The 72,089-nt window shown below is 33.1% G+C and overlaps 5 protein-coding genes and 1 long non-coding RNA gene across 14 annotated transcripts; 3 read left to right on the plus strand and 3 right to left on the minus strand.

Annotated features, from left to right (window-relative positions):
* Positions 1-11,063: 11,063 nt before the first annotated feature.
* Positions 11,064-12,218, minus strand: LOC130467564 (protein FAR1-RELATED SEQUENCE 5-like). The gene is made up of 3 exons (XM_056836107.1): positions 11,803-12,218; positions 11,233-11,492; positions 11,064-11,077 (listed from the first exon to the last, which is right to left on the minus strand). Exons 1-3 carry the CDS (start codon positions 12,216-12,218, stop codon positions 11,064-11,066), a joined length of 690 nt encoding a protein of 229 aa, XP_056692085.1.
* A 9,657-nt stretch (positions 12,219-21,875) lies between these two features.
* On the plus strand, positions 21,876-25,971 carry LOC110795008 (protein NRT1/ PTR FAMILY 6.2). The gene is made up of 6 exons (XM_021999980.2): positions 21,876-22,033; positions 22,187-22,289; positions 22,527-22,744; positions 22,872-23,419; positions 24,017-24,360; positions 25,265-25,971. The coding sequence occupies exons 1-6, from the start codon at positions 22,031-22,033 to the stop codon at positions 25,801-25,803; spliced, it is 1,755 nt and encodes a 584-aa protein (XP_021855672.1). The 5' UTR covers positions 21,876-22,030; the 3' UTR covers positions 25,804-25,971.
* A 7,390-nt stretch (positions 25,972-33,361) lies between these two features.
* LOC110795022 (14-3-3-like protein) lies at positions 33,362-33,646 on the plus strand. Its single transcript, XM_021999990.2, has one exon. It carries the CDS (start codon positions 33,362-33,364, stop codon positions 33,644-33,646), a length of 285 nt encoding a protein of 94 aa, XP_021855682.2.
* Positions 33,647-34,758: 1,112 nt separating this feature from the next.
* On the minus strand, positions 34,759-42,240 carry LOC110795023 (uncharacterized). 9 transcript variants are annotated; one of them, XR_008928075.1, is made up of 5 exons: positions 42,014-42,240; positions 41,260-41,494; positions 35,566-35,639; positions 35,416-35,465; positions 34,759-35,171 (listed from the first exon to the last, which is right to left on the minus strand). XR_008928075.1 is itself a non-coding variant. In XM_056837109.1 (5 exons), the coding sequence occupies exons 2-5, from the start codon at positions 41,455-41,457 to the stop codon at positions 35,075-35,077; spliced, it is 411 nt and encodes a 136-aa protein (XP_056693087.1). In that variant the 5' UTR covers positions 42,014-42,240; the 3' UTR covers positions 34,759-35,074. The 9 variants fall into 9 exon arrangements, 3 of the variants coding, with proteins under 3 accessions (XP_056693087.1, XP_056693086.1, XP_056693088.1); XR_008928074.1 differs by having other exon boundaries at positions 35,566-35,669; XR_008928073.1 differs by having other exon boundaries at positions 35,424-35,465; positions 35,566-35,669; positions 37,657-41,494.
* Positions 42,241-59,722: 17,482 nt separating this feature from the next.
* Positions 59,723-61,563, minus strand: LOC110795009 (probable sugar phosphate/phosphate translocator At2g25520). Its single transcript, XM_021999981.2, has one exon. It carries the CDS (start codon positions 61,327-61,329, stop codon positions 60,277-60,279), a length of 1,053 nt encoding a protein of 350 aa, XP_021855673.1. The 5' UTR covers positions 61,330-61,563; the 3' UTR covers positions 59,723-60,276.
* A 2,449-nt stretch (positions 61,564-64,012) lies between these two features.
* On the plus strand, positions 64,013-70,344 carry LOC110795017 (uncharacterized). The gene is made up of 4 exons (XR_002535186.2): positions 64,013-64,333; positions 66,809-66,866; positions 66,962-67,060; positions 70,119-70,344. It is a non-coding gene; the product is annotated as an uncharacterized lncRNA (long non-coding RNA).
* Positions 70,345-72,089: the final 1,745 nt, after the last annotated feature.

A 72,089-nucleotide genomic window follows, 5' to 3' on the forward strand; every position in this document is an offset into this window, starting at 1 on the left:
ATTATATGATTGAGTTCTACAAATTGATAATATATAGAAGCTTATTAATTATATTTGACACACGAATTAAGTACATGATCAAGTTCTACAAATTGAATTCTTAGTTTTGACACACAAATAAAGTACATGATCAAGTTCGACCTACAAATTAATCATAGAAGCATATTGTATCGCATTCTTAATTTTTGGACATATTAATGAAGTGTATGATCGAGTTCTACAAAATAATTGTAAAAGCCTATTATATTGAATTCTTAATTCTTGACCTACGAAAGAAGAAAACCAGGAAACCTATTTTCTAGAGGTTGACATCTTATCGATTATTTCTATTTTAATCGGACTTTTAGGACATTAAAATTCAAATTGTCATTGTAATTAGGCCAACATCTCCCTAAAAACTAATAATTGTCTCTTCACGAGGGGAATTCCTAATACAAGTGCTAGTTGACATGCTCGTTCACCATATAACCAGATCGCGGTATACGTATCAATGTATGTAGTGTAATAATAATAAGATTTTTATATTTGGAATATATGACTTTTACACTATTCATACATTAGTTTTGAACATAATTTCTTACTACTACATACGTAACCACATTACTCGACCGTTATTCTTATCTTCGCACAAAATTTTAGGTGATATAAGCTAGTGGTTGTTTTTTTTTTTTTGGTTAAAAACGAGTCACTTCATTTAAATATAAATATCAAAAGGTTGTAATGTTTTGTTCATACCGCCCCACTCCTTATGGAGGCAAAAGTACAACCACTTATGGCATAATTACGAAGCAAGCATGCTCCCAAAAAATAAGTTTCATTGTCACTAGAAATATCATTAGCTAAACTGGGGGGAAGGAGAAAGATCAACGCCTTGATCCAACAGACTCAACCGAGCCTAGTGGTTGTTGGTTACCAATTATTATTTTAATGAAAAAATAGATATATTAGGCGTTAGTGGCTGACCGGGATATTTTTTTAATTGAATGATAGAGCGCGTGGGGACCATACTTTTGTTAGTGGGATGCATGGGAGAGATAATTTAGTAAATTGTGGGACCATTCCTAATTAAGAAGTGTAACAAGTAATGTGAGACGGGTGAAAAAGGAAAGTTTAACGAGTAATGTGGTACAAAAGAGTAAATAAATACGAAGTACAAGTTAAATGTGAGAGTAGGTCTCCCATATATGAGACCGCCACACGCATAAGATCACTAATGTCAACATTAAAAAAACATAACAATATGATGATAAAATATAACTATTTGAATATAAAGAAACTACTATGTTAACTATTTAATTAGAAACTAAATAACTATTTGATTGAAAATATAATTGACAAACATAACTATTTGATCACGATGTACTTATTTGATTAAAAATTAAGAGTGCACGTGTATTTGGTAATAAATTGGTCTTATACATCAGAAGGTCTTAAATACGTTTTTGTGTAATATATTGTGTGATTTTTCTACATGTATTTTTCAATTATCAACTTTGTAATTTTAACATTGCATATATTTACTTAGAGTTGCAAAGATACGTTCGCTAACAACTCGCGAACAAACTCGGCCAAAGCTCGTTTATTAATTAATGAACGGGTTTGACCAAAAATTCTAGGCCCGATAAGTAAACGAGCCAAGCTCGAACAAGATCACATTCGACTCGTTAATTTTCACGAGCACTCATTTATAGCTCATTAATTACTCGTTTATAAGAAAAAATAATTTAATGGAATAAAATATAAGTTTTGTTATATAAAAAAATGACTCTTAAATGTCAAGAAATAATATATAAAACAGAAGCGAATCTATCATGTAGTATAATATCCCATAGAATATTTTAGTCATACATATATTTTGTGAAATTTCTCTTTGATTATATGATTTAAATCAATTTGACGATTTCTCAATCCTCGTTTATTAAGCTCGAATAAAGCTCGTTTAGCTCGAGCCGAGGTCAAGACTTCCTAATGTTTAACGAACAACGCTTGAACAAAAAATTGCAAAGCTCGCTGAAGTTCGAGACAAGCTTGAACAATGAAAATCCTTATCAAGCTTAGCTCGAACAAGGTAAAACTCGGATCGCCTCGACTCGTTTGCAACCATATATTTACTTAAAACTAAAGCTTTGACAAATATGCTAGTCATACGGTTCCAAGTATTCAGTACCGATGGAAGGTATCTGTATTATTAAAGCGGAGTAGTGGTACATGCGAGGGCTCCAAAACTTCAATCCCCATCTTTCATACATTGTTTTCTGCTCCTCTTCTCTCTCCTATTTATCCCTTCTCTCTCATCTTCTAAGGTTTTAGTTTTCTTGCCCGTTTTGGCTACCCTTCTTGTTTTTCATTGTTTTCTCTTCATGTTTTGTCTTTCTTTGGTTTCTTTCCGTTGATTTGTTCACAATTTATTTGTGTTGTTCCCAATTTATTCTTGTATTTTCCCTAGATTTTCCAAGGTTATTGATTCTCATCCAGGGTTGATAATTTTTAGTTTTAGGGTTTCAGGTTTCAATAATTGGGAAGGTGATTTGTATTCGATCATACAGGTTTAGAGTTTATCATCAACTCGTCGATTGAAACAATTCGTACGCAGATTGCAAAGGGCTCTACTTGGAAAGATGCGAAAATGTCAAAAATCACTGTAGGCGTTAAGCTAGAAGCAGTGGAGTACGAGTTGTGCTTTATGATGCATAATAGTAATTGTTTTGATTGTAGTAGTTATGTATTTTCTTTGAATCTGTGGTATGCATATCTATTTTATAATTGTAGATTTCGTATGACTAATTATTAATGATATTTTTTTCTCATAAAAAAATACATTGTTATTTAAGGAAATTTTGGCGATTAAAAAAGCAAAAAAAAAAAAAAAAAAAAATCAACAACAACATTTTCACGTACAATTAATTGGGAGACTTATTTGAAAGGAAGAATAATATATCAAGAATACGCAACAAGAAAGAATAAGAAAACATTACTCCTTCTGTTCTCGAATATTAATCCTATTTGGAATCTTGACACTATTCACAATTGAAGAGAATTTTCTAATTTATTTCCAATACGTATTTTATTTACACTATACTAAACCGGGTCCATGCTATGGACCAGGGTATTATTGTCTTTGTGGTTTCGTGTGTGAGAAGTTGCGCGTTGCTGAAATGTAACTGCCACGTGATTTCTTAATTATATATATGTTTTTTTTTTAATTTCCTTTTTCCGGCTTTTGAACTTCTCACTCAACTTCTCTCTCTAAACTGCTTTCGAACTTCTCTCTGAATTTCTCTCTCCATTTCAAATTTAATTTCAGTGATTATTTTCATCCATTTGCATCAAATTACTCTTCCGATCTTCTTTTTTCTAAAAAATGGTGAAGAAAGCGGCACCGAAGAATCCAGCAGCGAAGAAACCGGAAGCGAAGAAACCTGAAATCGACAATTCCGTCGCTGAAATGGCTGTTGAAGCTCCTCGAAGGCGAGGAAGAAGGCCAAATGCTGTTTCTGAAGAAATTCCTGGTAATTCGAACTTATTTTTTGTTTGATTTTGAATTATTGAAATGTTTGTGGGTTTTGCTGAAATTAGGTTTAGTGTTTCATGCAGTTACTGTTTCAAAGATATAGTTACCTTTTATTTGCTGTTTCTGAAGAAATTTCTAGTAATTCGAACTTATTTTTTGTTTGATTTTGAATTATTGAAATGTTTGTGGTTTTTGCTGAAATTAGGGTTAGTGTTTCATGAAGTTACTGTTTCAAAGATATAGTTACCTTTTATTTTATGTTACGGAGTTTTTAAGTGTTTTTATTAGTGACTGGTTTGTTCCTAGTGCTAGTAGTTTTTCAGAGTAATTATATTTTTAAAAGGTTACTATATTTCTAAAACAGTAACTATGTTTTTAAAATAGTTACTGTCTTTTTAGAAAGTAAATTAACTTTAAAATAGTAACTATGTGTTATAATTAGTTACTATCTTTTTTAGAAAGTAAATATAACTTTAAAACAGTAAATATGTGTTATAAATAGTTACTGTCTTTTTAGAAAGTAAATAAACTTTAAAATAGGAACTATGTGTTATAAATAGTTACTATCATTTTTAGAAAGTAAATATAACTTTAAAACAGTAACTATGTGTTATAAATAGTTACTATCTTTCTTAAATGTTATTATAAAATTAAACAGTTACTATGTCTAATAAATAGTTACTATCTGATTTAAATGGATACTCTATGTTTATGTATTTATTATATTATTTGAAAGGTTACTATATGATTTTATTGGTTACTATGTGATTGTAATGGTTACTATATAGTAATATTTTGTTTTATAATTGTTTTGTTTCAGTTGCTAAGGAATCTGTGTCTATAAAGAAGAACAAAAAGGCTGGCAATCCGAAAACAAAAGCAATTGAGCTTGTACTTGAAAAAGAACCAATTGAAGAAGAAGAACCTAATCAACTAGTTTTACAAAATTCTTCTCTGGTTGACGTTCCACAGCTTGAATCTCATCAACTTCATTCACAAGTTTTGAAAGAAGTTGGCGCTGATGGCCTGCCTATCGTGTAAGTGTTAGTTTAATTTAGTTAATTGTTCTAAATAGTTACTATATGTTCAAAATAGTTACTATGTTCTAAATATTTACTATATTTTTTAAAATAGTTACTATATGTTGTAAACAGTTACTATATGATTCCAAAGGTTACTACATGTTTTAAATAGTTACTATATGATTCCAAAGGTTACTGTATGTTTTAAATAGTTACTATATGTTTTTAAATATGTTCTAAATAGGTTCTATGTGTACTATGTTTACAATAGTTACTATATGATTCCAATGGTTACTATATGTTCTAAACAGTTACTATATGTTTTAAATAGTTACTATATGTTTTAAACAGTTACTATATGTTTAAATAGTTTCTATGTGTACTATAGTTACTATATTATTTGAAACGTTACTATATATTGGTAACAGTTACTATATCTTCTACATAGTTACTATGTTTTTTTAATAGTTACTGTATGTTTTAAACAGTTACTATGTGTTCTAAATAGTTACTATATGTTTGAAATACCTGACTTACTTTCATTATTTTCAGGTTTAATTTTGATACACAATGTTCAGGAGGATCATTGTGTAAATTAATTAAAGACTTCTCTCCTGAACAAAAGGCAGCTGTTCAAGAGATAGGCTTTGGAGGATTGTTATGCCTTCAATTAAGTCGAAAGAACACTCAAATGATGTACTGGTGCATCAAATGCTTTGATGGAGTGAGTTCTTTGTTCACTATCAGTGATTCCAAGCAGTTTGAAATCACTGATTATGATGTGTACGATTTGTTTATGCTCCCCCTTTCTGAGCTGGAGGTTGAAGGGGTTAAACGCGGGCGCAATTCTACTAATCCTGATTTGGATTTGAAGGTCAAGTGGAGAAAAGAGTTTGGATTTGAAGAAGTGAATGCTCAAATTCCTGTGAGGTTGCTTGAGGAAAAGATCAAATTGTTGACAGACGGTGGTGATCTGTTTAAACAATTGTTTGTTTTTGTTGCTTTTTCTACATTTTTGACTCCTACAGCCAATAGGACTGTAGATTTACGATTGGATAAGGCTTTGGAAGATCCTAAAATGATTCTCCAATACAATTGGTGTAAATACGTTCTTGGCGTATTATGTGAGGAAACTGTGAAATTTAAAAATTGTTTATTGAAAGGCAAAGATCAAAAGACATTTGGAGGCTGTGTTGTGTTTTTGCAACTTGTTTATTTTCAGAGGATTACGTTTAGGAATTTCAGTAGTATTCCTGATCAATTACCTCTTATTCAGCATTGGACATCGAAGATGGTAACTGATCGGATTCATGCTGAAAATGCAAATATGAGTGCATTATATGGTTCTGGAATTTTGGAGAAGGAGAAGTATCCAATTTCCAAAAAATTTGTTTTTGTTGATGTTCAAATAGATTTGAGACAAATAGAATCTATTTCCAAAGAAGGTGAACCTGACAGCAGTGGGAGAAGTGCTGAACAGCCCTCTGTTGGCCGTCGACGTCCAAGTCGGCGTCCTAGGATTCTTCAGTTTGAGCTCCCTGATTCTCATCCTAGTGATGAAGAAATTCTCTCCAAAGCCACTGATGTAAGTTTACTTTATGGTTGATATATTTGTCATTATAAACTATAGTTATTTTTTATATCCTATACTTATCTTTTATACAGTATAGTTATCATTATCTTTGTTTTAGTAATTGTAGATATATTATAGTTATCTTTTATATACTATAGTTATCATTTATGTTCTATAGTTATCTTTGATACACTAAGTTATCATTACTTTGTTTTAGTAATTGTATTATATACAATAAATACTATAGTTATCTTTTATATACTATAGTTACTTATTATTTACTATAGTCACCTTTTATATACTATAGTTACCTTTTATTTACTATAGTTATCTTTTATTCACTGTAGTTATCTTTTATATACTATAGTTACCTTTCATATACTATACTAACCTTTTATATAGTTATATTTATATACTATAGATACCTTTTCTTATAATATTTGTTGTACTTTTAATTAAAGGATTTTTTGGTATTTACTACCTTAAAAATACACCACTTTTGTATTTACTACCTTATGAAATTTTTATTATAAATTACTACCTTAAAGTATGATTTTTTTTGCAATCACCACCACTTTACGGTTTTCTCATTTTAAAATTGAGATATCTCATTCGTTTCTTAATCATTTTAAGTGATTCAAAACCCATTCTTCTCGTTTATGTGTAACGATTCCATAGGGATCTTGCTTTTAACATTTTGTAAAAGGTTAAACATATTAAATATTATCTTTATAACATTAAAATATTTATGAATCACCAAACGAATTATTTTGAAATGTCGTTCTCAATTAAATCCTTATAGAAAAAGGAAAATAATGAACTTTGAATCACTTTAAACGGTTAGGAAACGAAAGAAATATCCCAGTTTTAAAATGAGAAAACTGTAAAGTGGTAGTAAATGAAAAAAAATTGGAACTTTAAGGTAGTAATTTAAAATAAAAATTTCATAAGGTAGTAAATACAAAAGTGGTGTATTTTTAAGGTAGTAAATACCAAAATTTCCTTAATTAAATTTTCCTAATATGTTCCATATTTAAATTTATGTATTTTGTTTTACAGAAGTTTCATGGTCAGTGGTTGTTGATGAGGAGAGATTTGGATGTCGTTTCGGCCATCCATGCTGACGAGCTGTTCAAAATACAGGTTTCGATGGCAGCACAGAGCCATGGTGATGATATTTTGGAGAATTCCACTTATCAAAAGATGGTTGATGAGTTGGTGAATTTTCATCAAATGGTGAAGAATATACCAAATGGTTGGGATGCTCTTTTTGATGATAGTAACAATCCTGTTGTTACCGTTGCCCCTCAACCTTCTGCTGTTGTTCCAACTGAGCCTGCAGTTTTGTCTACTGCTGCCGTTGTTGATCCAACAACATCTACTGAAGTAGTTGGTAATCCAGCTCAAGCTACCTCTCAAATATATGAAGTTCTTGATGATTTGAATGCCAAAATTAAAAGAACTACAGAGGATGATGATGATGAAATGGATGAATGTGAGCGCGTGTGGGCTGCATTCCAAAAATGCATCATTAACAACAATGCTGTATCCAATGTGGATGTGAGTGTCTATGGCATAGAGGAGAACGTGTTGTTCATGTCTCCGTTTATGATTGCATTTGAAGATTTAATGAGACATCTTCCAGCATTTGTTCAAGAAGTTGTGGATTTTGCTGCTTTGTCTGATGGAGAGGGTATTTTGACTGAGTAAGTTGAAGTTTTTTCATTTCATAATTTATTGTTTTTCTGTATATGTGTTATAGTAACTTTATATTTGATATAGTATCTCTATATTTGTTATAGTAACTTTATAATTTGATATAGTATCTTTATATCTGATATAGTTACCTATTATATACTATAGTTTCTTTCTATACTTTATAGTTTCCTTTTTATATTTTGTAGTTACCTTTTATACTTTATAGTTATCTTTTATATATATTGGTTACCTTTTATACTGTATAGTTACCATTTGAATACTATAGTTACCTCTGTATTTTATAGTAACTTCATATACTATAGTTATGTTTTGTATACTATAGTTTCTCTATACTTTATAGTTACCTTCTATATACTGTAGTACCCTTTTATTTACTATAGTATCCTTTTATATTCTATTGTTAATTTTTATTTATTATAGTAATCTTTATAATATTTCTGACCTAGTTATTGTTTCTTTTTTATGTTTTTCAGTGATAAAGTTCTTGAATACAATCCGTTTATTGCGGTAGCAAGAGAGGACATGTGGACACTTCCTTCTACCTTTGATATTCTTTTGATTCATATTGAAGCTTGGGCTTTCTTATTGAATGAAAATGAAAGGAATTCTGCTGGTTGTCCTCAAAAGCTGTTTTTAGGTGGCACATACTGTGTAAGTTATATTTTTAATAATATAGAATGTTAATAATTTTAATTTTTTTGGCCTTTGTTTAATTTTTCTTCTAATATTCATTTGCAGAAATATGTTGCTGCATTGATTGAGAAACCAGACGATGCAAAAGTTCTGTCTGAATTGACTGTTTGTCTTTCTTATAGTGTGAAAGATGTTAATGGAGTTTAATCTTTGAAAGATTGTAATATGGTATGATTTATATTTTCTTTATATAACTATATTATTTTCTTTTTTTTGTCTACTTTTTGTAGTTGTAATCTGTTGTTTTTCTTATTTATATAGATTTTTTCTCCTGTTCTGATTGAAGATCCGAAGCATTACTATCTGTTTGTGGTTAGTATGAAAGACAAAAGTGTCTATTTCATTGATAATATTCTTCTTGAACCCAAAGAGATTGAAGGAAGGAAGAAATCTTTTTCTGTCTTGGTAAGTTTTTATATTGTTACCTTATATTTATTGTAGTTACTTTATAAATTTTATAGTTACCCTTATACTAGTCTGAGTTTTTTAGAGGAACTATATTTTTAAAAAGGCTACTATTTTTTTTAAACAGTAACTATGTTTTTAAAATAGTTACTATCTTTTTTAGAAAGTAATTTTAACTTTAAAACAGTATAAATAGTTAGTGTCTGATTTAATAGGATACCCTATGTGTACTATAGTTACTATATTATATGAAAGGTTACTATATGGTGTGCAATAGTTACTATACTCTTTTAGAAATAATTATGTGTACAATATTTACTCTATGATTCCAAAGGTTACTATATGTTGTTAATAGTTACTATATTATTTTAATGGTTACTATATGATTTTAATAGTTAATCCTGTCCTTATTGAATACAAATACTTTGTTTTGTACAGTGTTCTCCATTGGAAAAACTATTGAAAGAGATGGATAACATTCATCATGAAGATATTAGAAGCTTCAGATTTATCCCAGTTGGTGGTAATTGGAAGCGAGGAGCTTATGACAAAGATTGTTGTGTCTATTTGATGATGTTTATGATGGTCTTTCATGGTGTTGAAACTATCCAAGATGGTGTTGGAATTTTTGACTTTGATCCCTTGACAGATGTAAGTTTCTGTGTTTAAATTAATTAATGTTATTTTTATTTTCTCATCATAGTTATTGTTTTTTTATTATAGTTACTGTTTTTATTCTAATAGTTTCTGTTCAAATATTTGCAGGAAGATTTCAGGAAGTTTCTCAGAGCTTGTTTGTGTAGCACCATTGTGTTGTCAAATTTGAATGTTTACAGGGATGAATTTCTGAAACAAATGGTTGCATTTAGGGGAAACAGGAAACAAGATGTTTTGGATGCCTTGATTAAACAAAGGGAAGAGTTGACGCAGAAATGCATGAATGACCCTTCAAAAATTTAAATTGTTGCAAAAAATAGTTCAGCAAGGAAATCCAAATATGTTGAAACAGAAGATGAAGCTGAGACAGATGTCATTGTCGAAGAGAAAGGACGTGGCAAAGGCGGGAGACGCGCTAGAGGAGGCAAACGCGGTAAGGGACGTGGACGAGGTGCTTCACGTGGTTAATAATGATTGTTGGTGAAAAAACAATTTAATTTTTTGTGTTAGTGTATAGTCAAATTACTGTTTAGAAAATACAATTAATTCTAGTTTTGATATAGTTACTCTCAGTGATTTTTAATTGTTTGATATATGAGAGTAATTATGACTTTTACAGTATTTGTGTCATATTGTTCAATTACTAAGTACGAATATAGTTTCTATTTCAATGAAATAGTTACCTTTTTAAAAATATAGTTACTCTTATAAATTTGTAAGTTATATGATTGCATAACGAAAGTTACTATATTGTCAAAATAGTAACTATATTTTATAAACGGTTACTATATGTAAAGAAGGGTGACCACTAAATGTGAAGAGTTAGTATATATAAATAGTGAATAATTTGGTGTATAAATCTAAATAGTTACTATCTTACAGATATAGTTATCTTTAATAAGATATAGTTACTCTCTTTTTTATGGTATTTTATTATTTGATGAATATATAGTTACTATATTGTATGATATAGTAACTGTATTGTATTAAGAGTTACTATATTGTCAAAATAGTAACTATATTTTATAGAGAGATAATTTTCAGAATAGTAACTATTGTATTAAGAGTTACTATATTATCAATATAGTAACTATATTTTATAAAGAGATAATTTTCAGAATAGTAACTATTGTATTAAGAGTTACTATATTGTCAAAATAGTAACTATAAAGAGTTACTATATTGTCAATATAGTAACTATTTTATAAAGAGTTACTATATTGTCAAAATAGTAACTATATTGTATTAAGAGTTACTATATTTTCAGAATAGTAACTATATTGTATTAAGAGTTACTATATTGTCAAAATAGTAATTTATAAAGAGTTACTATATTTTCAGAATAGTAATTTATAAAGAGTTACTATATTTTCAGAATAGTAACTATATTGTATTAGGAGTTACTATATTGTCAAAATTGTAACTATATTTTATAAAGAGTTACTATATTTTCAGAATAGTAACTATATTGTACTAAGAGTAACTATATTGTCAAAACTATAATATAAAACAAGAACATCACTAAAATAGTTGTTCTTTAGGTGTAAATAATTGAATATTTGGTGTCTTGGATCCAAATTCTTTGTGTTTCTTTTTTCCTTTCTTTGATGGCTGCTTGTAATTTTCATATTGACCCTTTATTCTCTTCTTACTCTTTCCTTTAGTATTAGCACGATCAGGATCAAGCACAATTGTTATTTCAGAATTAGTTGATTCTTCGTCTTGTGTTTGTCGTTGTGCTTCAGCTTTTGCCTTTTCTTGTTCTGCTATCTTTGCAACTTCTTCTTTTGCCTTCCTTTCTTCTTCCTTTTTTATGATTTCATCAACTGCTTTATTATCCGTTTTAAACTTCTCCTCGATAAATTTTCTGGCCTTTGCTATCTTATGCCCTTTCAAAATTAAGTTATAGTATCTGTGGTATAAAGTTTAAGCATGAAGTCAAATATCTACTGTAATTGTAACTATATGAAAATGAACTAATGTATATTGAAAAATTACCTTCTGATCATATGTAATCTTCAACCAGTAAAATTGTTGATTTCACCTTTCTCCCTTTTTATTGTATCAACCCTTTCCCATATCTGTTTCTTTGCATATCTAGTCCATCTTGTTGTTACGTAACGATCTGGAATTGTATTGATTGAATGTAAATGCAATATTCTCAAACAATGGAAGCACAACTATCCAGATTCTTCAAAGTTTTTGCATGTGCATGTGCAAACATTGTGTTTTTCCAATGGTTATTTATACCAACAAATGGAGCACATATGAGATTGTACTTATTGGTTCTAAATGTAGTATCAAAAACTAGAACATCTCCATATATTTTGTAATCTTCTCTCATCATAGAATCCCTCCAAAATAGGCACTCAACTTTTCCTTCAGCATTGAGTCTTACTCTGAAAAAGAACTCGGGATCTATTGATTGTATGTCATACAGTTTGTTCACTAGTGTTTGTGAATCCTTGCCATCAACTTGCTTCATTTTTAACTTGTAGCAGTAGTTTAGATGATCAATCATCGTATGACCAACACAGTCGTCTCCGCCAGTTTCTGTTGACATATACCTATAAGACTCCATTGGTCTTAGACCACATTCTGACATTGCCTCAATAGCTTCTTTTTTAGGTTCTGTCATTTGTCGTTCCGATCGGTGGAGATAATTACTTATTTCTCTTGTCAATGGGTGATTATGTACCACTACATGCTTTTCTATTTCAAAATCTCCATTTTCATTCTTCTTTGCAAATATTTGAGCTTCACATTTTGTTCTTGTTATCATAACCCTCTTTCTCCTTTCTTTCTTCTTTGCATCTGATTGATCATCTTCATTTTTGAGTTCTTTGTTTTTAGGAGGGTCTCTTATTCCAGCAGCAGAACAGTAGAAGTATTTTTCATTAACAATTGTAGTTCCTTCTTTATATCTATTCTTTCCTTTTCGTACACTAAAACCAATAATAGCAGCATGTTTGCAATATAGATCATAAATCTCATCGGTTGTTTTCCTTGCTTCTCCAATTAAACTGCCATCTAATTCTTTATCAATGTTTTCTTCCTGCTCATTATTTGGATTTTCAAAGATGATGTGGTTTGTATCAATTGAATGTATTATTGAACCTGTACAAATACAAATATAGTTATCATTAAATGTGATAGTTACTCTTCATTTTTATATAGTTATTCTTTATATGTTGTACTTATTATATATTTAACATGGTTACTTAAGACCTATTGATTGTTATAGTTACTCTACGGTTCATATAGTTACTCTTTATATGTTATAGTTACTCTATATTTAACATACTTACTTAGGATCTATTATTTGTTATAGTTACTCTACAGTTACTATAGTTATTCTTTACATGTTATAGTTACTATAAGTTAAATGTAGTTTATTTCTTATATAGATTATTTCGTTATGTGAAGTTACTTTATAATTAATATAGTTCCCTTTCTTAAATTATAGTTACTTTATTTTAAATATAGTTATCATTATATGTGATAGTTACTCTTCATTTTATACAGTTACTGTTTATATATTATAGTTAATCACTGTTAATATAACTCCTTTTTATATGTGATAGTTACTCTACAGTATATAGTTCCTCTTTATATGTGATAGTTACTCTTCATTTTATATAGTTACTTTTTATATGTTATAGTTACTCTATATTTAACATTGTTACTTAAGATCTATTGATTGTTATAGTTACTCTACAGTTCATATAGTTACTCTTTATATGTTATAGTTACTCTATAGTTAACATACTTACTTAGGATCTATTATTTGTTATAGTTACTCTACAGTTACTATAGTTATTCTTTATATCTTATAGTTACTATAAGTTAAATGTAGTTTATTTCTTATATAGATTACTTCGTTATATGAAGTTACTTTATAATTAATATAGTTACCTTTCATAAATTATAGTTACTTTATTTTAAATATAGTTATCATTATATGTGATAGTTACTCTTCATTTTATACAGTTACTGTTTATATATTATAGTTACTCACTGTTAATATAACTCCTTTTTATATGTGATAGTTACTCTACAGTATATAGTTCCTCTTTATATGTGATAGTTACTCTTCATTTTATATAGTTACGTTTTATATGTTATAGTTACTCTATATTTAACATTGTTACTTAAGATCTATTAATTGTTATAGTTACTCTACAGTTCATATAGTTACTCTTTATATGTTATAGTTACTCTTCATGTTATATAGTTAGTCTCTATAGTTTATAGTTACTCTTAAGTCCTGTCTATATGAGATAGTTACTCTACATTAAACATAGTTTCTCTTTTTATGTTATAGTTACTCTACGTTAAATATAATTCCTCTTTATATGTTAGTTACACTACTGCAATTATAATATGTTAACTATATCAACATAACAGTTACTATATATATATATTAAGAGATACTATATCATACCTTCTTCAATACATTGATTTGCAACCATAACTTGCTGAGATGTGCCTTCATCTTCATCTTCAACGTCATATACTTCTCTATGATTCTCTAAATTAATTTTCTAAAATAATAATAATTACTAAATGAGTATGAAAGTTACTATAATTCTTCGTAGTTAGTTATTAGGATTCGAAAATTACCGTCATAATTATACAATTTTTCTTCTATTGCGCGATTTAAATCGATATTCAAATCGATTAAATCGTCGTCCATTGTTGAAGCTCGAAGAGAGAGAAGCTGTTGGAGGAGAGAGAAGCTGCTGGAGGAGAGAGAAGCTGCTGGAGAATAGTGATTTTAGGGTTTAGTTGGGTCGCGCGTTCTGTTTTTTTGGATCACGTGATTTCCTAACGGTACATGCGCTGCAAATTACCTAATTACCCTGGTCCATGGTAACCTTAATGGTGGATCGGGTCCATGCAAGCGGAATTGTACGTATTTCAAAACATATCCATGTGAGATCTTATTTTGTCCGTCTTGATGTATAGTTTAACAATATCAAACTTTTTAATTTTTTATTTACGTTTAAATATTGAATTGAAACAAGTTGAAAAGTCAAAATAGGAATAATATTTAAAAACGGAGACACATTGAAATCAAATTGCACAAAGTTAACATCATCGTTGGGAACATACTAGTATCGTATTAAACCAAAAAGGAAACTCGACATCCTTTGATTCCTTTCCTAATACAATACCTATTTATGCCATTCATGATACTCAATTGACACTAGAAGATTCTCTAGATTCAGTCCATGGACATGAAAATTTTAGGTTTCCTAGCTTCTTTATTTATTTCAACTACATTTTAATTTCCATATTTTATTTTTCAATTTGGTATGTATTTGTATGGTTTATATGTAAAGAAACCTAAGGCTAACTAATTTAGTTAGATTCTAGTCACTCGATAAGTCTTTAACACATGATTATAATTATGATCCTCCTTTTTCGATTGAGGTCGGTTTTCAATCTCTTAACAATAAGGGCTCTTATTACTCTTCGTGCGTTGACCTTTTTAACCCCAAGTTGAGGAACTTTTGTATTATTGTAAACCTAAAAGTGACAAGTTGACAACCTAAGCATTCCCTTTATGAAGAATACACTCTTATATATGAGTCCTATCTAATATCTCACGCTACTTTAGGGCTCGTTCTATGTTATGGTTTTCTATTTCTAGTTTTCTATTTCTTGTATTAAAAAAAATAAGGAGTAAAATAAATATAAAAATCATAAAAAAGTATAGCTTTATGTTAAGTTAGCGTTGGAAAAGAGGGTATACAGAATGTTTGATATACTACGATTGTAGCTATGGTGAATTTTTTTTTTTATTTGATTCGATTGTTATGTATTTGTTAGATTTAAATTTTTATGTAGATGTCGTATGACTTTTTATCAATGAATTAATTTGTTTATCAAAAAAAAAAAGTTAGCATTGTCAGTTTCAAAAAATGTAGAATCATAAACTGAAAACTAACAGTATATTGATCGACGTGCTCTAGTAATATGTTTTCTCACATAAAACGAAAATGTAAGTTTGGTATATTTAACATGTACTTCCTCCGTCTTTTAATACTCGCAACGTTTGTTAGTTTCACGCATGCCAATGCACAACTTTGATCATTTATATCTTAAATTCTCTTTATGCAAAAATTATAAAAAGTTGATATTTTGAAAATACAACTTGAAACGAATCTAACAAGATCCCACATGACTATGTTTTATCTTATACAAAAAACACTACGAATAGTCAAAGTATATTATATGAATAGTGGCAAAAGTCCAAACGTTGCGAGTATTAAAAGACGGATGAAATATATATTAAAGTAATATTAATAGAAAGGGTGTTAAGGAAATTGCATTAAAATTTGTACTACCTCCGTTTCATTAAGTTTTTTACGCTTTGAAAAATGTGTCTAACAATCAAAACTTTGACCATAAATTCTCACTATTATATCTATAAAAATTTATCATGAGATATCTTGTTAGATTCGTCTCAAAATGTATTTTATAAATATCAATTTTTTACCATACAAAATTGGATATATTAGCGGTCAAATATTACACCAGAGTCCGTACAAATAGTAAGTGTAAAGAACTTTTTAAAACGGAGGTAATACTAAAAAAGTGCTATTCTTTTTACGTAGGGTATTCCCAAAATAAAGTTATACGATCTTATTCTAGCCAGCTATATTGAAGGTTTACAAAACAACACTTTGATTATATATCTAAGGGTATTAACGAGCCGAACCAAATCACATAGGCTCAACTCGAGCTAAAAAATTGTGGAGCCTGAAAAATTGAGCTGAATTTGGCTCAAGTTTGAGACTCAAAAAACAAGCATTCAAGCCACATTTGGCTAGCTAAGATCTCGAGTCAAATCCGAGTTTGAGTCAAGCCTTCATGAACCCAACTTTAACCCACAAAACATGAGATGCAATTTCGGCATCCCAAATTCTTATATGAGACTGTCTTCACCATCAACTGATGGTGAGACCAGTTCACATTTGCGAATTTAGGTATGTTATTTCTATAGTTTAGACATGTTACTTTTTTTTTTTTAATTTTAGAGGAGGTACTTTTTTTAGTTTAGGTATGTTACTTCGAGTTAAGCCCATATTTGGGACCTAAGTTTTCACATAAATCACCAATTGGGACCTCACTCTTATTTTGTCACCAATTGGGACCTAAGGTTAATAATCCGACAACTTAACTCAGGTTTAACTCACCGGAGCTAAAAACTGAGATCCTTCAATATTAAAAGCTTAAGGAAAACATTCAATGTTGTTACTGATTTTTTTAAACTCAATCTTTCTTTCTCTCCCTCTCCAGTTCCCATCTATGTCGTCTTCTCCACCAAGACAATATGAATCCCGTATCTCCCTCAACTCCCCCCCTTTTCCTCTAGTCTTTCTTAAGGTTAATTTAGTGTTTCCCAATTCAATTAGGAAAGACAATACCTAATTTAGATGAATAAGACTCCTCAATATCCAATTATACATCGCAATTCTCAACCCCTCAATTCATGGAATCAAAAATTCAGTACACAGATCAAATTGTATACTCCAAAATAGAAATAAAAATAAAGTACAAAAGAAAATATACAATCAGGATTGTTAGAGCTCAAGGGATAGGGGTTAGCAAATTCGAGATATGTTGGTCTTGGTATAATTCCCTTTTCATTTCTTAATTTCTCTAAGTTTAATCTGATGTTTTTTTTTTTGAATTTTGGGTCTTGATTTACAAATTTGATTTAATCATTTTTGTTTTGGTTATTGTGTAAAAGTAATCAGCATATTTTGCACATTGTCGACTACTAACTATAAGAAATGTTGAAGGAGCAAGAAAAGAAAGAGGATAGAATGAACCTGGGGAAGGGAATGAGACGAAAAGTACTGGCATTGAAGCCAAAATGGAGAAGGTAGAGGAAGAAATTAAGAATAGAGTAATGAATAATTAATCAGTTTTTACTTTTTATAAAAAAAATATTTTTTCTAATCCAATGACCCAACTTATTTTACCATGGTAGTAACATTTGACCGGAAAAGTGATACAAGGTCCTAAATGGTGACAAAAATAAAGTGAGGTCCTAATCGATAATTTTTGTCAAAATTGAGACCCTAATCACGAGGTTAACTCATGTTACTTCTATAGTTTATACATGTTACTTTTTTTATACGGAGTAGTTTTAGGGGAGATACCTTCTTAGTTTAGGTATGTTAATTCTATAGTTTAGACATGTTACTTTTTTCTTATAGTTTTAGACGAAGTACTTTTTTTAGTTTAGGTATGTTACTTCTATAGTTTATACATGTTACTTTTTTTATACGGAGTAGTTTTAGGGGAGATACCTTCTTAGTTTAGGTATGTTACTTCTATAATTTACACATGTTACTCTTTTTTTAATAATGTTAGAGGAGGTATTTTTTTAGTTTAGGTATGTTACTTCTATAGTTTGAACATGTTACTTTTTTTTTATAATTTTAGATGAGGTACTTTTTTAGTTTAGGTATGTTACTTCTATAGTTTAGACATGTTACTTTTTTTTATACGGAATAGTTTTAGGAGAGGTACATTTTTAGTTTAGGTATGTTACTTCTATAGTTTAGACATGTTACTTTTTTTTTTTATATATAATTTTAGAGGAGGTACTTTTTTTTTATATATATAATTTTAGAGGAGGTACTTTTTTAGTTTAGGTATGTTACTTTTATAGTTTAGATTTGTTACTTTTTTTTTATAGTTTTAGAGGAGGTACGCTATTGGTTTCGCGCTCGTCACACCATCAAGTTGATGGTGTGACTGGTCTCACAGGAGACGCGCTGTTTCGGCATATACCTCTAATTCTATCCCATAAAAAAATTGTCCCTTACGTTTTCTATCTATATCATTTATTATTATTATTATTATTATTATTATTATTATTTTACTTTTTTTCCTTTTAGATATAATCTCCCTTTTAACATCATACTATCTCCGTTTCATAAAGATTTTTACGGTTACTATTTGTATAAATATTAAAACAAAAGTAAAAAAGTTGGTTGAATATAACAAAATATGGATAGAGTATATAAGATAAATGTTTAAAAAGATGGGTGAGTGTGAGAAAAAAATGAATAAAGTAAGAGAAAGTGAATGAGATATTGTAAATATTGTGAGGTAAAAATGGTAAGGTATTAAAACTTTTTGTCAAAATAGAAAAAATAAAAGTGTAAAGAACATTACTAAAATGAAAAGCGTAGATATCATTTTGAAATGGAGGTAGTACAAAGTATATGAATAACACTTACGAGCTGAGCCAAGTATAGCTCAAGCATGAATAATTAAGATCTCAAGTCAGACTGAGCATGTTTGGGCCAAGCTTTGACCGAGCTGAATCGTACGTCTTAACTTATAACAACCCCTAGTGACCTAGTGTTATCTCATTCCAAATTTCTCCCATGCGTTTTCTCTCGATAATTCTATCTTCTATTTTAGTTTTACTTTTTCCATTTTGATACAATCTACGGGCTTGTTTGGTATAAATGTCGGAAAGGGAGTGGAATGGAAACAAATAAGAAGGAGGAAAGGTAATGTTAACTATTACCATTATTAGTTGTTTGGTATATTACGGGAAAGGAATCACATACCTAAGATTCCTTTACTTGACGTTTGGTAAGTAATACTCAGTATAGAGTAAGGAAATAAATAAGGGATTTTTGACTTATTTCTTAAAACACCCACGTTTATTACAGGAAAATACATTTTTGCCCTTTTAATATTCACCCTCTCCAATAAGAAAAAAGAAATAACAATAACAATAATAATATAATAATAATATAACAACGACAAAGCTTTTATGAAATTCGACTACAAAATATAGCCAATTCTAACAATAATAATATTAATAATAACAACAATAACAGTTTTTATCAAAAAAATAAAATACGAAGTATATATAAAAACAATAGAAATCTATCATCACACAATGCGTCTCCTGTGAGACCAGTCACACCATCAACTTGATGGTGTAACGAGCGCGAAACCAATAGCTACCTCCTCTAAAACTATATATAAAAAAAAAGTAACAGATCTAAACTATAGAAGTAACATACCTAAACTAAAAAAGTACCTCCTCTAAAATTATATATATATAAAAAAAAAAGTAACATGTCTAAACTATAGAAGTAACATACCTAAACTAAAAATGTACCTCCCCTAAAACTACTCCGTATAAAAAAAGTAACATGTATAAACTATAGAAGTAACATACCTAATCTAAAAAAAGTATCTCCTCTAAAATTATAAAAAAAGTAACATGTCTAAACTATAGAAGTAACATACCTAAATTCGCAAGTGTGAACTGGTCTCACCATCAGTTGATGGTGAGGACAGTCTCATATAAGAATTTGGGATCATCACATCATTGATCATCATCATCATCTATCATCATCATCGATTATCATTAATGTTGTTGATCATCATCGATCATCATCATCATCAACAAGTTTAAAAGATTTGATTAACCAAATTAAGCATCATCATTATTGATCATCATCATCAACAACAAGTTCAAACAATTTGAGCAGATGATTCGCGAAGTCCGAGTAACCTCAAACTCAAAGGACAGAGAGAGGGGGAGAGAAGAGAAAGAAGGAGATGGAGAGAAGGAGGAGGCAGAGTTGTTTGAAGGGAAATGTTAACCGTTACCTCTGGGTTTTGACTGGTAACAAAGTGGAGGAATACGTTACCGCCGAGTAATGGTAATGGTTAATCCATACCTCCAACCAAACAACCCGTAACGGTAACGATTACTTAATTCCGTTTCCAACCCCAAAAAAACTCATACCAAACATCCCCTACATGTTAACCTCAAGTAACAATAACATTCACAAATGAGAAAAGTAGTGACATAATTCCACAATTAAAAATATAAAAATGACAAATAGCGAAAGTACAAAACTAAAATTAATTGAACCAAGAAATTAAAAAGAATTGACAACCAACAAAGAGAATTGCACAATTGCATCTCATGTAAAGAGCTCAATCAGCTTCCTTTTCTAAACTTTACACCTGTGTATAAATCCAACACTACTTCTCTCTCAAAACCCAACAACACTAGACTATTTCAACAATTACTGATAGAAACTAATTTAATTTAATTTAATTTCTTCCAACTTAATTAAATTAAATATAATTAACATGTGAATGACATTAATTCCACCCATTTTTCTCTTTTTCTTTTTTTCCAGTTATTTCTAAAATAGGATTGTAACTTTAATTATTTTTTTGATCATGATCTCCAAAAGTGTTTTCTCTTATCTTCCAATCTATTTCCCAAAAAAAAATAAAAACTTCCAAAAAATAAAAACCAAAAAATTAAAGAAGTTTTGAATGGTGGGGTATCAAAAGCACTTAGCTAATGAGAAGAGGAGATGCAATGGGGTTCACAATCTTCTTGTCCAGTAACTATCCTTCACCTTCATGTATCAATAATATGACCATGAATTTGGTATTAGGATTTGCATGCTGAAGATTCTCTCTTCTTCTTTTTCTTTTTGTTTTAACCTTCCTCCACAAACAACAACATCAAGATCTACTTTTCAAAACCTTACAATAATTAAAGATTCATTATTTTTTCTCCTGAGCGCAATTAACGTTTCTGATGTGGTGTTACCATAGCTGGATCAACAGATGTCAATGTACTAGTTTAACTTACTTGGTTAAATTTTCCAGAGGTGGTACTCAAGACCATCTGAGATCAAATCTCGTCTAAATAATTGGTTTTACGGCTTTCCACAACAACAATTAATACAAAATTCGTGTTAGGTAGTGTTACATAAATAAAATATTCATAATCATTTCCCGTTGCAATTAACATGGTTGATGTGGTATTTTCTCAACTGAATCAACAGTCGCAGTCAAGTTGTGGATGCTAAAGTGCTTAATGGGTTGAATCATTCACAGTGGCACCTAAGATTTGAGATTGAATCTCGTCTATATCATTGCCTTTACAGATCTATCAGAAAAAAAGGTACACTTGCTCTGCAATATGTATTCTACAAAAATGTGATAGGGTGAATATCTCGTGTTAGGTGGTGTTAGTGTAACAGAAAATGAAATATAATCCCATATAACATTAATTCTTGTAACCCTAGCTAGAACCTTCAAATGGAAAGGTGCAAAAATGGGATTGGACTAATCTCTCTCTGCCAAATACTAGCTGTTATTTGTGTCAACCACTAGTGGAGGGCCACATCACTTTATATTTTAATTTTATTTATATTTTTCTTTTCATTACAACAACATAAGTTACCTAGAAAACTTTGGCTATATAAGAGAAACCTCACAACCTATCTTTATTGTGAGTACAAGCACATTCAAGCAACAATTTTAGCTTCCAAAAACAAAAACGTGTTCTATAAACACAAACAAATTTAGCTTAAATCTTATATTACGACACTTATTTGGCTGTTGCATCTAAGACTTGTTCAAATGGTTAGCATTTTCATTTAGCTTAGCTTAGCTTGTAATAACAAGTATTATATTCTTCATCGATGTTGTTACAAGTTGTTAGTGTACTTTAATAGTTTCTATCTCAAAATCGCGTCACCATAGTTAACGGTCCTTTCTGTGTTTTTGATGGCTCAGGAGGGAAAGATGAGTTGGGCTGTTGCTGATGCCCTTGATTATAAGGGTTCCCCTGCAGACCGGTCGAAAACTGGTGGTTGGGTGCCTGCTGCCCTTATTTTAGGTATGTTTCAAACTTATAATGTACCTACGTACCATTAGTATATTTTTCATGATCATTTATGTTTGAGTGTTTCTATGTTTTCATGCATATTATTCAACTTCATTAAGCATAAGCTAGCTAGTAAGAAGGTGATTCATGCAAAAGTTGATTAAAATATTCAAAATAACAATGTTGCACTAGTAAAAACAAGTGTATATCCATCAAAATACAATGATCGGGATTCTCTTTGATAAACAGGAATCGAGATGTGTGAAAGGCTATCGACAATGGGGATAGCCGTGAACCTTGTGACGTACCTAGTAGGAACTATGCACCTACCTAGTTCAACCTCAGCAAATGTTGTCACTGATTTCATGGGAACTTCCTTCCTCCTCTGCCTTCTCGGAGGCTTTTTGGCTGATTCCTTCCTAGGAAGATTCAAAACTGTCGCAATTTTCGCTGTTGTACAAACTTTGGTAAGGACAAATAATCAACTTTGAAGCTTTGTTCTCTTCATCTGATCTAGTCTAATTTTTCTAGTTTCTGGTATGGTCTTCTCTGAATGTTTTTTTGTCGCTAAACCATAACTTATATGTGATCCAGGGGACAGCAATGCTAGCAATCTCAACAAAAATCCCCGAGCTTCGACCACCATCTTGTGACCCAAACACGAACGAGCCTTGCCAAAAGGCAACAGACTTTCAAATGGGAGTCTTATACTTAGCCTTATACTTGATCGCCCTAGGGACAGGTGGTCTAAAATCAAGTGTATCAGGACTTGGTAGTGATCAATTCGACGAGAAAGATGACAAGGAGAAGGCTCAAATGACAGCCTTCTTTAGTAGGTTCTTCTTCTTCATTAGCTTAGGGACTCTAATGGCAGTGACCGTGCTCGTATGGATACAAGACGAGGTGGGAAGAAGTTGGGCATATGGGATTTGCTCTGTTTCAATGGGAATTGCTATAATCATACTTTTGAGTGGCATGAAAAGATATAGGTACAAGAAGAGTATGGGAAGTCCTATTGTTCATATCTTCCAAGTTATATCGGCTGCTGCAAAGAAATCTAAGATGCAATTGCCTTATGATGTTAATTACTTGTATGAGGATTCTCCTGAAGGACATAGGGTTCCTCACACTGAGCAATTTGGGTATGTTCCCTTAAACTTAATTATATCATCATTATTAACAATAATCAAGGCAATATTAGGTCTTAAAAAGAAGAAATCCATCATGTTAAATTAAGACAATATGAAAAGGTCACCTTTAAAAATTAAAAGTGCATATACAAAGTTTTTTACTATATTAATCAAGGATCGGACTTTAATTTTTAGCTTAACCTAGCTCATCATCATTAACATTAATTAATCAAGGCAATATTAGGTCTTAGGAAGAAAAAACCACCATTTGAAGCATGAGATTATGTAAAGGTCACCTTTAAAAGTATACAACTATATACCTTTTTATTTCCTACCCAAATAGTGGCAGATCAGATCAGCATAGATAAAACACGGACTTTTTTTGTATCTTTGGACATTTGTTTTTATTTTTCAGATCTATGGAGATCTTTTCGGATTTACATAATAGGATAGGAGAAAAGTTTCAAAAATAAAATTTTTATTTTTAAGGGAAAATCCATAGGATCGACTAGGAGTAGCTCGTAGTGGATCAGTATTAATTTAACGTCTAATTAATGTTTAATCAGTGTCTTCCCTTAAGTTTAAAATTATAACATTATGCACATACAGGTGCTTGGACAAGGCAGCCATAGTAGGTGAGGGTGACTTCGAGAACGTTCCCGGTGGCTCAGCCCCGAACCCATGGAAGCTATGCTCGGTGACTAAAGTCGAGGAAGTGAAGATGATGGCGAGATTGCTACCTGTGTGGGCAACAACCATAATATTCTGGACAACATATGCACAAATGATCACATTTTCTGTAGAACAAGCTTTCACCATGGAGAGATCCCTTGGGAGTTTCCAAATCCCTGCTGGATCACTCACCGTGTTCTTCGTGGCCGCGATTCTCATCAGTTTAGGCGTCTACGACCGCGTAATTGTGCCCCTTTGGAAGAAATTCAAGGGCAAGCCAGGTAAATTGCACCATATATTTTGATTTTATTACTTGATGTTTTTACCATCATCTTATATTCTTATATTATGTTGGTGGTCCAAAGGATGGTAATGGTAATATGGTACCACCACTCTTCATGTTTCTTTTGTTGGCCCTGTATGGGTGTAAAGGATGATTGTGAATACTACTTTAAGTATCTTGTGACAACCCCACTAACCATAATCTGAAATAACATAGCCAATAATATACCTATGTTTAATCCCGGAAAATAAAGCAGTTTTAATCAGTAAAAATAGATTTTAATATGTTGGTAAATATGACAATTTTGATCATCAATACAAATTTTGATTGGCAATAATCGATATTTTTACTTGAAATATTCAATTCGGTTTAATTAAAATATGTTAGAGCCGTCGAGTTAGTTTGGTATGAGGTTGTATAGTACACTTGTTTAGATAAAAGGTTTTATAGTACACTTGAGATACTATGTTATTAAGATGCTTAACAAAATGTATATAAATCCAAGTTTTATGTCTCTATTTATCAAAGTAGATCACATGCATCTCACTTGTATTAGTTAAACCAAAAGGGAACAAATCATGTTTTCTTAGGCTATTCTTGCTTTAATATCATGAGATTCAAGGTACCAACAATTAGTTGGCTAAGATGTACTATTATCATCACAGAAATAATGCATACATTATACATCTAATTGGTTTCATATGACCTCAGATCTTAAAAGAGAAATACGAACAACGAAATTAAAAAGTACTTCATAATATTTCCATATACAATCAACCAAACAACTTTTGACACTGTTTGTTTGTGAAAGGTAACTTTTAGCCAAGTGCACAAATACCACGTAAACAGTGTTACTGCAACAACAACACTAAGTTGGTTTCCATATGATTTTACATGTATAGGTTTCAGCAGCTTGCAAAGAATAGCAATAGGGCTAGTCCTCTCCACACTAGGGATGGCAGCCGCGGCATGGGTGGAGAAGAAGAGACTTTCAGTAGCAATCGCAGTAGGAAGAGACGAACTATCACTTCCCATAAGTGTATACTTGTTAATCCCACAATTCTTCCTAGTTGGTGCAGGAGAAGCCTTCATCTATACCGGACAACTCGATTTCTTCATAACTCAAGCACCCAAAAGCATGAAAACAATGAGCACTGGACTCTTCCTTACAACACTTTCTCTAGGATTCTTCCTCAGCAGTTTCCTTGTGTCTGTTATTAAGAATGTCACCACGAACAGCAAGAGTGAAGGGTGGCTTGCCGATGATATCAACTATGGAAGGCTTGATTACTTCTACTGGTTGTTGACTGTCTTAAGTTTTATCAACTTTGTTGCGTTTATGATTTGTGCTATTTGGTTTAAGCCGCCCACCAAGAAGAGTAACTCTATTAGGGTTTCTAATGCTAATGGTTCATATGGTGGTGCTGAGGAGAGATGCTAAGAGAAAAGGGCCAAAGATTATGCAAGTTTTATGGTGTTTTTAAGTGGGTTTTTATGTGATACTAGCTTGGAGTTAAATTTTTGAAACCCATGTGTTTTACCTCCAAATTAAATCCCTAATGTATAGTTTTAAATTAATCAAAGTAAGCTTGGTTCTTGCCGTTCTAAATCTACTTGTCACTCATCTATCTCATGATCTCATGATTACGTTTTTCAAGTCGGACTATTTACATGCGTTCTAACATATTGTGGCGGATCCAGAAAATTAATATCATTTGATCATTTTAGCGGGTGCAAATAGTTATTTTTTTATATAAACCTTTATACAAATAAACTGTCAGATTTAATTAAAAAAATGAAAATATTAAATATTAAGTGAGGTCAAATGACCCTAACACTTGCAACAATGGCTCTGCTTCTGCTAACAGATCAGGTCGCGTTTAAACTTAACTTTTTGAGGGTCAAAGTTTGAAATTTTTGACGAATATAGCTACTCATATAAACATCAAAATATCATTATGCAAATCTGGTTTAATTCGTCTCAATAAATATATCAATACCAACTTCTTATAACTTTTAATTAATAATACGTAATTAAATATACTACTACATCCGTTTCTGAAAGTTCTTTACGCTTTGTAATATGTGTCCAAAGTATGAAAACTTTGACCGTAAATTCTCACCATTATATACATCAAAACGTTACATGTAAGATCTTGTTATATTGGTTTCGGTATGTATTTTCAGAATATCAACTTTTTATAATTTTTCCACATACAAAAATGAATATAATAGTAGTTAAATATTGCATTAAAGTTCGTGCAAATAGTGATTGTAAAGAATTTTCTGAAATGGAGATACTATTATACTAATTGTTAAAGCTTACTTGTTTTTTACCTTTCTAACCACATTGCTTGACTAGTCTATCTCACGTTTTGAAGTTGGACCGCTTACGAGTTACAAGCGCTCTAACAAAGTCTCATCTACACTTCATTTTGAGGTCTTTGAAATCTCTTATCAAATATTATCATATAAAATCTTGTTTGATCCCCCTCAATAAATATTTTATTATCGAGTTCTTACAATTTTTGATAATACATAATTTTATATACTACTTCCTCCGTCCCTTAATATTCGATCTATTTTGACCGGACACGCTTGTCCATTCACAACTTTAACCACCAATTTCTTTAACTACATATTATAATACTTATAAAAATATTAATATTTTGAAAATATATATTAAGATGAAGCCAACTATATATTACTATATAATAACATTTGTTTTCATATACTAAAAATAAATTATGTGAATAGTGTAAAAAATCAAACCGGATCGAGTATTAAGGGACGGAGGAAGTATTATACTAATGGTTAAAGCTTGGCTGGTTCTCACTTTTCTAAATCTTACTTGTTTTTTTTGGTTCTACTACGAGGAGTTCCCACCGCCTTCGGCGAGTGGACTAACCTCACACGGGAGTTTGCATGGGTACCTCGATGGGCAACATCCCTCTCAGTTGAGATTTTTTCCGTTCTCAGGGCTCAAACCCGAGGCTTTGATTAAAGAGCAAGAAGCCCTTAATCACTCATGCCAACCTCAATTGATTTCTAAATCTTACTTGTGGCTTTCCTCTTCCTATATAATATATATGGGCTTTTGTAGCTCCTATCCATATCATTACATTTGAAAAGTAAAGGCGAATCAATATGGACCTCACAGCATCACAGCACATTGTATATTCATAGGCACATGGATGTTAAACCATATGTTACGTGCATCATTTGGTAAGGGCTGGCTTTAAGGTTGGTACACTTACTACTTAGATTAGACTTGTTTTAGTACTCCGCAACTCCATTATCGTAATCAACTTTTCTCTATGTCGAAATTTAATTGAAACTCATACGGAGTATTATTCTAGCCCAAATTCTTATGAGACTGTCATCACCATCAACTGATGGTGAGACCAGTTCACACTTGCGAATTTAGGTATGTTGTTTCTATAGTTTAGACATGTTACTTTTTTTATACGGAGTAGTTTTAGGGGAGATAGCTTCTTAGTTTAGATATGTTACTTCTATAGTTTAGACATGTTACTTTATTTATATATATATAATTTTAGAGGAAATACATTATTTAGTTTACGGTTTTTTCATGAAATGCCCACGAGGTTTAACGAAATGCACCAAATACACCCGCGTGTTTCAAATTACATAATATACCCCTATTTAAACTTATTTGCACCAAATGCCCCTAGACTTAACGGAAGTCTAACACCGTTAGTCATTAGTTCGAATTAGCCCTTAATTAACTTAACGGTTTTTTCATGAAATGCTCCTGAGGTTTCACGAAATTCACCAAATACCCCTGCGCGTTTCAAAATACATAATATACCCCTATTTAAACTTAAAGTGCACCAAATACCCTTGTATTTAACGACCGTTAGTTCTCCGTTAGCTTTAATTTACGATTATACCCTTATTTACCTAATATTCTATATTTTAACTTAAAAAAATAAATCTCATTTCTTCTCTCTCCTCTCATCTCCTAGTTCTAACCCATCTTCGATCTCACCCCCAATTCATCAATAGCCATTGATTCACCTCAAACTATCCAGAAATACAAGCCTCTTCTTCCGGTGATTGGGTAGTGCAGGTGGTGGGAAGTCCGGCGAATCCACCATTTCCGCCGATGAAGGTTGAAGACTTGAAGGCTGGCGGCGAGAAGAGATCGAGGAAGTCCGACGAATCCATTTTACTGGACAAATTCATTGGGAGGAGAGGATTAAGCGCGACGGAAGAGAATGAAGGAGAAGACGGCGACGCCTTCTCAATTCTCTCTCCTCAAACCACCTCCTTCTCCCTACCAAACTCCAGACGGAGGAACCCTGACCCGAATGCTTTCCTGGGTCGTTAATTTTTGCTTGAAGTGAGAAACAATGTCGCCTTTAGAAGGATCTCGGGAAGAGAATGTGTACTTGGCCAAATTGGCTGAGCAAGCTGAAGGTATAAGAAGCTTTTTGGTAATACATTGCGATCTAAGACCTTGCAAATTGCAATTGCATTATTATAATTTCGAACGGAACCACTCAACACTATTTTGATCAAATATCACGTTCGAAAAGCTAATTGGTTTGCAAGGGATTGGCAGGCTTTTCAATGTCATTTTGTGTGTATTTTGCTAAAGGGATTGAATGATAATCCTCTGTGTGTATTTTGGGAAAAAACAGAATAAAAATGTTCAATGTTCACTTTTTTAATGTGAATTTCCTGATCAAATGACTTGCAGCACTTTGAGAAGATCATCAAGATCAAACAAAACATGGATTGAGTGTTAATCCTTTGTGTATATTTTGTTAAAATCAGAATAAAAGTGCTCAGCATTCACTTTTTTAATTTGAAATTTCTGGTCATATGAGGTGCAAGAAGTCAGTTCTTAAGAGTGAGATTTTGTTTTTTTTTATAATATAAGGGATTGGGTGTCAATCCATTGTGTATATTTTGCGAAAAACAGATTAAAACTTTTAATGGGAATTTCTTGATCAAATGAGGAGCAGAACTTTGAGAAGATCAGAGTAAATCCTTAGTTTGCGTTTTCTCAAAAGAAAATGAAACTTCATCATATGTTATTCCATATAAATTTCCAACACACTCTTGTGCGGCAAGTGAAGGATTAAACTAAAATAAAAGGCTTGCGATCTAGGACAAGGAATAACAGGGGTTTGTCAAGTTTGCAAAGTCATACAACCGAAGGCTTTCACAAGCATTGCCTTCTTCTAATACTTTTTGTTTGTAGCAAAGTGTTCACAAATGCGTTCTGCTCCCTTGATTTTTTTTCTTTATTCTATACTTCCAGTAGTTCCGTCTTCCGATATCAACCAACCATGGAAAAGTGTTTGGGACAGATTAGGGAAGCCACAAAAAGATGTGCCATCCAAAAGCCAGATTGCTGATGTTTGTCCAGGAGACAAAGCTCATTGCAATATAAGTTGGACTGACCAAAATTCAGCTTTGATTCCTAAACCTTATGCACAAATAGATTATGGCAATCAAAGTTTTTGTAAAGTTACTATGCAAATTAATCATCTTTTATGGAATATAATCCCTATTTACTGCTCTAATTTGTTACAAACAGCTCTGATTAGAACTGCAAAGCCGTAAGATTTAAATTATGCAGTTTAAAAGCAGTTTGGGTATTTGGTGCAAACAAGTTTACAAATAGGTGTATATTGTGCAAAAAGTGTATAAATAGGTGCATTTGGTGAATTATAAACATGACTTAACGGAGGACTAACGGAAAGTCAAAATAGGGGTATTTGGTGAACAATAGGAAAAAAATAGGGGTATATTATGTATTTTGAAACGCGCAGGGGTATTTGGTGAATTTCGTGAAACCTCAGGGGTATTTCATGAAAAAACCGTTAACTTAATTAATTAATAATTAACTAATTAACTCCATTTTTCATTTTCTTTAATTTTTTTTTTCCTCTTTTCAATCACCTATTCCTTCTCTTCTGGTTCGAGAATCTCAACACCATTAGAAACTGAATTTGAAAATCCCTTAAATCCTCATCCATTGACAAATCCTCAAAAAATTGAAACCTTGAAAACCCAGATTCAATCTTCAAGAACAAAAACCAAGAAGAAGTCGAAACCAGCCTTAAAGACGCAAGCCAAGATCTCTCACTCTTCAAGTTCAAATCCAGTGTCGTCGTTGTGCTCGTTCTCTTCATGGTTTTTTGATTGCTCAATTCATAGTTCGATGGTAAAGCCGTGGCTAAAATCCCATTCGTAACACAATTTATGGAAATTGAAGAACAGACTCAAGAACAATAGAAAATGAATTCGAAATTTCTGAATTCTAATCCTATAATCGAAAATCTAAAAACCAAAATAGAATTACTAGGTTCTCTAATCTCTACTAATCGCTGCTGCTATATCTCATAATTACGATGTTGCTGCTGCTATGTGCGAACAGAATCAAAACAAAAAAAAAATCCAGAAAGAAGGCAAGGAAAAACGAAGAAGAAGAAGAAAACTGAAGAACGAAAAACTGAAATTCTAGCTACAAAATTAACTTTTTCCTCTTCTCTTCTCTAATTCTATGTGCTGCTGTCCTATACTTCCACCAACATATAATTCGCATTTCTAGAAATCGAATTGAGACAATTTGGGGAAAAAAATTGAGAATTTAGATTGAAGATTTTTTGTACGGGAGTTAGATTGAAGATTTTTTGTACGGGAGTTAGATTGAAGCGGAGCTCGGTGGTGGTGTGGGCGGAGGTCGGTGGGGCGGAAGTCGGTGGTCGGTGGGACGGAAGTCGGTGGTCGATGGTGGTGGAACCAGGAGGGAAGGGGATGGATTGTTGTTGAGCTTGTTGAACCAGAAGAGAAGGAAGGGGGTGAGTGAAAATAAAGAAAAAAGAGAAAAAAAATTAAATTAAAGAAAATGCATAATGGAGTAAATTATTAATTAGGGGTTAATTATTAATCAATTAGGTTGATTAAGGGATAATTCAAACTAATGACTAACGGTGTTAGACTTCCGTTAAGTCTAAGGACATTTGGTTCAAATAAGTTTAAATAGGGGTATATTATGTAATTTGAAACACGCGAGTGTATTTGGTGCATTTCGTTAAACCTCAGGGGCATTTCATGAAAAAACCGTTTAGTTTAGGTATGTTACTTTTATAGTTTATACATGTTACTTTTTTTATACGGAGTAGTTTTAGGGGAGATACCTTCTTAGTTTAGGTATGTTGCTTCTATAGTTTAGAAATGTTACTTCTTTTTTAATAATTTTAGAGGAGGTATTTTTTTTAGTTTAGGTATGTTACTTCTATAGTTTAGACATGTTACTTTTTTTTATAATTTTAGATGAGGTACTTTTTTAGTTTAGGTATGTTACTTCTATAGTTTAGACATGTTACTTTTTTATATATATAATTTTTGAGGAAATACTTTTTTAGTTTAGGTATGTTACTTCTATAGTTTAGATCTGTTACTTTTTTTAGATAGTTTTAGAGGGGGTACACTATTGGTTTCGCGCTCGTCACACCATCAAGTTGATGGTGTGACTGGTCTCACAGGAGACGCGCTGAATAATATACGTTTTGACAACTGCCTATCTTTTTATCTCGCACTTTCTCCCTTTTTTTTCACCATTTTAGGTTGCCATAAAATTTAAGAAAACTAGATTAGATTCTGTTCACGTACGGATTTTGATCATTTTTTTCACAAAATATTAAACTGAATATCCCAAACTACTGCATAGTTATAACATTTTTAATATACTCATTTAAATTTATTCATCTAATATGCATATTTAAAATGCTAATATGGTAATTTGACCAAAATATTGAGTGATATATTTTCCATTATTAATATAGCGATTTGACTAAAATATTACCAATTTAGAATAATTATTATTACGTCGTATCTATTATTGCCATAATTTATAAACTAAATTTTGTTTTCATACATAAATAGTTTATAAAAAGGTATAGAATAAAAATAAAATAAAACAAATACTCTTTTTTGGGAAAGTGGTTTTTGGCGGAAAAAATCGCACCAGGAATTAACACGTGTCATTCCTGGTGTCTCTTTTAATATATAGTAATAGATTGCAAACATTAAAATTGTTCATATGATAACAAACAACAAAAGAGAGTAAAAATGTTAGGTAATGGTAAATGTGAAATGTGAGTATATGGTCTGTATACCTTCCAAAAAACATATGTATACCTTCCAAAAAAACATATGTATACCTTCCATGAAAGGAAATTGGTGCAACTAATATCAATTTTCATAAACGAAAAATGGTGTAAGTAAAAAAATAAAGGAAAACACTTAAAAGTTGAAAATGTCTTTCTTTTAAAAAAAAAAATACAAGACTTTGTTGCGTAATTTTGAACTCAATACTTGTCTTCGTAATAAACCGGGAATAGAATTTTCGGATATTTCATGAAATATCCCCGAGTTTTCAGAAAATTCACCAAATGTCCTCAAGTTTCAATAATACATAAAAATACCCCTATTTCAAAACTTAATACCCCACATATATACCCTTGATGATGTCATCAGCCCTTAATCAACTCAATTAACCCATTAACCCACCTTTTAACCCATTAACCCAAATTTCTTTTCCCAATTTTCCTTTTTTTTTCTCTTTTTCCTTCTTCTTCCCCCTTCTTCCCTGCAAATGCCCCCTTCTTCTTCCCTGCAAATTCTTTCCCCCTTCTTCTCCCATGGAAATGCTTTTCCTTTCCACCGCAACCACCGCCACAACCTCGCCATTGCAGAAATCAGAACCCTAAATCATTCTCAGAAATTCATTCTACATACACTGTAAGTTCTTCAATTCAAAGGAAAAATCAAATTGAAGTTTCAAAAAATCGAACAATCCCCTTTTCCTAAATGGAAGAATTGGGCGACAACGGAAAACCCAGGAAACTCATCGCCACTACCTCTCTCCAAAAAAACAACCAACAATGGTGTCCTCAGCTCTGGAAGAGAGCGTTTACATGGCGAAACTCGCATAACAATTGGAGCTTTACGAGGAGATGGTTGAGTTCATGGAGAAGGTGGTTACCGCGGCGTCGGAAGGGGAGGAGCTCACGGTGGAGGAGCAAAACCTCCTCTCCGTCGTCTACAAAAATGTCATCAGGGCTCGTCGTTCGATCAAGCAGAAGGAGGAGAGTCGCGGCAACGAAGACCACATCTCTGTCGTTCGCGACTACAGATCTCGCATCGAGAATGAGCTCTCTGACATTTGCGATGGAATCTTGAAGCTTCTAAATACTAAGCTTGTTCCTGCTGCAAGTTTCGGTGATTCCAAGGTGTTGTAGGGGAGGTGGGAAGGAAACGAGAATGGCAGTGGGCAAGGGGGGCAGCCATGAAAAAATCCCTCTCTCTCGCCGGAAAATCAAAATCCGGTAGAATCCTTGAGTTGGGTTAATGGAAGAAGGAAGGGGAGAGAAAAAAAAAAGGGTGGGTCAATGGGTTAATGGGGATTAGGGGGGTAATTAGGGATTAGGGAGGTTAATTAGGAATTAGAAGGGTAATTAGATCGTAATTGGTTGATTATGAGGATGATGACGTCATGAAAGGATATTTGGGGTATTAAGTCATTTGTGAGGGGTATTTTATGTATTTCTGAAACTTGATGGACGTTTGGTGAATTACTCTAAAACTCGGGAGTATTTCATGAAATATCCGTAGAATTTTCTTGTTATCATATGAACAATTATAGTTTCATAACCGGGTATTGACAATTCTAGTTTCGTAAAATTTTCTTCGTAATAAACCGGGTATAGAATTTAGTGTTCAAAACAAAATCTCTACGATGCACGGTTTATAAAATTTTCTTCGTAATAAATCAGGTATAGAATAAATATAAATTTATATTCACCTAGTATAGCATAATAAAATATCTATAATTTTGTATTCAAAATTACCTTATTTTATCTGTAATCAATTCTAGAAAATATATTTACTCAATATTTTAGTTAAATTGACATATTAAGCATATCAAATATTTTGGTCAAGTATTCATACACAATTATAAAATATATAATACGTATTAGAAAGAAAAATTAGCAATATAGATAATGTAATAGGGTTATTAAATGATTAAGTTGGTACGTTCAAGATTTATTAATTACGCATTACCTTTAATGGATAAATATTTCAGTTCAATATTTTATAAAATAATACGGAAATAATAATTTTCGAATATTTAATCTAGTTATTCACCTACATTTGTGCCAAATGAATGGTTACTCTATAGTCCTACTAGTCTTATATGCACACGATGCGTGCGAGAGTACATATCATCTCTATTATATGATACAATAGTACTCCGTATCTCTATTACTCTATATCACCTATAATGCGCCCTTATTTGAAAATAAACTTGTAAAAGCTTTACCATCAGGAAAAACTTAGCTTAAAAAGCGAGTGACATCCAAATATCAGATAACTTATACGGAGTAATGTTATACCGACATTTACATAAAGGTACTGTCAACTGGGTCAAGGTAGCTAGTTGACATGTCGTTATATTATTGTTCAAGTGTTAAGCCCAAATCTTACTTGCTCAACTTTCTGAAAATACAAAAATATTGAAAATTGTACTTCTAAGGATCAACATAATTAGAATCCCTATAAAAACGCCTCATACCCATGATTTGTTCCTCCGTCATCTCTATTTTAACACCGGCTTCGAGTTCTCGGCGTGGAATGATTTGCAAAGCAATGATCTCTAGCTAGCTTCCCTAATCTTCTTCTTCTCCATATTTATCTCTAATTGTACTACCTCCATTAATAAGTTCTTCCCACCACCATATTCTTCCTTCTTCTTCAGAAATTTCCCTAAAAAATACATTACTTAAATGAAAATTAAGAAAATTTTCAACCTTTACATGCATTAACCATTTGAATTATAAAGATTCTTTTGGGGTTTAGCAAATTATCAATAAAAAATTGAAAACTAAAGAATATGTTTAACAAATTAGCAAGAAAAGTTTGAATCATAAAAAATAAATACTACTACTGAAATTGAAAAACAAAATACTTAGAAATTGAAAAACAAAATACTTTAGAAATTGAAAAACACCTCAGAACCTGAGTTTGGTACGACACCAATGCATGCGCTTCGCATTGTACCTTCAAATTTCAAAATAAAGTCAACAAATGAGTGAATATTCACCCAAATCAACTAATAAGAATCAAAAGAAAAAAAGACTAATTAATGGAGAAATTATACCTGATAGTGTTGTCGCTACGCACACGCATCCGGTGTGGGATGGAGCGATTCTCCCTCATCTTCTTCGTGAGCTTCTACATTATTATGAACGACTTGAGAGACGGCTTCCATCAAAACGAAAGAAAAATTAACATCGAGATTAAAGTGATTGATTACATCAATTTCAGTAGTAGTTCTAAAGGGAATATAGCTAGAGTTCTGGGTTTTTTTTGGGTTCAATAACTTGAATTGTAGAATTTTAAAAAAATAACCTTGCATTTGCAAACTGTGATCAACCAATAATGTGGAAATTGTTGAATGGAATTGGGGTTTTCCTGTAAATATTGTCTTTGATGAGAGATAAAGTAAATATTTAGGTTTTGAAGAATTGATTTGCGAGAAAACATTGGAAGTTATCAAGGAAGGAGAGAACAAAGTGAAGGAAACGGAAGTGACGAATTATATGATTGGTGGGGTTAATTGATTGATTGGTGGGGTTAATTGACGTATTATATGATTGGTTGGGTTAATTGACTGAATCAGTAGATAATTAGTGGGTCAATTGATTGATTAGTGAGGTTAATTGACTGAATTAATTGATTGGTGGGGTTAATTGACGAATTATATTGATTGGTGGCGTTAATTGACGCTGATTGGTGGGGTTAATTGACTGAATCGGTAGATAATTGATGGGGTTAATTGATTGATTGATTGGTGGAGTTAATTGACTGAATTAATTGATTGGTGGGGTTAATTGAAGAATTATATGATTGGTAGGGGTAGTTGACTAAATAACAGCAAGATTTTTTTTCTTTTCTGATAGCTCATAATGTTGAGTTAATGGTTCTGTAACGCCGAATCAGTTTTTAAAATGAATTTTCCTTATTCAATAAATTTTCAGTTTTTAAAATGAATAATTATTCATCTTTTTAAATCAATAACTAACTAGCTTTTTAAATCAATAAATAATCAGATTTTGAGTTGAATGAAACTGTGAGAGTATGGAGGATAGTTTAGTCTTTTAGATAGGGGACTCCAAAAGTGTGATTATTAAATGCCCTCGTATCCTTCCTTATAGAATAGAGATTCATAAAGGACAAAAAAATGAATTTACTCATATACCCCCACCTCTTCACTTATAGAAATAGAGATACGTGCGAATGCAAGCAAACCAAAAAAATCTCTATTATATAAAGGAACAGCTGGGGTTAATTTGGTAATCACGTTTTCGTGTCCCCTTTAAAAAAAGTCCATTATACCCTTATTAACCGAAAAAAAAGAAAAACCTCTGCAGTAACTTCAACGTCCTGGAAAAAAAAGAAAAACCTCTGCACTAAACCTAACTCCCAGTTGAGTTCTCACTCGCCGCTTTTCCAGTTTCATTCTCTTCTCAAAGATTCGGTAAATTCGTATTAAATCTTATATTCTTATTCGTTTGATCTTTGTGTTATTGAGGTTTTTTAATCATCAATTGGTGGAAATGGAGAAGGAGGCGGCATCAGTCAGCCCTTTTCACGTTGAATCTCTTCAAAAATCAAAACTCTCATCATCATCTTACCAGTTGAGTTTCCCAATTTCTTATTTTCGATTAATTAGGGTTTCAATTTGTCTTTGCTTATGTAAATTTCGTGTTATGTGAATTTGGAATTTTTTTTTGGGGTGAAGTTTTTACAGAGGCAATGGCTTCTTCATCAGGTATGAAACTATGAATATCCTCTTACCATTTTTTTTAATTGCTAATTTGATTTTGTCAATCAATTGAAAAAAATACATTCTTATTTCTAATTCTTCATGTATTCGGTCAATTTGATTCATTTTCTCATCTGGGTATTTCTTAACAAAAAAAACCCAATTACTTTGAGTTTATGATTTTTTAGCTGATCACTATGAAATTTGGATATACAATTTGTAAAATTGATGGGATTTTGTGTATTGCAGACTTAAATTCTCCAATTGTGGCGGAGTTAGAGGGTCAGATCCATTACTCTGAGAATTACTTTGATGATACTTACAAATATAGGTATGGATTTTGAATTTGAATAATAAAATATTTGGGGAATTTTTTTTTTCTGTTTTGATAAGAATTTTTAATAGAGATGAATATCCTCTTACCATTTGTGCGGTGGAGCAGATGTGGTGCCCGGATGCAGGTGATAATAATAAGTGAAGTGAAAAAGCTATCACAAAGAAGAGGAGTGAGAAAGACATGGTAGTTTTAGAATGTGGTCATGAATATTGAAGATCTGATCTAAGTGGAGGAGAGAGAGAGAGCGTGTGTCTGGGTGTGTGACACTTACAGAATTTATAGGAGTTGTTTTTTTCTAGAGAGAGAAAGGGTGAATGAGGAGACAGGAAGGGGACGATCACGTGAAGGGAAGGGACACAAATGTTGAAATCAAAGGGGGTTTTTTTTTTGTTCTTTTTCTTTAGAGTACTTTTTACTTTGATACTTCATATATTGTGTAGTCTTTGTTTATTGTTTTGGTATTTTGTTTAAGCTTCTCTAGAAATTAAGGTACCCTCGAGTTAGGTGATTGTGAAGTTAGACTTCGTGAGGGGTTGATGGGGGGAGTGTTAAAAGGAGTTCTAGGTACTAACTGGGTCGTGAACTAATCAAGTTTAACACAATTTCATGATCTGAGTGTGATTGTACTCGATTTAACAAAAAATTGTGAACGAGTTCGAATGTTACGTGACTAATTGTTGATGATTTGTTGAATCGTAGTGAACTATGGAGTAATCTCTATTGTATAAGGGAACACGTGGTGTAAATTTAGTAATTGTACTTTTGATGTCCCCTATGGATAGACTAAATTACCGACACTTTCACAATTTAATTCAATTGAAAAGCTGATTATTTAGTGGATTGCACTAAAAAATCAAAAACCCTGAGAAATAAACGCCTAAAAGCTTCCTTATGGCCCATAACAACAAAAGTAAATAAAAGAATAATGTTATTTTGATTGAGAATCATAAAATTAGGAAAGTAAGTGAACTTTATGGAAAGTCACCTATAATGTTATTTTCTCATCAGATATTTTATATTCTTTTTTCTCCCTTATAATATTATTTCCTTCTCTAAATTATTAGTAAATTGTTATTTACTTATCGAATTTATATTTCTTCCATTAAAATGTGTCTTAATAGTGTTTTCCTTTCTACTTGCAGACGAGCTGTTATTAAATTAACAATTTGGAATGATTTTGTACACGTTCTTAATCCAGAAAATTCTTATAATGTTAATTATGTGTTGCACATCGATTAGGCGGAGGAGTGCATATGGTTAGACAAGTACATTGCGAGCAAGATTAAAAAAGTGAAACAAACTATTTTATACGTTTAATTACTTTACTTTGGTACTAAGATTTTGATTCTTTTTCATGTAAGGGCATGAGTATTACATTGTTACACTATTTATATTGCAAGATTGATGTATTGTATGATTTATATCCCCTTATTGTTTTAAAATATGAACTTACCGAATGATTTTTTAGTGTCTAATATTTGTTGTGATTAGTACGTTATAATAACACAACTTTAAGTTTTTATATAATTTCGCACGCATCACATGCATATAAGACTAGTAATAAAGTAAAGCAACCTGTTCAGAGAGAAATAAAGAAAAAGCTAGCACGATGAAGAGCATCGATGTGAATGATACGAAGCGTTTCTTCAAACACGTCTTCTGCAACGATGAAATCACGGATCACAGTAAAACGTTTGTGCTCTCTCTCTCATCATTTAATTTAATTAAATAAATAATTCAAACCCCTCGATTTAGATTTGTTTACCCTAAAATTTATTTTTTGTTTGGTTATTTGTTAATGGTAGTCGATAGCACTATAGCAGTTTGCAGTTTCTAGATTATTTTTTGGGCTTTTCTTTTGTTTTTGCTCAGTAAGGTTTCAATTTAACGCTCCTTGATCGACTTGTCTGTCGCAAATTTTTGGCTATACCCGGGTACAGCCAAAGAACATAAAATTCCAGAAGAAAGAACAAAAAATACGATAATTATGAAAATTTGATGATGAATTTAAAAAACAACATGAAAGAACAAACAGTACAACAAGAAAGAACAAACAGTACAATAAGAATGAACAAACAGTACAATAAAAAAGAACAAACAGTCAACAAGAATGAACAAACAATATGAGCGTGTCGTTTTTGGGGGGTACAGCCAGAGCTGGCTGTACCCGGGTACAGCAGTTAGCGATTGCTTGTCTGTTGGTTGATCGCAGTTTTTAGGTTAAAATTGTGGCTTTTTCATTGTTTTTTAGGGTTTTCGTTTATGCGCGTTTTACCTTTGATGCGTTACTCCTTCCCTCTCCCAATTCTACATCTAAACCGTCCGTTTGGTTTTCTTAATTTAGGGTGATGAATATGAGCTTATTGCTCCTATGCTTAGCAATATTGTGCTGCTGCCTCATTCAGGGCACTCCTATGTTTTCCATGCTAACTTTTTTGCCAAATCCAAGGATGCTGATTCCCCTGTGGAGCTTTTCTATGCCGAGGTGGTGGCATTGAATCCTGGTCAAGGGAAAATCCTCAACTGCTGTATCTTGCCACCTCGGTTTAGTGGTTCTCCTTCAGGTACGGAGTAGTATTTTACCTATTTTGCAAACGTGGTCAATTGTCAATATGGCTCATTTTTTTTATCATTTAATTTGTTTATCCTTGCAGTTGTGACTCCTGTTCATCTTTTCCAGAGGGTTTTGCATCCTCAAGATGTAAACTGTACTCATTGCATGTATGGTCCGGGAACGGATTCTGATAGTGATTAGTATCCATGTTATTTTTCCTACTCCTTTTGAACCTTTTTGTTCTTTACGTTTGATGTTATTACGCGATTTAACGACTAATTAATGTGCAGTGAGATTGCTCAATTTTTCTTATTTAGACAAGGCAAATTACGTTTGTTTATTATATTTTATCAAAAATCTGACATTGGAAAAATGGAAAAGAATTAATGCCTCAATAATGGAAAAGCGCAAGAGAATGCCCAAATGAATTTAATTGGTTAAAATAATATTTACACTACAAAAAATTGTACCATTAATGACGGGAAACTTTAATTTGATTTCTACAATGGCAATTAAGGCCTGATTTTAAGGGTTGTTGAAACTTCAATTTGATTTTCCCTTTGAATTGAAGAACTTGCGATGTATCGAACTAGTTGAACGAATTTCTGGGAATGTTTTAGGGGCTTTGATTTCTGCAATGGCAAGGGTGTGGCGGTGGTTGAGGAGGAAAGGGAAAGCATTTGGAAGAAAATTCAGGGAAGAAAGAAAGAAGGGGGAGAGAGGAAAGACAAAAAAGGAAAAAGGAAAAAAATGGGTTGATGGGAAATAGGCATGGGTAGGTTAATGGTTTAAAAAGTGGGTTAATGGGTTAATTGAGTTAGTTAAGAGTTGATGACGTCATCAAGGGGCATTTGGGGTATTAAGTCATTTGTGAGGGGTATTTGGTGAATTATTGAAACTTGATGGGCATTTGGTGAATTAAGGAAAAACTGGGGGTATTTCATGAAATATCCGTAATAACAATAATAGCCTTGAATATTACACTCTTTATTGAAAATAACCAACCCTTTCTATTTTTTTTTTTAAATAATAGGATTTTTTGTCATTTACTACCTAAAAAGAATCAAATTTGTGTTTTACCACCTTAAAATCTCAAAGTTTTAAATTACCACCTAAAAAAAAAAAAATTCACCACCTGACTCGTTAACAGTTTCGTGAAGTCTGTTGATCTGCATTTGATCTGCTTATCATACAAGTTTGTTGTCTGATTTGTTGATATACCGTCTAATCTTCTCGTTTGTTGTCTAATCTGCTGTATGTACTGTCTGATTTGCTGCATATGTTGTGTCATTTGTTGTCTAAATTGATGTGTGATCTGTTTCAACTTCTCCATCTGTCTTATATAAGTCATTGTCTTATATAAATCTAGGCTGTAATTTAAGAGATGGAAACAAAATCACAAGCAAGTAAACATAAGCTTGGAGGTTTGATTTTTTGTTCCCATGGAAGCTTGAGTTATTGTAGAAAAAAAAACTATCATTATGATTTCAAAATTTCAAGTCAGAACCTGAACACTGAAACAAAAATTTGGAAAAGCATAACCAATGCTGCTGCTATGCTATGCAATAACTATTCAGCTGCCAACCACGAATGATTCCCTAACCTCAATTTATAAAAACATTAAGCATTCAACAAATCCCTAACCTCAATTTGTAAAAACATTAAGCATTCAACAAATCCCTAATTTGAATTTTATATGAACCCTAACTTTTTTTTTCGAAAATTTTAAGGTTAATTTCATTTATTGAATCAATAATTCAGCAAACCAAAATACAAAATTCACTTACCCAAACAATCTACACACAAATATTGGCTCAATTACTGTCAAAATTATCATCAAATTCAAAAAATACCTACGAAATTTGATGCATAAGGATCTAAATTCATACCTTATTGTACCTTGATTCTGCTTCTTTCGCCCAACAAATTGCTCGACAATAAAACCTTAATCAAATCCCTCAATCAATTTCAAGCTTCTTGATGCAATTTTTTTTATTAATTTGAAGATTTGATGAACACGGTTGTGAAGAACCAGTTGAAGAAAGTTCAAGTCGTGTATTTTATGAGAAATCGATGTACTACCGTTGGTAGTGGGCCCAACTTCACGGAACTGTTAATAGGTGGTGAAAAAAAAAATTAGGTGGCAATTTAAAACTTTGAGATTTTAAGGTGGTAAAACACAAATTTGGTTTTTTTTAGGTGGTAAATGACAAAAAATTCTAAACAATATGCAACTTTGAAAAAATAACATGCTCAATTTAATATAACTAAAACGGATTATTCATGAAATACCCTCGAGTTTTAGCATAATAGTATAGCACCCCGTGCGATGCACTGTTTACTAATTAAATACGAAATTCTTTGTACTAAATTTTAAAAAATAAAAATAAAAAATAAATTTAATTTAATTAGAAATAGTAGACACGGTACGTTAATAAATGAATCATTGATCTGTTATAGATTGTTGTTGGTTACGGAAAACATAATATCTAAAGGATCTTTGTTACTCCGTATAAGTTAACTCTCGAGAAAAAATGCGTCCAGTCTGTCCACTTAAAATGTCCTTTTTTTTGAGGAGAAAATGTCCTTACTTTTATTATTACTGTTTTCAATTTAATATTTTCATGTAATACGAAGTATATTATTAATTACGGATATTTCATGAAATACCCCCAAGTTTTGAATAATTCACCAAATGCCTACCAAGTACCAATAATTCACCAAACACCCCTGACAATTGACTTAATGCCCAAAATACCCTTACTGATAACGGTCTGTTAGTCCGTCGTTAGCCTAGTTTCATAATTCACCAAATGCCCCCTTTTTAAAACTTATTTCACCAAATACCCCTATTATTAAACTTTTTTTTTGCTAAGTAAGAAAGGATAATATTAACCACAAAACGATTACAAACTAGGCTAACTCCAAAGGAAAAGAACCAACTAGGTTGGACCCTTTCACTAAGGAGAGAGCAACACAACTATTACAAAGCTTAAAGAGTTAAAAACCATAAGCTATCCTTTCGACTTACTTTCTTAGGCATTACAACCATAATTCTATCTCTCACATTCTGCTTGATTCGAGTAACAGTATTTTGCACAGTTGGGATGCACTTGTCCCATAGACTTCCATTCCTACTCCTCCACACAGAATGCACAGTTGCTGCTAAAGCAGCACACCAAACTTGCCTTCTAAACTTGGTTTGATTACTATGACCAATTCTTCTGATGAGAGTCTGAAGCCCACAGGATGTAGTGTGAATGCCAACCCAACTCTTGATCTCCTCAATACATCTCTTGCTGTATGTAAGGGTGTTCATCGGTCCAAACCCGGACCGGACCGACCCGAACCGGACCGAAGACCGAATTTTGATAATTCAAGACCCGAAGACCGGACCGATTATGCTTGGACCGAACCCAGACCGGACCGAAAAAATCGGTCCAAAACCCGGACCGGACCGGTTTGGACCGGTTGTAGACCTATTTCTATATTATTTTATTTCTTCTAAAAATTATGGTAAAAAAGAAAAAATATATATAAAAAGCCAATTGTTTAAGGCCTTTTTTGGAAGCTAAAATAAAATATATCACAATATAGTAATAATTACAACATATTAAAGGAGAGAATTAAATTTTTAAATAGACTATATTTTATTTTATTAAAGAAAAATCGGTCCAGTCCGAAATTGAGTTTTTGACCGGACCAGACCGGACCAGACCGAAGACCGAAAATTGATATTTCTCGACCCGAAGACCGGACCCATTGCCTTCGGTCCGGTCTGGGTCGGTCTGGTCCGATCTATTTTTCGGTCCGGACAAATTTTTGCACACCCCTGGCTGTATGAGCAGGCAAAAAACAGATGATCATGGTCCTCCTCTTGCTGACCACACAAAAGACAACTAGGTGAAGAGCAAATACCAATTCTGGCTATCTTGCAGCTGTTTGTAACCTGGCTTGAACAGCCATCCAACAAATTAACCTGTGCTTAGGTGTATTCAACCTATTATTAAACTTATTTCACCAAATTCCCCAAACTTAAAAATAGTTATTATGATGTTCCAACGGCTAGTTTTTGCTTGGCTATAAAAACCCATTTTCTGAATGTTTCTTGTAATTTAGATATTGTTTTGCTTTGCTTTGCTAATTTCATTAGATTTGTGTCATGAGTTTTGTTTCAAATCATCATCCGCACACAATGAGTCCACATATATTAGAGTACCTAACCAATTTTGCTATTGTGGTAGGAATTGCCATCCGAAGCTCCAATACAACACTCAATCTGAAGGAATAATGCCCTTGGTCCAAGTATTCATTCAATGCTAAGTCTAATAAATGCGGTTCAATATTAATTAATTATGCAAGTTAATAATTCAGTGAGATCAAGTGAACTGTATGCCTAGCTAGAGGTCGCTTAAGTTCAAGTGGAACAAATAATATTAATCCACAGCTTACTCTTGACTGAACCCGTAGGGTCACACAGATAGTACGTGAACGAATCAAGTATTTAAGTGAATTAAATACTTCATTTATGAATATTCGGAATCGACGGATCTCGGTTCCAGTGGGAGCTGAAATCGTCAAAAGGAAAATTATAAATACTCCGGAAACGATGATATTGTCGGAACGGAAATATGGATCGTATCAGAAATATAAATATTATCCAAGTCGTAGATGTTGCCGGAAACGGAAACATGGTACGTATCGGAAAATATTATTGGAAATGGAAATATTACCGGAATCGGAAATATTGCCGGAAACGGAAATATTGCCGGAATTGGAAATATTATCGGAATCGGAAATAAATTCCGGAATCGAGAATATTAAATATTTGTTCGAAACGGAAATAAACTCCGGAATCGGAAATATTAAATATTGTTCGAATCGGAAATGAATTCCGGAATCGGAAAACGAATCTGAAGCGCGACGTACGAAATAAACATCGGACGAGCTTGCTAGACGCAAGGCCCAGCACGAAGCTAGGCCTGCGCCTAGAAAAGCCCGCGCAAGCGAGCAGCAGCAGCAGCGAAGCCCGCCAAGCAAGGCAGGCTCAGCCAAGCACGGAGCAAGGCCAGCAGCAGCGGCGCCCTTGCAATGGGCCGCGTGACTGCCAATTGGGCCGAGCCACGCGCACAGCACGCCCCTTCGTGGGTTGTGCGTGTGTGTGTGTGTGTTCGGGCAACGCTACAAATCCTTAAACGCTAAGGATTGTCCGATTAACTGTTTTCCTAAATCCACGAGAGTTAGTTGTTTGATTAAATACTTAATTCAAAGGATTAATTTTAATAGAATCTAATCGAATTAGTAAATTGAATCCTAGTGGAAATCTAAGTCCGATATTTCCTCCCTATAAATAGGTGATACATAATCACAATTTGTAGAACATATTCATAAGTATTCATATAGTTTTAAGATTAAACTAAGCTTAATAATTTGTCAAATAATTAAGTTCGAATAACATAAAACCTTAGACTATATTCTAGTTAATTGAATCTAAGGCGGATCCGAACGTGTTGTGGACTATCTACGGAGGGACGACACTTGGAGTCCTAAACTTGTTCTTGTTCGGTTCGGGAGCAGCTAGGGAAGGCACGCATCACATGTATGTATCCTAAATTATGCTAATTGACTATGTGGCAATTAATTTGGATTCCTGGCTTTATGGTTTTTCCGCATGAAATAAATGTTTAATATTTGTCATAACCTAACAGTGGTATCACGAGCCTCTAATTAATTCCATAAAATTAATTCCATAATCAATTATAGTTAACATGGTTTAATTTTATAAATTTGCAATGAATTAAACGGGTGATTAATTTCGTTGATTGTAATTAATTGCAAATTCGTGCGATTTTTTAATTATATGTTCGCAGGATTTTCGGCAGGTTAGTCAATAATGGTCGGAATCGTATAATTTTATAGTGAATTTCGCATGTAAACGGCGTTTAAAATTTTGACTAAAATCAAAGATTTGATGCCGAACCCAGAATTCCCAAATTCGAAGCCTAACTATGACTTTTCGGAGGTTTTAGTTTTTCGAACGCAAAATTTATAATTTTTATGATGTTAAATTGAATATTTGCGAATCTTGTATGTAAATCTTGAATCTATGATTGACCTACTGTATATGTTTAACAATTTTAATGCCTAAACTTGTTAATTATACAACCTAATTTGTAATTGTAATTAATTTGTTGAAATTCGAATACTATAGAATTTGATTTGATTTTCATAATTAAATAGCAATTTAATTAGGAACCTATGATTAAAAACCACCATAAAATTTCTTAAAATTGAAAAGTTTTAAAATTTTATGACCTAGATTTGAATCCATGAAAACAAATATAATCGGAAATTAATTTGAATAATAAATTTTCGATTTTTTGCCTAAATTTATGAAATTAATATGATTTATTAATTTGTCAAAAAATTTAAATAATTAAAGATTTTTTTTTTTGAAATCCGTTCACGAATCTTGCACGCACAAAGCAATGGACGCTAAGTGTTACCCTTAAGGGGTGTTGTATAGTGCGGGCATACGACGACGAGCAAGGGAACTCGTCGCCCATGCGGTACGATGCAACGAGCAAGGTCGTGGCACATGCGCGCAAGGCAGCAGCCCTGCTATGCGCTGTGTGCTATGTGCACGTGGGCGGATGGGGGAGAAGCAGGGCAGAAACAGCTACGTGGCCGCGCGCGGGCAGTGGGCGTTGGCTCGCCCAGCGAGCATTGCCCCGCAGCCATGCCCCGCAGCCGCGCCCAGCAAGGGTGCCTCTACCACAACGAGCGAGCTGCTACGCGTAGGCGTGGCTTGCTCGGCTTGCTGCGTCTACGCGTGGCTGCTCGTGTCTTGCGGTACGATCAATGCGAGTGGCAGTGCATGCTACGAGGCCTCGACGAGGGATGGGCCCGATTGGTTCGTTTTAATTTTAATTTTTCGGTTGAAAACGATTTTAATTAAATTTAAATTCGTAATTTAATTTTTTTCTCGAAATTTAATTTTGAATAATTTAATTATTATAAATTTATTTATACTAATTATTTTACTAAAATTAAAACCTTGATAAAATTTAAATTAGTTAATTTAACTAACTGAAAATAAATTAAAGGATTTAAATAATATTTTATATGAGCTTTAAATTTTAATTAAATTTGTAAGTTTCATGTTGGACTAGGAAATACAATTTTATGTTTAAAATTCGTAAAGCATGTAAAATTCTTGGTTTTAGTGGGAGCGTTTTAGTCATAAACTCTTGATTAGGTCTACATTCCTTTAAGGTTAAACAACTCGATTAGAATTAATAAGGATTGAATAATTTGTAGATTATTGGAAGCCTTGATTAATTGATGCAAATATTTATGTGATGCATAATATGTTCTACGAACCAACTATGTGGGCCATTCATTGATAAATGAATGGGTGAATGGTATATTGTAAATGTACTGTTTTGCAGGATATGGAAAGTGACTAGTATGGCCCAAATATGATAGAAAATATGGTCTACGTATCATTAATTTGAATGTAAAATTGGTCTAATGCACCAAAGTTTTTAATTTTAAATATGGTCTGCGTACCATCAAATAGTTGTAATTAGTTTCAATCATAGCATATCCTATTTGAAGAAAATGGCGCCTCCCATGGTGAAATTTAAGACGGAGTTTCCAATCCATTTTCAAGACGGAGTTTGAAGTTGAAGCTTCAAGATGAAGTCGGGCCATACTAGATCGCATTTATGCACACTTAAATTGGACGGAGTTTGGAGTTGAGTGTCCATATAATTGGATTATACCATTAGAAAAACTTTTGGATGTTAGCTCATTGTGGGGGTAAGGTGATTTTCCTGTTTCTCCACATTGTTATTTATATATGACTATGTATGTGGGTTGTCAGGTACAATAAGTTAATTGGAATATGTGAGATCCATTGTTGGTGAAGCCAACTCCATTAGTTCCATGTGTTTTGGCTTACAAGCTATAATTGAGATAGCTTGTAATGTGATTAGAATACATGCTTGAGGCATGGATATTGATCATGAAAAATTGAGATGTCACGTGAATGTGAGAGGAATATTGAGATTCTCTCATCAAACTATCAAAGGCCTTTGTAGAAATTGTGTGCTGGAGTCAGCATTAAGGAATGGGTATGAAGCCTATGCGGAGTAAATTGTGATTGATACCCGTCTTAGAAAAAACTAAGTTTAATGGGTCAAACGAAGTCACAAAAGAACTCAAGTATTGTACTACAACCATTCCTATTAATAAATTAAAGTGGTGTAGTACTTTTTGTACTGTCATATTTGTAAGGTTAAGCTAAAACTCTTAATAAGTTCATAGCCTTGTGAAGGTGGTTTGTGACAGTACAAACTTGATGAACATACTTATGTGAAGGTGGGGGTTACGCCCAATCCCCTATGAGGTTCCTTAGGCTAGGCCCTCTAGAGAGTTCATGAAAAACCAGGCATTTGTGGGGCATCGACTATTCAAGTTCGCAAGAAAACTACTTGTTTTGAGAAAAGTTTGGTGCGCTGTTGTGTTACTACATTCCCCGTGCAAGGTTCAAGGGTAATTTTATCTTACATGGCTGTATGACATACTAGTATGCACTAGGTATCAATTCAAGTCCACAAGACATTGATACTTGTAAAACTAAGTATCCCTTGCCCAGAACATCTTCTCATAATAAAGCCTATGTTCTTTTGAATCATGTGGGGGAATGTTGGAGTTTTACCCCTTTCGGTCTATGTTGGAAAACTCCAAATTATGTTGCTTCAAAAGAACTAAAGATCCCGTAAATACAATGTGGTTTTTCCTACTATGGATCATCAATTTTCGAGCTTAATTATTGGATTGATTGTATAATGTCAACTAATTGATTTGTTGACCGTTATTACCTTAATTACTACCTCCATTTATGGCCTAATTGATGACCAATTAATAACCTTCTATTCTTGTTGATCGTTTCGGCCTATTTAAATGTCATTGATTCTTCCTCCAGACACACAGAAAATTAACTTATTCATCCTCTCCGAAAATGAAAACACAAAAATCTACCATTGTTCTGGGCATTGTTTAAGGGTGTTCTCAATCTTCGTATCCGTCCACACCGGAAATGAAGAGTCATGTAACCCTGGGGGTTGATTGCCATGAGTCTGTGTGTGTAGCGGGACAAATTCAACTTTAGGGCAGTGATTGGTGTCACGCCACGACATAATTTAAGATAAGTCATTCTAATTTCATCTACTATTAGTCATATCTCCTACATCTTCCAGACCGGGTTAAGTTGTTGACCTCGGTTTCTGCTGGAGGAGGATTTGTGAAGGGCACCGCATGCCATTCTTCGGTGAAGTAATTCTGGCATGTGGCCTCATCTTGGAAAAGGTAGACATCATCGTCATTTTCGTCCCAGATACCGCAGATATCGCCATACTGATGGCTTGCTGGTAATTGAGCCAGCGGTTTTCCTCGAGGTATTATGTAGCTCAAGGGGTCAAAAGATGTGCACTCTAGGTGATCGAGTGTTATGCAACAGGCTCCCAGAGGACTTGTGTCATTGATTGGTTTGTGCACAATGGTTAGGGGAATGATGTTGTCCTCTATCATGTCATGTATCGTGTTCTTGAGGAACCAGCAGCTTTTGATATCGTGGCCCTTGCCTCTGTGGTACTTGCAGTAAGCATGAAGGAAATATGTCCTTCACCCAATGTGAATTATTCTAATACCAAAGGTTCAGATTAATTACGAACAATTAATTCAGTGAGATCAAGTGATCGGAACAGCTGGTTGGAACAATGCTTATGATCAGTGAGTTCTAATCCTAATTGGGCTCACAGCTTACTCTTGACTGAACCTATAAGGTCACACCATTGGCATGTAACAGATCACCAGATTAAATGAATCGGAAATTCATTTAATAGTTTTTCGGGAAATTAGTTCGGAAAACATAATTATACGATTTAACATTGGACCGTGAATCGTATATCGTGTTGCGTATATTCGTAAACTAGGCGAAACGAATAATCGTATCGTATGAAAATGGATCGTCAAGTACGAAACGATAAATAAATTTTCGAAGGATAATTTATTCGCAAACACGAAAGAAAACCCACGAGCCAAGCAAATGAGGCGCAAGGCCCATGGGAGCAGCACGCATGATTGTAGCGCTGGCCCATGGCCTTGGCTGCTTGGATGCGCGCACAAGAAGGCAGCAACTGCTGCGTTGTGGCCCGCGGCCCAACAGCAAGCAAGCTGCGTTTGCTCGCACTCCTCGTGGGCCTTGCTGGCCGGTTGAGCCTTGTGCTTGGCCGATTAGCTTGGTCCATTAGAAAGGTTATTTTAATAACATATTCTATGTGTTTTACTAACTAATGCAATCAGATTATTGTAACCTAAGGCAAGAGAAACCCTAATTCTATATGTGCCTCCATTAGAGTGTTCATCCCAAAAGAAAACAATCTTGAGTGACGTCTAAGCCACCAATCTCAAGACGGATCTGAACGTGTCGGTGAACCAAGTAGAGGAACGACATTTGGAGTTCTTGTTCGTGTTCGTGATTCGTTAACTAGGGAAAACACGCTAAAAACGTAAGTAATGCTTGATCTGCACTTTATACATGTTTCCTGGCTTTGGGGTTATTCCGTTATCATGTTATGTATTTAACTGTAAACCCCTACCCTCCTACAATGGTATCATGAGCTACATGTATTCAAAGTACTTATTAGCATGTTATTATGTTTGTGATTATGTCGAAGTTTTTAGAATTAATTCGTAACTTTTGGAATGTTTTTCTTGGTTATTGGATGAATCGTTGAAAAGTTGTTGTGTTCGTAAAGTGTCGAAATTTCAACTTTTAAAACCCTAAGACTCCACTTTTTTCTTGAAGTGAATTTGAAGCTTAGTGTTTGAAGTTGAAGCTTCAAGATGAAGTCGGGCCATACTACACCAAGTCTTGAAGTGAATTTAAAAATCCAAGACTCACTCGATCAATACTCACTCAATATTCACTTAAGACCACTTTTTTCTCCCATCAATCAAATCATGCCACATCATCAAACTTAATTTATCTTATTTCACCCAACTAAATTATTAATGGTTTATATATTGTTTTGTTTCATTTACCTTTAAATGTATGTTCTAGATCTTGTTAATTTAATATGTTGTATTATTGTTTCTAATTTGTACGGAATATACGTCAATTTGGAAATTAACATTTTCTGTTTTATTTTTCATTCGTTTTCTCGGATTATAAATTACTTTGTTTGTATATAAGAAAACAAAATTTCAATATTATTTAGAAAATGTACCCAAAAAAAAGATATATACATAAAATATTATTTTAGGAGTTATGTGAGTCTGAGATGAGTCTGGGGATAATGTGTAAAAATAGGATTAGTTTTGTGTGAGTCTAGATAATAAAAAAGTTAGTGAAAAGTTGATGTGAGAGTCTGAAGATTGGAGGTGAGTTTGGGGATAAACTCACCCTTAGATTAGACTTGTTTAATTGTTTTAGTACTCCGTAACTCTATCATAGTAATCAACTTTTCTCTGTGTCAAAATTTGATTGAAACTCATACGGAGTATTATTCTAGTATACTTTTGACAACTGCCTATCTTTTATCTCGCATTTTTTCCGTTTTTTTTCTTGCGCCATTTTAGGTTGAGCATAAAAGTTAAGAAAATTGCAAATATTAAAACTGTTCATATGATAACAAACAACAAAATAGAGTGAATAGTTTAGGTGATAATGATAAATGTGAAATGTGAGTATATGGTGTGTGAAACACACCAAAATGCATATGTAAACCTTTCATAAAAGGAAATCGGTGCAACTAATATGCAATTTTAATAAAAGAAAAATGGTGTAAGTAAAAAAAAAACCAAAAACACTTGAAAGTTGAAAAGGTTTTTTTAAAAAAATAAAAATTACAAGACTTGTAATCGACGTGAAACTTGCTCCACATAATTGGTCCAAACGACTCCTTTGAGAGATTTAATTAACAACTAGTGTTTGCTCCGGGCGATGCCCCGGATATAACGTTTAACATTATATGAATTATTTTTTTACCCACTATTTACAGGTGTTGGTATGTGAGTTTGATTTTTTTTTTAAAATAACTATCCTAAAATCGTTTATTTTATTTGGATGTGGTGTAAGTTGTCAATGGCAGATGTTCTATATAGCTCGGGTTGGCCCGGCGTGAAAATTTTTGTAGAGTGTTTATAGTTACGGCTCCCTCTAAAATTTGTATATAATTGTATAAATTGCATACTATATTTCTTAATTCTTCTACTGCGCGCCACCCTCATAACAGTGTCCAAGATCTGTCACTATACGTAGTATCTTTTTTTTAGTAATAGTGTTCTTGATCCTTTATGGGTTATTATGGTCCATATATGCTAACACGGTTGTTGACTAAATAATGAAATAACATGCTCTATAATACGTGAAAAATGGACAATTAAAGATGTGGTAATTATTCGAAACTATTTTCAATAATGGTAACAAAATTACATTTTTTTTTGCAATCACTATGTTGTGAAAATTAGCAAATAACATAACATGGGTGAAAAAATAGTATAAATACACTAATCCCATCCAACTTAGATATATTTGAGTAGAGTTAAAAGACATAATTAATAGTTAGCTAAGATGGTAAGCTTTATACTATACTTCTCGATGGTCCCATGTTATGATTTATAATAGTATAGATGAGTTGCACTTATCACACAACTCCAATTCGGGTTTTATTTTTCTTTTTTCTTTTTAGCTTTCTAAAAAAGTTTTCTAAAAACAAAAGGCAGGATACAAAAAACAACACCAAATAAAAACCTCAATCGCATATTGAAATGTACCAAATGGATGGTTGCCCTATAGTCCTATACCCAATATGGAAAATAACCACGTGGCTTTGAATTTCTTCATTCTTAAATCGATTTTATAAAATCCAAAAATGGCTCCATAAAGTAAAGAAAAATCCAATCACATTTTAGACCAATCCGATCAAAATATCTAATCAATTATATAGGAATAGAACAATATTATCAAATTACACGTTACTAATTTGTCCTGAAATATTTTTATATAATGGACGGCCATTATATTAAAATATGAGGCTAATTTTGCACCAAAATTAGGAGAATATTTGGTAATTTAGGCCTAACATTTCCGGCGGCTTTCAAGGTGTGGTGCTGCGTTTACAAGGGCTCCATTTATATTTGGCAAGGAGCTTTACCTCTTTTTGTTGAATATGATGCATCAATACTCAATACAGTTCAACATTCACAAATTAGTGATTGTTTCTTTCTTTTTTTTTGCTTCACCAAAAAAAAAAATCACAAATTATTATGCAAGGCCCCAATATCTCAACGTATCACCATAAATTATCGTATTCAATTTGTCGCCAAAACTATGGAAATTTTCTTGTTGTTTTTTAACGTTCTCGATCACAAAATAAATCACATTAGAGTTAGGTTTAGATCATCTTCTTCAAACAAGTTACACCAACTAAAAAATTTAAAGTTTTACCATAAATCGTGGTTTATAATTAAGAAAAAGGGACGTAAATGAATTTAAGAAAAAAAGTCGGGTAATGTACCATATAGAAAGATTAACGAAAATCGTTGTCAAATATGTCATTTTTATTGTTTTTTAAAAAATAATGTGATAATTTTTAAAAGTGACATATAAAATGTGGTAAAAGTAAAAAAAAAATAAGTAAAAACAAATATGTTGTACAAAGTTTTTGAGTTTCTTTTTAACCCCACACACGTATTTTCACCAATTTTTCCGAAACACACTTGAAAATCCCATGTTTTTCTTGGTTACTTTCGCATATGTTCAATGCAAGAAATAGTTCCTACGCAGCTATGTGCTACACCACATATCAATGAAATGGTGCATGCTTTTTATCATATAATTGTAAGTACAATGATTGGAGATTATAACATGGATGTTTTTAAATTTAAGTGTAATGATTAGAGATTTAGAGGATATGTTAAGTACAATGATTATAGATTTAGAGATCACATGGTAATGCAGTTTTAAACAAAAGAAATATCATTAGCAATGATAACTTGATAAGCAAGAATGTTCATTAGTTCATTAGTAAATATTGCGGAGTATTGCTTATTGTTATTTCTTATTTTACACAGAGTAATTGCACATACAGGGAAAGATAGTCTGGATCAAGCTCGGAAATTCAAACGCCGGAGGACAATTTGCGCTCTTCCCCTTACGGATCCTACTACATGTACATCTAGTGTACAAGTCATCTTGTACACCATGTTTTTCTATTGGTTGAAATGACATATTTATTATTTTTCATTCTCATTTTTTAGTGGGTTTGATGATGTGTCAACGATTAATGGAGGTGTACAAGTAGCCTTTTCCTCCCCTTACCTTGAAATTGGGAGTACACAATTTTTAGTATTTTACTACCAAACTTCAGTCTATTGGGCCTTATACCCAATTTTGCAATTTCCGACATTTCTTGGGATCTCATGGACTCACTTAGGCCCAAAAAAGACAGGCCCTCTTTGACCGTACATATAGTGATATAGAACCTAATTCAAGTAATGCCTCACTAATAAAACAAGACAATTTTAAGTTTGGGAAAATAAAGTAAGGCAATTTAATTTTAGGTACAAGAATGAACTCTGATTGGTAGATCTATAATGCACTTAGGGACAAATGGACAATGTTAGGTAGTCTATGAAATGAAAGCAAATTTCAACACTTATAATTTATCTTTAAATAATAAAATGTAGGTGGCGCTTAACAAGTAACTTTGGTCACTCGCTATAAAAATAAAAGCCGACGAAACAAATAGAATATTTTAGGTGAAAATAGAATAAGATACTAGACTCTATAGGATTATCACCCGCGAGTAACTCTTGTTCAATCCTTAACATCAAAGGAATTGATTAAACCTCCAACGTTTACTCCAAAAATTACCCCCTATTTGGCAACGAAAACCTCCAACAACCATGTAGTGTAACATACTAACATCCATCAAAGACTGATATGTTGCCCCATCTGGAAAAATGGATCAATCATACCACTACGTACTACCACCCTCTTGAATCTTGATGAAAACATACTAACAATCTGATGTTTTTAACTAGTAGTCCCTTGAAAATGCACGTTTTACATCGTTAAGTCTCTAATTTCGTGTTATTCAAATGTTAATATTGTTAAACTACTTATTGAGACGAATCAAACAAGGTCTCATGTGACTATATTTTTCTTATATATTGGAAATAATTTAAAAGATTTTTTTTTTCATAATGAATTGTGTCAAGATTTCAAATGGAAAAGAACATTAAGGAACGGAGGGAGTAGTCTTTAGGTAACTCGTGTGAGGCATGGTACAGCTTACCATAATATTGTGTCTAATTTTCATATACATATATAGATATTGTGATATACATCTCCAGTTTCTTAGTGTTCTTCCTTTTTGAAATCTTGTAACTATTTAGCATTTGGGACTATCTACTAATTCACTCTCAATATATAAGAAAAAAACATACTTATGTAGGGCAGTAAGGTCTTGTTTGATTCGTCTCAATAAATTTCTAAGAATATCAAAGTTTTATAATTTTCACTAACATGAAATCAAATATACTAATGGTAAAATATGTGCATTGACAAATATATACAGTCAAAATAGGAAGATTAATAAGAAACTGCTGGATTAATAAGGAGTATTACAATACTGAGTATAACCATAGTATCATCTGTTAAAACTCATTAGTTGCTAATTTCAATATGGAGTATGGAAAGAGTTGCATAGGCAAGTCAACTACACCAAACAATAAAAATCGAGAATAATTAGCAATAACTCCACTTCCATTATTATGATGATTTTGACATCTTGGAAAACTGCCAAGGAAACCAACTCATTAGATTGCGATTTCCCATAGCTCCAAAACAATATTATGGGCTGCCAAAGTTGGTAGTTGGTAAGCTACATCTCAATTCTCAAACTTCCAACAACGTGGTCGCTAAGTTCAAATCTCCTCTCACAAGTCAGTTAATTTAACGAATTACCAGTGTTTCGATCTAAGAGGAGAACATTTTCATGTTCTGGTTAAGCCTGTTTTATTGTTGCTATCAATGCGAAACTAGTACTAGCGGTGCAAATGATATCAAACTCTCGGTTAATAGCTTGTTTTTACTTGACTAGTGTTTGTTCTTAACTTCTTACTACTCCCCCGTCAGATTAACAATGTTCGTTAAGAGTCATAAAAACTATAATTTGTTAATTAATTACTCCGTACGATTTGCACAGTCCGAACTTTTACCATCACTCATTTAAATAATTTTATTTAAAATATCAGTACAAACATATAAAATCGTGCAATTGCACGGGTTCTATACTAGTATTAAAATAAAATGGAAGCGACAACTTTTGTGTAAGACCGTCTTACCGGAAAGACCACTTTGGTTGCTTAACTAATTGGTTTAATTTCTTAACTAATTGGTTATATTGCTTAATTAATTGATTCAATTGCTTAACTAATTAATTCGTTTGCTTAACTAATTGGTTTCAGTGCTTAACTAATTAGTTCAAGTGCTTAACTAATTGGTTCCATTGCTTAACTTATACTTCCTCCGTCCTTTAATACTCGCAACGTTTGGACTTTTGCCACTATTCATATAATCTACTTTGACTATTCGTAGTGTTTTTTATATAATATAAAACATAGTCATGTGGGATCTTGTTAGATTCGTCTCAATGTGTGTTTTCAAAATATCAACTTTTTATAATTTTTGCATAAAAAGAATTTAAGATATAAATGATTAAAGTTGTGCATTAGCATGTGTGAAACTAACAAACGTTGCGAGTATTAAAAGACGGAGGAAGTATAATACCAAGGTGGTCTTTTGTGTAAGACCGCCTTATAGAAAAGTTTGTAAAATGGAAGTGGGGTATTGAGTTATATTTAATTGTAGTAAGTTAGTGCGAGTATCACAAGGAGAGAAAGATTAATATAATTGGAAGTGTGGTCATGAGATGCAAAAAATAAAAAGTGTATCTTTTAATTAAATAAGCCCTATTTGGATGCCCAATTGGCTGCATCCTAAAGCCCACTTGGCTAAATACAACATGGCTCAACTCTCCAGGCTCTACGCTTCTTAAAGCGGTCCAAGACCCATTTTTAATAAAGCTGAACTGCAATTATTACACAAACAATATAAATATGTCACCCTAGTACACATATCAAGACACGTTTATTTATTGCTTTCACACACACTTTAACCAAGAGAACTTTCTCTAATCCCGAACCTATTAGGCATTGGAGGGGCTTTCCTCGGAACACCCCCGAGGCCAATTAATCTCAATTGTGTGCAGGTATTCTTGAACTACAACACCTAAAGAACAAGCTAGATTTTCCACCACTACAAAAGGACCTCCAATTCGAAATTCTTTGTTTCATTCCCGAAACACGGCCGATTATGAAAAATGTATCTTTTGATTAAATACGGAGGGAGTAGTATGTATGTGCGGATCTGGGCCCTGGGCAAGCCCGAAGCACGGCACAACTCGACACGAATAGAGATGGCAGTGGGTCGACGGTGGCACGGGGCGGCCTGACACGAAAAAATGACATTGGTTTGGTTTAAGCTTGAGATACGACACAACCCGACATGAAAAGACACAAACCGACTCAAACATGAGGCCGTAGACCGATTGGGTTCAGGTTGCATTTTTGTTTTTAAAAAACACGACCTGGTCTAGTACGACAAGCACGTCAAAATTTACTAAAATTAGGCTTAGACACGACACGATCCGACACGTGTAGGCCATTTTTTTTGAAATCTTTAGTCCCACACGAAACAAGTGAGTTTTAACATGGACGAGACCCAAAGCACATGAGCTCGACACAAATCCAAGCACAGCCTGCCCACAAGCGTCTTTATGTGAGGTTATTCATAATGGAACCGAGTTTTAACAAATTCTGAAACTTGTATGGTAAATTATACAAGAGAAGTAGCGATGTTCCATACAGTTGAATAAGATTCATTTATGAGCCTATTTACTCAAATGAGCATGAACATATTAATGGCTTTGGTTGAAGGCTTAAGGCTTAACAGCTATTTGAACCCGGCTCAAGTTAAATGAACATGAACCATGTTGTAATATTTAGTTTAAACTTATTTACACCGAGCTACTACCACTCCTAACTAAATAAAAGGAGGTTGACTCTAACTGACAGATGATCATATACGCAACTAGTCAACCACCATCTAACTGACAAATGGTCAAATACGCTAGCAATTAATCCTAAGTCATACAACAACTTCGTAATAAGAATCAAATAGTCAGGTACGGAGTAGTTCATGAGAGTAAATGAGACCTTAATCATTCAATTTAAACAAGTGACCTTATAATTCTTTAATGACAATTAAAAAGACCATTTTAGTGAAATTCTAGTCGTTACGGTTTCATTTTTATTAACTTTTACACTCACTTTCCAATTGTTTATTACTTTCTACTTTTATATAGACCTACTCAAATCATAAACATATTTATTTTTTGTAATTTTTATACGATCTTGTTTTTTTTATTATCAACTGCCCACTTGCATCATTATTAATATCAAATTCAACTAAGCCTCATTTATACTTGAGTCGGTCAACATATAACTTCTAAAGAAATAGGAGAGAGTATCTAACTCAACCGTTGAACCCGTTGAAGGGTGAATAATGACAAGTACTCCCTCCGTTTTTTAATACTCACAGCACTTATGAATGCACAAGGAATATTTGTGGATATTACATGGAAAACGAATAAATTATTATAATGTGTTATAAGTGGGGTTAATTGTGATATTTTATTGTTTAGGTGGTAGAGAAATACGGAAATAAAGAATTAGTGCAAGTGGGGTAAAAGAAAGAGAGAAACCATAAACATTTAGTCATCTAATGCCTAAAGGGAAAGTATTGTAATTATTTAGAAACGGCCGAAATAAGTAAGTGTTACAACTTACAAGTGATCAGAAATGGTCAAATGGGGGGGAGTATCACAATACTCACTAGCCTAATAGTGGCAGACTGCCAAACATAAATAGAAAAACTTGTAAATGACAACGAAGCGTAAAAAACTCCACCATAATTAGTATAGAGTTTGTTCGATTATTCCTAAGAATTAATCATAAAAATATTGAAAAGAAGATAGATTGAAAAGGGTAATAAGTCTATTCCAGAAAAAAGAAAATGCATGTCATGAGAAGTGTGAATGAGAAAGCAAAGCATGCCATGAAACAAGATCCAAGCAGAGCAGCATATCACAACTCACAAGCAAAGCATGTGAATTGTGAAGACACCCATCATCAATGGACAAATTCCGTGCTTTGTGTCCAAAACGAAGTGTTAAATTTTCATTGATCCAACAAGGGTATTTGAGTTAAAATGAAAAGTCCGAGCAATGTGGTCCTAAAATACAGCTTGTTTTAGTAAAGACAATCACTTGCTTCTCATGTAAAACAAGATTCAAACTTTTAAAACAAAGGACAAATCCATATTTACCAAACATGTTCCATATGATGCATTTTGCCAGAATCACATTCCATGACAAAGATTTAAATCCAATACAAGAAGATGAAGAAACAGAATTTCAAACAAGTATTATTAGTTATTACAATAAGATATAGATCTGAATAGATATAAATTAAACTCCCTCCAATGATAATAAGAGTACTGAAAACATGAACAAAAATGACAAAAAGATGAAAATGGCCAAGGAGACTCGTACAGTAGCTCTTCTAGCAACTAATAAGAACAACCTTGAAACTGAGCCTTGAACCTCCTCCATTGCCTTCTCCATAAAAATGTGATAACAAGTAAATCTAACGATAGCTAAGATAACATAGGAGGACTGCTAATTGAAGACAATAATCATAAACTAAGACTACATGCGCGAATTCAATCAAGAACTCGCATTATCCAGATTATACTAATACCCTAAAACCCTCAACCATGAATCCTCATTAAACCCTTGAAGCTCAAAAACTCTTCCAACTCCATTACGATTGTTTCAAGCAATGAAAGGAATCATAATCATCACCATCATAACCAAAACGAAAACGAGCATTGCATAAATAAATAAAGGAGGATTCGGTGCGAATCCATTAGTCAGTCAGTCAGTCTCAACTCTCAAGACTGACTGTCATTCCTCCTACCAATCCCATCACCATCTCTTTCTTCAAGCAGCCTACCCTGCTCATCATCAGCCTGAACCGTCTTCTTCTGGGCGTCTTTCGCCTTAAGAGCCTGCAACTTGGTATGATTGTAGTATCCAACACCCAAAAATGCCAACCCATAACCAAACAAATTGATAGGGGTAACAGTATCCTTAATCACAGACCAAGAGAATGCAATCAACAGCCAATCTTTCACAACCCCAGCAACATTCATAGTCAGTGCAGATGTCTTCCCCACAAGCAAGAAAACAGCAAGATTCAAAGCAAAAGCACAAACAGAATTTGTCCCGAAAATAAACCAATCAAGATGAAAACTTGACGAATCCCTCAAAATTGGGTACTCAACAATAATCCAAGGAACCGACAGAAACACCAAACAACAAGGAGCAACATAGTATAATGAAGTAATTGGATTGAAACTTATACCCTTTGATGTCAACAAGATCTGGATCATAACCAATCTTGTCGCCTCGAAAGCAACCGCACCCAATTGAAGAGTAACACCCCAAGCATCAAACTTCGCCTCGCCGTACGCGGCGATCGCAACACCGAAAGAAATTGACATCATATTCGCCATCGTCTCGCCTCGGAAATTCTCCTTCTTAAACATTACCCCAATCGAGTACACCGCCACCGGCATTAGGGCTTTCAACATTTGAATGAAGGAAACACTGAGATAGATGTAAGCGGAATTTGACAGCCACAGGGAAAACGCATACAGTGCACCGATTGGTACGACGGAGGAGAGGTAAACCTCCCGCGACATCGCCACCGGCTCCACCACCTTGAAAACTTTGACGAGCACGAATGCGAGGGACGAACAGAAGGTCATGTGGATCATGGTTAGAGAAATTGGGTATGGCCAATTGTACATCTTTCGATCTAAGATGTATTTGTTGTAAACAATTACAGTGAAACTTAGGAAGATCCATATTGCTACGTAGGTGTAGGATAATACTATCTTCTTTATCACACCGTCACTCAAAGATCCACCCCCACTTGACATGATTAATTTGATTTTTTCGAATTCCCCCTGTTTTTTTCTTGGGGAAAAGATTGGATTTTTTATGGAATTGGATGAATTCGAGGGAAACCCAGATTATAAATTGGGGATCTGAGGTGAGAGGATGTGTTTTTGAAGAGGAAATCTGAGGGATGAAGTAGGAGGAGGAGAGAGAAAAGGGAGCAGAAGAAGAGGAGGAGAGCGTTACAATGGAGGCCAAGGGAGAGTTTGTTGGGCTTTTTTGGGCCTTTTTTTGTTGGACGTTTTCTAAACTCAGGGCTAAGCTTTCCTTTTCTTGATTTTCATATTATTTTGTCTTTTTCCTTATGGAGATTTGAAATTTTTGTATTTTAAGAATAAAACTGTGAGATTTTATTTAGTTTTAAATTTGATACTCCTCTTTTCTTATGTTCTTCCGGTTAGTAGGTCTTGTTTGATTTATATCGACGATGAGTGTTTTAAGAATATTAATTTATATATTTTTATTAATGGGAGTTCGTTAAAATTAAAGATATTGATGGTCAAAGATGTATATTAATAATATAGATACTCCCTCCGTCTCTTTTTGTTCTTTAAGTTTTCTTTTCTAGTGTCTCAAAATATTCTTTACATTTCCTTTTATATTATCACATAAATGCTTTAATATTCTATCAAAATTTGTGTCCAATGATTATTTTAATCAATTAAATTTTATTGTGTCATTTATCTCTCACACTTCCTATTTGGACATTAAAATTTTCTCATTTTCCCAATACCAGAATTTTGATAAAAGTGAAAACATTATAAATAAACGTTTTTCCTTGTTTAAATAAAAAAAAAAGATAGAGGAATCTCAATGCACATTAATTAGTCGTTAATAAACGCGCAAAAGGCTAAACGTAAAGAATAAAAAGAGACGGAGAGAGTAGTAAACAACGGAAAGATCAATAAGAAAGTGATGGAGTATTTTTTATTTTATTTTATTTTTTAATTAAGGAGTGTAGTTTAATGGAAGGCAGTTGACTACTTGACTGAAGGGTAACGTGAGAAATGGAGTGTGTTTGTTTAGAGAATTAAATTTTATAGGGGTTAGAGTTTTTGCTTTGGTTGAATCTTTCATTCTTTATGGGACTGTTAAATTACATCATTATGGATTTATGGGGACTCTTAAAGTTTGCATCTTTGAAAAATGAGAACAAATGGAGTCCTGTCCCTCGCCGAACATAATGGGCGCTATTAAGAACCCATGCCGTAAACAGTTAAACACTAGGGTAATATGAAGTAATTAATAAAAGCTACAAATTCTTCAATAAATCTGTGTGTATTTAAAATTAGGTGTACCAAAAGGTATATTTTTATGTCTGACTAATGGTTCTTCTTACGTTTTTCTCTCACATATTCTGATTCCAGTTAGTTGTACTACGTGACTGTTTAGGAAATGGGTGGTTCTAGATCCAAATTAGTTTAATTAATAGTGTTGGTTATTGACATGGGTCGGGTCAACAAGCGGTTGTCTAAGCTTGGCACGAAATTGGTCAGATAAGGCACGACACTAAAGGCAAGATGATGGGCCACGAGCCGTGCATGAGCATTATTTTATAAAGTTGTCACGAAAAAAAAATCCGCACGTCCGCACATCGGATGGGTTAGCATGAGTCTCATAGGCCCTCACTCATAGAAAAGATGCACGAGTTCGGCACGACAAGAATTTCCCATAGGCAGTTTTAAGTAAAACCTGCTAGAACGCGAGACACGTGAGACCCGGCAAATGCCTAACTCTAAATATAGAAAATGAGAAAATGTTGACAAGTATAATTGTTGAACACGGAATCAATTCGGTACCCTGTTATTAGCAAGTTTAATTATCCGGACGAAGATCCACTACCATCACATTTTTAGCAATCCGTGGATTATGGACCATGGTGTACGGTAAGTATGGTGCACCAAAAGAACATATGAACATAAGTAAAAGAACATTACACTACGACAAAAGAACATGCGATATAATATTTCACTTTTTTGTTATAAAAAATAATACTTCATCCGTTCATTTTTACTCGCAACGTTTGTCTTTTTCACACATGCCAATGCACAACTTTGATCATTAATATCTTTAATTCTCTTTAAGCAAAAATTATAAAAAGTTAATATTTTAAAAATACACATTAAGACGAATCTAACAAGATCTCACATGACTATGTTTTATCTTATGTATAAATCACCAACAATGATCAAAATATAATATGTGAATAGTGTAGAAATCACAAACGTTGCGAGTATTAAAAATCAGAGGAAGTATATTATTTCACTATTTATTAAAAATATAAATAAAAAATACATCCATGCTCTTTTCACGTAACCAGATGTTCTTTTAATTATACACTAGTGTTCTTAAGGTGCACTATGATCACTGTGCACCATGGTCCACCTTCTAAATTGCGCATTTTTAGTTGTTAGAATAATGTCTTGAATCGGTCAAATCCCTTACTGCCACTAGAGGAAAAAACATCATGTGCTTCCCTTCAAGTGCCGCTCATTTAGTAAATTGGCAGCACTTGAGAGCACTAAAAAAAAGAAAAATTACATTTTCACAAGTGCGGGTCATTTTATAAAATTGGCAGCACTTGAGTTCAAGTGCGGGCCTTAAACTCAAGTGCGGGCTCATTTCACAAAGAGGCGCACAAAAGATTTCTAAAAAAAAGTTTCCCAAAATAATCTCAGTTCCCGCTTCTCTCCTCGTTCCCCTTCTCTGGTTCTTTTTTCCCTAGAAATGAACATTTTTATTTTTTTTCATTTTCCCTCTTCTCCCCCTTCCCTTTCTCTGGTTCTCTGGTTTCTAACAAGGCCACGGAACTCAAAATTCACAGCACATACACCGTGACAAGCCGCGGCGCCGCTGCTCTTAGGATTTCTGCGTGTGCGTTTCTGACGTCGAGTCATTCGTATTGTTGAGATGGGTTTGCCAATTGTCGAATCTTCCGATTTCAAGATTAGTGGAGAAGATGTGTTTATCATTGAAAAAGCTGATGTAATATCTCTTTCTCTCAATCTCCATTGTTTCATTGGTTAAAATTGCTGGAATTTGAAATGGGTTTGCTCTATTCTTTTGATTTTGTTGGGTTTTTCTTTTGAATTTAGTCTGAAGTTTATGCACATATTATTATTGAACTATCAATTGGCCTGCTTGTAGGTTGCAACTTCCTGCAATTTGTTTCCTCTGTTGTCTGTGTTAGGGTTTAATCTGTTGAGAAACAATTTGTACAAATTGTTGAATGAATAGTTAAATTGTTGGTTAAAATTGTTGAAATTTGAATTGGATTTTACTGTATTTTTTATAAGAAATTAGGTTGGTGTTATTGAATTGAATCGCAATTTAATTCATGCCTGCTTGCAACGGCTGCAATATGTTCAATGAATACTGTTAGGGTTTCTTCTATTGGGCTGAGTGATTGAAAACAATCTGTAAGATATACTGATGTTTAATGAATATGTTCAATGAATACTGTCAGTCAGCAACATGAGGATGACTAACTAGGTTGGTGAGTAGGTTCATATCTTTAAAACAGGGAAATTTTGCTATATTTTACTGATTCCAAACTGATTATGAAGGCGAGTGAGATCCATCATGTGAGAAGTTTTTGCAGGTAGTGATTTGATTGTTATTTTGTTTGTTGTTAGCTCTGGTTTCCCATGGCAGAACTGCATAAGGGGTTCAAAAATTCAGCATTTTCAGTTCCATCCCCTTGTCAATTCTTAGTGATCCAGGGTTTTAGATAGGCTTGTAAGAATTGATTTGAATGTGCAGGACCCCCAACTGTGTTCCATACGACTTTTGCAGATGGACAATCCCTGAGAATGTGTAGTGTAGTTTCCTCCCCCGCTCCACAGATAAAACACTTAGGATCATCTGTCATATGTCGTTTGAACCTATTAGCATTACCAAGAATTCTGTCGTGGCAAACCAACCATAAAAATGCTCTTATTCGCTGCTGCACTGGAGCTTTCCAGACCGCCTCCCAGCATCCCTCATTAATTGCATCACTCTCATTGCGCACAAACTCATGGTTGATTTTATGGTGAAGTTACCCTGCCAATAAATCAGATCACCTACATTCTGGTCCACTCTCAATTCATAGGATTCAACGTGGTCTGGTCCAAATAAAGAGCGAAGATGTCCCACTTCCAGCCATCTCCTTGTTCCCACAGTTCCTCGATCGTTGCTGCACTCAACTCCATTGGTACTTCCTGCGTTACAAGCTCACTAAGAGGTCTGTTCACAACCCAAGCATGATCCCAAAAGAGAGTTCTTGCTTCATTACCCACTCCAGTCCTCATACCTTCGCATAAAAGTTTGGCATTATCAGTAATACCCCTCCAGATGCTGACTTTGATTGTTATAAAAAAAAATTATTACTATTAACTGAAGTACTTCGATTCTTGCTCGTTTGCGCTAATGTTACCTCCAAACAAGCTTCTTAGTAGCTAATGGCCTGATGAGCATGTTAAGAATTATCTGCAACTGTTATTGATGCTTGATCTGTCTCTCCAAATTCTTTGACTCATGGAAATTGTTTCTTGTCATTTTTCATCCATGATTTCAGTCACTTGTTTTCTTTCTTATAGTTTAAGATTGTTCCATAAGTTGACATTTACTTTTAAAAACCCATGATGGGGAAACTTTGAGCTTCTTGGTTTAATAGTTGGTCTTTATTTCTTAGAGTATCCTATTAGATGGATGGAGCTTTGTAACTTTCAAGTTTTTTTCCCCGTAACTACAATGTTTGGTATCTAGTACAAAAAAGCTCAGTTCACAACTGTTGTTTTGATCTGGTGAACTGAGTGTGTGAAATGAAAGATCAGATCCAAAGCATCAGATCAAAAGCATGCTAGTGAACTGATCTGCTTCAATCTGATCTTTCATTTCACAAACTCTGTTGCTGCTTCTGATCTGTTCTTTCATTTCTGTTGCGAGAAGATCAGAAATATCACAACTGATATGCTGCTTCTTGTGTCGAACTATAGACTATTCCATACTGATCTCATTTCTTGTACTGATCTGCTGTACTGATCAGTTCACCAGATCAGAACAGCAGTTGTGAACTGATCTGCTGTGAACTGATGTTGCAGTTTTGTTGTGAACTGGTGCTGCAGATTTGTTGCGTGCAGATCAGAAGCACCAGCAGATCAGAACAACAGTTGTGAAACTGATATGCTGCTGCTTCTGATCTGATGCTGCAGATCTGTTGCGAGCAGATCAGAAGCAGCAGCAGATCAGATCAAAAGTTGTGAATCTGATCTCCTACTTCCAATCTGTTGTTCGAGCCAAAACTTGCTAATCTGATCTGCTACTTCCAATTTGTTGTTCGAGCCAAAAGTTGTTGCTCACTCTACTAAATCTCTTTCTCGTTATTTAATTTAGTTATTTAATTTGTTCAACATATCAATTTTTAATTTATATGCAAACATGATATTGCAACTAAAAGCTCTTATTGCGGAGGTGTAGTGTGTTGAAGAAATCAAATGGAAGTAGATCAAGACCACCTCTATTGAAATCAGTGTAGGTAAATGATTTCAATTATTATACATTTTCATTAGTTGTTTATTAGCTCAAAAACTTACCTTTGTCTTACATGCATTTTATTTGTGTGATTCCAAGTGTGCACAACAAACAGGCAATACGGAGTGCAGCTATTGCGTGATGAAGTACATGTACGATATAGTTACAAGGTGTACGGATGTCAAGGATCTCGAAGAGGTACGATCCTTAAATAAGCAATTTTAGTCAAAATTTGAAATATAATTTACTAACGAGCCTTAAATGTGCATAATTTAACTAATATGTGCATAATTTGACCTAAATGGGTGATAATGAGTCTTAGAAACATAAAACTAAGTGTATTGAACATGGAAATGCTTTAAAATACTTATTTTAGTTCATTAGTTGAAAGTTGGGGACGAAATTAGCCATTTTATTCAAATTGTGACCAAGAATGAACTAACGAGGCTTAAATGTGCATAACTTCACCGAACTGGGTAAGAATGAGTCTTTGAAACATAAAACTAAGTGTATCAAACATGGAAAGACTTTAAAATACTCATTTAAGTTCATTAGTTGAACGTTGGGACCGAAATAAGCCGTTTTAGTCAAAATGTGACCGATAATGATCAAACGAGTCTTAAATGTGCATAACTTCACCAAAATGGGTGAGAATGAGTCTTTGAAACATAAAACTAAGTGTATTAAACATGGGAAGACTTTAAAATACTTATTTAAGTTCATTAGTTGAAAGTTGGGACCGAAATTAGCCATTTTAGTCATAATGTGACCGATAATGAACTAACGAGGCTTAAATGTGCATTACTTCACCAAAATGGGTGAGAATGAGTCTTTGAAACATAAAACTAAGTGTATTAAACATGGAAAGAATTTAAAATACTCATTTAAGTTCATTAATTGAAAGTTGGAACCGAAATTAGCCATTTTAGTCAAAACGTGACCGATAATGAACTAACGAGACTTAAATGTGCATAACTTCACCAAAATGGTGAGAATGAGTCTTTAAAACATAAAAATAAGTGTATTAAACATGTAAAGACTTTAAAATACTCATTTAAGTTCATTAGTTGAAAGTTGGGACCGAAATTAGCCATTTTAGTCAAAATGTGACCGATAATGAACTAACGAGGCTTAAATGTGCATAACTTCACCAAAATGGGTGAGAATGAGTCTTTGAAACATAAAACTAAGTGTATTAAACATGGGAAGACTTTAAAATACTCATTTAAGTTCATTAGTTGAAAGTTGGGACCGAAATTAGCCATTTTAGTCAAAATGTTACCGATAATGAACTAACGAGGCTTAAATGTGCATAACTTCACCAAAATGGGTGAGAATGAGTCTTTGAAACATAAAACTAAGTGTATTAAACATGGAAATACTTTAAAATACTTATTTAAGTTCATTAGTTGAAAGTTCGGATCGAAATTAGCAATTTTAGTCAAAATTAGACCGATAATGATCAAACGAGTCTTAAATGTGCATATTTCACCAAAATGGGTGAAAATTAGTATTTGAAACATAAAAATAAGTTTATCAAACATGGAAATACTTTAAAATACTTATTGAAGTTCATTAGTTCAAAGTTGGGACCGAAATTAGCCATTTTAGTCAAAATTTTACCGATAATGAACTAACGAGGTTTAAATGTGCATAACTTCACCAAAATGGGTGAGAATGAGTCTTTAAAACATAAAACTAAGTGTATTAAACATGGAAAGACTTTAAAATACTCATTTAAGTTTATTAGTTGAAAGTTGGGACCGAAATTAGCCATTTTAGTCAAAATGTTACTGATAAATAACTAACGAGGCTTAAATGTGCATAACTTCACCAAAATGGGTGAGAATGAGTCTTTGAAACATCAAATTAAGTGTATTAAACATGAAAAAACTTTAAAATACTCATTTAAATTTATTAGTTGAAAGTTGGGACCGAAATTAGCCATTTTAGTCAAAATGTGTCCGAGAATGATCAAACGAGTCTAAAATGTGCATAACTTCACCAAAAGGGGTGAGAAACTGAGAATTAGTATTTGAAACATAAAACTAAGTTTATCAAACATGTAAAGACTTTAAAATACTTATTGAAGTTCATTAGTTCAAAGTTGGGACATAAATTAGCCATTTTAGTCATAATGTGACCGATAATGAACTAACGAGGCTTAAATGTGCATAACTTCACCAATATGGGTGAGAATGTGTCTTTGAAACATAAACTAAGTGTATTAAACATGTAAATAGTTTAAAATACTCATTTAAGTTCATTAGTTGAAAGTTGGGACCGAAATTAACCATTTTAGTCAAAATGTGATCGATAATGAACTAACGAGGTTTAAATGTGCATAACTTCACCTAAATGGGTGAGAATGAGTCTTTGAAACATAAAACTAAGTGTATCAAACATGGAAATACTTTAAAATACTTATTTAAGTTCATTAGTTGAATGTTGGGACCAAAATTTACCAATTTTATTATTATACGGTTCATTATTTCTTTGTTATGAACAAACTAAGTCTTAATTTATTGTACGATTCAATATTTAAAAATATGCATGAAAAAAACTTTGAAGTACTCATTTAAGTTTATTAGTTGAAAGTTGGGACCGAAAATAGCCATTTTAGTCAAAATGTGACTGATAATGAAATAACGAGGCTTAAATGTGCATAACTTTACCAAAATGGGTGAGAATGAGTCTTCCAAACATAAAACTAAGTGTATTAAACATGGAAAAACTTTAAAATTCTCAATTAAGTTCATTAGTTGAAAGTTGGGACCGAAATTAGCCATTTTAGTCAAAATGTGACAGATAATGAACTAACGAGGCTTAAATGTGCATAACTTCACCAAAATGGGTGAGAATGAGTCTTTCAAACATCAACTAAGTGTATTAAACATGAAAAGACTTTAAAATACTCATTTAAGTTCATTACTTGAAAGTTGGGACCGAAATTAGCCATTTTAGTGAAAATGTGAACGATAATGATCAAACGAGGCTTAAATGTGCATAAATTCACCAAAATGAGTGAGAATGAGTTTTTGAAACATAAAACTAATTGTATTAAACATGGAAAGACTTTAAAATACTCATTTTAAGTTCATTAGATGAAAGTTGGGACCGAAATTAGGCATTTTTATTATTATACGGTTCATTATTTATTTTTTATAAACAAATTAAGTCTTAATTTATTGTACGGTTCAATATTTATAATATAACTAAAGTGTATATGTATTTTTTGATGGTTGATATTTTAAAGGTATTCAATAATCCGAGGGAGCGGCTTTTCACCTTTGATGAGATAGATGAAGTTCGAGAAATGTTGGCAAACTCCATTATTAGTGATTGTCTTTGATATTTTCTTGTACTGAATGTTAAATTATGGATGCTTGTTTCTCATATAATTGTAATGTAAACGACTTTTATATTTACAATTATATACTATTTAATTTAATTATCTATATAATTGGATAGTTTTTATATGACGTATGGAGGTTAATCAGTGGCGTGGTCCAATTGTAATATGTAGCAGGGAAATCGGTCATACAACAAATCTAGATCAAGTGCGCTCATTTATAGGCCAAGTGCGGCTCATTTATAAGCCAAGTGCGGCTCATTTTTATGCTTGTGCTGCCCATTTTTATGTCAAGTGCGGGCTCATTTTCAAATTTGGCAGCACCAAATATGTCAAGTACGTGCGGGCTTATTTTCAAAATTGACAGCACCAAATATGTCAAGTGCGGGCTCATTTTCAAAATTGGCAGCACAAAATATGTCAAGTGCAGGCTCATTTTCTAAATTGGCAGGACTTGAAATATCAAGTGCTGCCAATATTTTGGCAGCACTTGAAAAACATCAAGTGCGGGCAGGCCATGTGCTGCACATGTAAAAGCCCGCACTAAACCCCTTAAAATGAGCCCGCACTTGAGGTTTTTTCCTCTAGTGCAACGCCCCAGCACGGGGATCTCAGGGTTATATGTTTTGGCCTATTTTCTCGGCTTTTTCCGCATCTGTCTAGAGAGTACTTTCTCCTTCGAAGCAATATATACGGCCTGTGAAGTACGGAGAAAATGTGGCATGAACCAGCTGGCATTCTCCAAATGGCTGTGTGCACGTGACATACTAACATTAACATATAGGACACTTGTCAGTTGTTCGAAAGGATATTGAAAGAAAGGATACAATCAATAATTAAAATACTCAGATTTCTGGTTCCTGAATTATTTTGTTAAGATATACGTATATTCCCTTCGTTTTTAAATAATCAACAATTTTATTAATAAACATGTTATTTTTTATTTTATGTGAATGAGCAAAAGGGTGGATATTGAAATAATCAACAACCGTAAATGAGAAGATATTTTTTGAATATTTAATCCATTATACACAAGCTCTCATACTTTATCGCTAGCGTAAGATTTAAATGATTGCATACTAGTATGTTTACTTTTTCTTAAGATGGTAAGTTGAATTGCCCTATCAGGCCGGATAGACCCGTATCCGAAACTCCATGCGGGTCAATCCGGCCTAGGTTAACAAGTTAGACACTTTAAGAGTGAGGGCAGTGGTAAATGGACCTTCCCTCAAAATGTCCCTAATGGAAATTGAACCCAATTTTTTAATTAGTCGGTAAAATCATTTTCAGTAGGTCAAGCTATTTTTTGGTTAACATGTTTACTAATGTCCAATTTAGACCACTACTGCGGAGATATAAAAATCGACAATATATAATTTTGTTATGCTAATAACAAAACGGTACGAAACATAGTTAAACCTTATTACTCCGTACATACGAAGTGGTACGGAGTACATGTACATTTTTTTTGTATTCAAGTATACACACTATTAAGAAGTATATGAATTACCAATGATGTCTTGGCCTAGTAGTTAAGATTGAGGGCCTGTGTACAATAGGTCTTATGTTCAAATCCCCCCACCCCCATTTGTAATTTATATTGCCCTTGTGGCTCATTAGAATAAAAAAAAAGGAAGTATATGAATAATACTCCCTCCGTCCCGGAATACTTGATCTGTTTTCCTTATCGGGTCGTCCCTTAATACTTGACCTGTTTCTAAAAATGGAAATATTCTAAAAATATTATATTATTTCTCACTCCACCCCTATTAACCCACCTACCCGCTACTCCACACAAAAAATAATTAAAAATTCAACCCCCTACTCTCCCCCAACCCCACCTCTTAACCCACATCCCACTAACTACATTAAAAT

Source organism: Spinacia oleracea, chromosome 2, assembly GCF_020520425.1.
Source record: "Spinacia oleracea cultivar Varoflay chromosome 2, BTI_SOV_V1, whole genome shotgun sequence".
Lineage (NCBI taxonomy): Eukaryota > Viridiplantae > Streptophyta > Magnoliopsida > Caryophyllales > Amaranthaceae > Spinacia > Spinacia oleracea.

Excerpts from the sequence above, each read along its gene's own strand:
- LOC110795022 (XM_021999990.2), top strand. The coding sequence starts at position 33,362 with ATGGTTGAGTTCATGGAGAAGGTGGTTACCGCGGCGTCGGAAGGGGAG.
- LOC110795009 (XM_021999981.2), bottom strand. The coding sequence starts at position 61,329 with ATGTCAAGTGGGGGTGGATCTTTGAGTGACGGTGTGATAAAGAAGATA.
- LOC130467564 (XM_056836107.1), bottom strand. The coding sequence starts at position 12,218 with ATGACAGAACCTAAAAAAGAAGCTATTGAGGCAATGTCAGAATGTGGT. Across the intron at positions 11,493-11,802 it reads AACCATTGGAAAAACACAAT|ATACTATAACTTAATTTTGA; the intron begins GTTTGCACATGC and ends TTTATACCACAG.
- LOC110795008 (XM_021999980.2), top strand. Across the intron at positions 22,290-22,526 it reads GCCTGCTGCCCTTATTTTAG|GAATCGAGATGTGTGAAAGG; the intron begins GTATGTTTCAAA and ends TTTGATAAACAG. Across the intron at positions 24,361-25,264 it reads GAAATTCAAGGGCAAGCCAG|GTTTCAGCAGCTTGCAAAGA; the intron begins GTAAATTGCACC and ends TTACATGTATAG.
- LOC110795023 (XM_056837108.1), bottom strand. The coding sequence starts at position 41,475 with ATGACTTATATAAGACAGATGGAGAAGTTGAAACAGATCACACATCAA. Across the intron at positions 35,640-41,259 it reads CGAAACTGTTAACGAGTCAG|AAGCTCACGAAGAAGATGAG; the intron begins GTGGTGAATTTT and ends ATAATAATGTAG. Across the intron at positions 35,172-35,423 it reads TGGTGTCGTACCAAACTCAG|GGAAATTTCTGAAGAAGAAG; the intron begins GTTCTGAGGTGT and ends TGTATTTTTTAG.